The sequence below is a fragment of the Vicugna pacos genome, unplaced genomic scaffold, assembly GCF_048564905.1.
Source record: "Vicugna pacos unplaced genomic scaffold, VicPac4 scaffold_19, whole genome shotgun sequence".
Lineage (NCBI taxonomy): Eukaryota > Metazoa > Chordata > Mammalia > Artiodactyla > Camelidae > Vicugna > Vicugna pacos.
In genome coordinates, this window is record NW_027328740.1 from 67,187,709 (window position 1) to 67,259,637 (window position 71,929).

The 71,929-nt window shown below is 45.6% G+C and overlaps 2 long non-coding RNA genes across 2 annotated transcripts; both read left to right on the forward strand.

Annotated features, from left to right (window-relative positions):
• The first annotated feature begins 24,325 nt into the window (after window positions 1-24,325).
• Window positions 24,326-32,233, forward strand: LOC140693168 (uncharacterized). The gene is made up of 6 exons (XR_012068879.1): window positions 24,326-24,414; window positions 27,254-27,371; window positions 27,817-27,858; window positions 28,236-28,289; window positions 30,528-30,640; window positions 32,040-32,233. It is a non-coding gene; the product is annotated as an uncharacterized lncRNA (long non-coding RNA).
• Window positions 32,234-32,424: 191 nt separating this feature from the next.
• Window positions 32,425-50,891, forward strand: LOC140693182 (uncharacterized). The gene is made up of 7 exons (XR_012068895.1): window positions 32,425-32,594; window positions 35,656-35,780; window positions 40,728-40,839; window positions 42,466-42,586; window positions 45,445-45,654; window positions 48,337-48,375; window positions 50,627-50,891. It is a non-coding gene; the product is annotated as an uncharacterized lncRNA (long non-coding RNA).
• The last annotated feature ends 21,038 nt before the right edge of the window (window positions 50,892-71,929 follow it).

Sequence of the window (71,929 nt, forward strand, 5' to 3'; positions counted from 1 at the left end):
GTCGTGTCTCTTCTGAATCAGCATCAAATAGAGGTGAGCAAGAAGTACCCGACTTGGACACTGAAGACTACAATAGATGAGAGAATCTGTTGAGAGAAATTAAGACCTACATTCAAAGAGAATAGTCCCATATTCATGGAGCAGAAGGCTTCATTCTACTAAGATGACAATAGTCCACGAATAGATCTGATGATTCAAAGAATGCCTACCCAAATCCCAGGTGGTGTTTTGCAGGAATTGAAAATCAATCTAAAATTCACGTGGAAAATCCAGGGGGTCAGAATACCTGAGTGAATCTTAAAAAAGAACAACAAAGTTCGAGTAATGGTAAGTCAGATGGAACCCACGGTTAATACAAAACCTCTTTAAGCTGAAAATAACTGAGATTCAAAAGATGCAGAAGAAAACCTGTCATGGAAGCCAATTCTCTCCTTTCCCTTTTCCCTATTAAGTTAGGTTGATAAAAAAGCCTTTAACTTTCACCATTTAACATGGTAGGTACTTTTCTCGTTGGCTCCTGCGTGTGTATAAATAAACCGTTTCTCTCGTTCATCTCCTCTTTACTTCTGTCGGCTCTTTGGGAGGGACTCTGGATTATGGGGACCTGCTCTTTTCTCACCTTCTTTAGTGACATCTTTTGTCCATGGTGAAGTTCTTAAAAAAAGAAAAGGCTCATTGGTTTTGGGTCAGAATTGCAACATGTATACCTTTTGAGACCCCCTGGAGGAACAAGGGGGTTCAATACTGCCTGGAGAATTCACTTGTCAAAATGCCTAACAAGACGCTATTTGCAAGGTTTTTTTTTAAAGATTCTTACCCTAAAACAAATCCCCTATCTAAACCTCTTGGATGATCAAATAGAAAGAAAAAAGTAGAATCATGTCTGGCCCAAGAACACTTGCTTAACAAAACGGAAGGACAGAATCAGATTCGGAGCAAAAATTAAAATGCATTTATACCATCAACCCTCCCACTCTTTTGTACACTATCCTCATGTAATCTGCCAGATGGCCCCCTGGAGAAGGCCCTTTGCCGGAACTCGTGCTCATTTTCAGAGCTCGGCCAAGCGGGTGGTTGGTCCCCAGGGCCTGAGAGGGGCTCTGTGTGAAATCTTCTCTGCTGAGACCCAGCGGACTGAAGGTAACTGTGTGCTCTGAGGGAGAGAGAGCACACCGAGCCTCTGTGGAGGCGTCTCTGAGATCCTCCCCAAGGCACACAGCTCTAACTCTGGACACAGGAATTTTTGATTGGCATCTTAGTTGGAAATCTCCTCCTGGATAGAAAGAAGCAGATTCAAGATGTTGCAATTGGATGGGCAGGTCGGCCTCTCGAATTAGTCGATGAGGAGGACACGCAATTTTCTGCAGAAGTAGGAACACCCATCCCTGCTCTGCTGACGTCATCTACAGAGATACAGAGACGCGACTCTAGGGGGAATTCAAAACCCACCAACCTTTCTTACCGACGTCAACATCCCCACTTTATTCTCCTGTCAGGTCTCTGCACAAAAACTGTGGCTCATCCCCAAATATCACATACCCATCACCCCGTACCACTCTGTGCCTGTGTCCAACTCGAGCATTAAGGCCTGTGACCGTTACTGTTAAATCGTGTCCCCCTTTCAGCCCGTCTCCCGCCATCATCCCAGCTCAACCTCGTTGTCTCTCTCCAGGTCAGCAGCACTCTTCCCACTGGCTTCCCATCAGCTTACCTTGCCCTGCTTCCATTGCTTATTCCCCATACGTTACCCACAACGGTCTTATTAAATTATGAATCAGATCAAGTTGTTCCACTTTGCAAAATACTTTCGTGATTTTCCATTGTATTCAGAAGGATATCCAGAGTCCCTACCAAGGCCCTATGTGATCCGGGCCCTCACCGATCTCTGAAGCCTCAGCTCTCACCATTCTGCTCCAGCCCATCTTCACCGCCCCGATGGTCCCCACCAGGACAGCTGTGTTTCTAACTCCAAGTCTCGTACTTACACTTCTTCCAGCCTGGGAGGCTTTTCTTGTCTGTTACCTACGTGGCTTATTCTTTTGCTTTATTCAGGACTTTGTTCAAATTATTTACCCTCAGAGAGGACTTATCTGACCAGATTATTTAAAATAGCACGCACATATTTCCTATTCAAACATTTTCTCTCCTAATATGCTTTATTTTTCTTTGTGGCATTATTAGTACCTGGCAGTACATCATATATTTATTTGCTTACTAGTTTACTGACTGTCTTTCTTACTAGACCTATATTCATGGAACCACAAATAACTGTTTTAACCAGTAACTTTCAAACCACCTTTAAATGAATTATTTTATAAGTTGAGAATTTCAGAGGCTTCCATGGGTTGCTTAGGGGAAAAAAGAAAAAGGATTCAGGTTGAAATAATTTATTAAGGACCTGAGAGTTGGTTATTTATTTTATACATAGTAGTGTGTACCTGTTAATCCTAAACTCCTAATCTAGCAAAAGACCTTGCTGACTACTATTTTTAAAAGACTTTTTTTTATTTTTTAACTGGGGTTGTTTGCGATCTCTTTTCTTCTTTGTTATTTTTCTTTTTTTAAAGACTTTTTCTTATTTTTTTTTTACATTGAGGTACCGCAAATTGAATCCAGCACGTACTCTACCCCTTGAAATATACCATCCCCTCCAAAGACAATTATTTTTATACTTTGACAATACCATATTGAATTAAGATTTTTGTTCCATTTTACCTTCATAGAGTTTATAACTGAGGGAGAGAGTCAGAGGAAGCCCTGGGCCAACCCTTCCTTCTCAGCGGGTCACTACACAGCAGAGGAGCTTGGCTGTCTCCAGGCCCAGCTCACCTTTCTGCTCTGAGGGCCGACTCAGGCCACTTCCCTTAAAAGCGGCGTGTTAGAAGCAGCAGAAAGCCAACTAGAGAGCAACAATGACAAAACTGACCCACCTGCAGTTGGACATCATCTGCTCCGAAACGAACCTCATAAATCTCTTCTTCTTATTAGTGGATGGTTTTCAAAAATATTCCCAAGGAGTTGAATCTCACTCTATTTTTCTGGATTTCTTGGGCCTTCTATGACTTTAACTGCAGGCTTGATTTTCTGCACAACATCTGCAGGGAAGCCAGGCAGAAAACGTGAACAGACCCTGCAGGCCGCGGCTGAGGCCTCCGGTCAAAGCATCCTTGTTGTGCAGAGCCTACGTTCATGGAACCAGTTTCATTACTGCTGTAATTAGTTCTTATCCAAGTGTCCCACCGGAAATGTTTCTAGATAGAACGTGGCCTGACGCAGATGAGCAGTGGGGATGTGGGATGCAGATGGCAGACAGAATGGAAGGAGAGAAGGGAAATATTTCCTCAGGCTTCAGTTTGGAAGATTTCTGATTTTTATATGGACATTACAATTGATCAGGCTGAAGCACCGTTTACTCTAAGACGGGGTGATGTACACGTATCCCTACAACTTCTAAAAAATATGTTGAAGCTGGGCGTGAAAGCCTAGGGGACAGACAGCTTTGAGTGACACCTCCGTTACAGGATGCCTATGATCTCGGGCTCACAAAGAGGAAAAGAAAACACATATCTTGCCTGTGTAGCTCTATGTGAAATTATTTTGACCCTTGACGGATGGTGTAAGATCAGAGATCATGTAGTCTTTCATACGTTGCAAAGATGACAATTCTTCTTGATGAGTCAGCAGACTGTTTCCGATGGCCCGGGGTCTGTGCCAGACATTAGCTGTCTAGACAAATACCACACAGACCCCCATCCCTCAAGGAGATCACAGTGTGTCGTGGAAGAGAAAAATTTAAATAGGTTTTCAAAACAATGTGGTAAGACTCACTTGGCATCATATATACTATATGTTCAGAGGGGCTCTTGCACTGCCTGGGGCAGGGTTCTAGAAGGTAGCGAAGGTGTCAGAGAGAAAATGCCTTCAGCACTGACATCTGAAGGATTCCAGCAAATCCCTAGACCAGGAGAGTGCGTGCTGGGCACGGGAATCTCGGCAGCTTGCGTGTCTAGTGCAGAGGTCTGGTCGTGTCTAAGAGCACTTTGCACTTAGGGAAGGAAGGTCAGTGAGGCTAGAGGCTGTGGGGAACTACCGGAAGCTGAGGCTGAAAAAAAGCAGCAACTAGGTGATGAGAAGGTGTGACGTTAAATCAGGGAGCGTGGACTTCCTCACATACGCCACGGGGAATTCTTTGGAGTTTTAAGGAGGAGAGTGACACAGATTAGTCATTAAAAGTGAGAAAAGTGGATTGTTAACTCTAAAGAACAGCACTGGGGAGACTAGCAAAGGGTGGGAATTAATGCAGTGGGGAGCGAGGGGCGGGTACTTAGTTGGGGGACATTAAGGAATAGAATTGTAGTACTGACGGGGGTGAGGGAGTGGAAAAGTAAAGGAAAACTCCCAGATGTATGGCACGGAAAACAGATGGGATAGTGATGCCATTGTTTGAAAAAGTAAACCTAGTTCTGAGCGAGTGTAAATCCAAACATACAGAGCTTGAGATTTTTATGGACGAATCAAGTGGGAATGTCTACTTGTCAATTATAAGTATATTTCTGGGACTGAAATGAAATGTCCTTGCTGGAAAAGATTTGACAGATAATCAGTAGACAGAGAGAAGTTGAAACAACGGGAATAAATGCCACCCACTGACATTTTTATCAAAGAAAAGGGAAGAGGGCACTTCTGGTTCAGAAAATATGGCAGACCGGAAACTTGAAGACGCACTCACTAAAGACACATAAATACGTAGGACACAATGCCGCCAAACATTTTTTTTTTATTTTACAGGCACCTTTATTGTGGTATGATTCCTGTATAGTAAATTACACATATTTCACATGTCCTATTTGATCAATTTGATAGATGTCTACACCCAGAAAACCATCACCACAATCAAGATAGCTAACATTTCAATAACTCCCCAAGAGGGACACTTTTCCAATTCCCATATTTATCCCTTCTCATCCCCTTCTCTTCCTGGTAACCGTAAGTTTGTTTCTGTATGCTGTGGGTCTGTTTCTCTTTTGTAGTTAAGTTCATTAGTGTCTTTTTTTAGATTCCACATATAAGTGATATCATATGGCATTTTTCTGGCTTTCTTCACTTAGAATGACTATCTGTACGTCCATCCATGTTGCTGCAAATGGCATTATTTTGTTCTTTTTAATGGCTGAGTAGTATTCCTGTGTATACATATACTACTATATCTTTATCCAGTCAGCTGTCAATGGACACTTGGGTTGTTGCCATGTCCTGGCTATTATAAATAGTGCTGCTGTGAGCATTGAGGTACATGTGACTTTTTGAATTAGAGTTTTCTTCTGACATATGCCCGGGAGTGGGAAGGCTGGATCATGAGTTGTCTATTTTCAGCTTTTAAAGGAAATTCCACACTGTCTTCTCAAGTGAAAATGCAGCCCATTTTGTGAAAGCAGAGCCATGCTCAGAAAGTAATGGGTATTTCTAGGGGCCAGACATGAAGCGCAGTGAGTGTGGCCTGTTGAAGAATCAGAGGGCAGTCTGCCAGGGTTGGGGGAGAGTGACAAGGGAAGTGTGGTACAGGTAGGATTCAGACAACGTGGGGACCTGACAGGCTGAGATAAGGAGCCTGGACTTCCAGTCATCCCTTGGTAACCATGGGGCACTGGTTCCAGGACTCCCCCCTGACGTCAACATCTATGGATGCTGACGCCTCTTGTATAAAATGGCATAGGACTTGCATGGAACTTATGTGCACCCTCCCATGTAATTTATATATATTTGTGTGTATATATATATATACACACAAACATTTATTTAGTTATAGTCATTTTACAATGTTGCATCAAATTCCAGCTTAGAACACAATTTTTCAGTTATACATGAATATACACGTACATTCGTTGTCACATTCTCTTTTGCTGTGTCCTCCTGTGTACTTTAAATCATCTCTAGAGTACTCACGGTATCTAATACAACATGAATGCTATGTAAGTTGTTGTCATTGTATGGCAAATTCAAGTGTTGCTTTTTGAAACTTTCTGTTTTTCCATGAATATTTTCAAACCACTGTTAGTTGAATCTGCTGGATAGGGAGCCCCTAGATACGGAGAACCCCCAAGCTCTTCCTTTCCTCCTCCTAATTTTCCACTGCAAACACTGGAGTCCAAACATAGGAGAGCGCCATCTACCTGCTGGAAATGCTGAGGAATTCCTTCAGTTTTGTAGCGCAGGACAGAAGGTATAAGGACAACTAGTGGGAAGGGAGGGAGTGCCTGGAGAGGAAGGAGGAAGGACCGCAGTGGAAGCCAGCTCATGCACTTACTGGAGCTAGCTGATAGCAGTGAGGGACGCCGAGGAACTGGAGACACGTCACATGGGGGGCGATCCTGGCCACCATGTGCAGGGTTCGCATAGCTGGGACCCAGTTTGCAAGATGAAAACAACAAGGGTGGAGAGGGGCTGCCTCAGCCCCGGGATCCTGACAACGGCCACAGCGCCGTGACTCCAGCTAATACGGCTCCAATAGTAAGCCAGAAAAAGGAAACTCTGAGCCAAGATATTGCATATTCCACCGCAGGAACACGGATAACTAGATCTCTAAGCTGACAAAATGTAACCACCAGAAACAGGAATCTTTCCTTTTCTCTTCATTTGGACCTTTGGACAGGGAGCCACACATCTCTGACGGGAATCAACTTTAATCCAATAGAGAGCTCACTTTTTCAGGAATAAGCATGGAGAAAAAGAGTGGGGTGATGGTTTAAAGCAGAAGTCAAAGTGGAAGCCCATCTGAGAAATGGTAAAAACATGCATCTCAATGAATACGAGTTATGGCGAAAAGAAGGAGGAAGGTTAAGGAAATCTCTATCCAGCTGACAAGTCTAGCCAGTCATAAAAAGACAGGACTTTAAATCAAGAAAACTTTTTTGTTTTTTTGGTGATGAAAAACAATGCCATATTTTAAAACAAGTCTTGGGCCATCAACAACACGCTGAGAGTTGTTGAGGAGAATATAAATCTGCATATATACATGAAAGTGTTCCAAGTCCAGCACTCGAAAAAACTTAATGAATCATGTGTCCAGTTGATTTGAAAATCCTGATAAGTAAATAAGTCAATAGTGGGAAAGACATGGTATTAAATTGTGGTTGTGAGCAATGAAATCCAAGAAGTTTATACCTATATTTTCATTGTTAATATAACAAACTGAAAGCAACTGTCAAAAAGTAGTAACTGGGGGACCTACACACACACACACACGCACACACACACAATCTGGAACAGCAGAGAGGTAAAATATGCTAAATTTATCATTATTGTGGTACAGGATCTAATAGATTATTTCATTTTTGATAGTGTTAAAGGAATACTGGTCCAATTACATATAAAGTTATGAACTTAGAGATAATTTATAAAAGTTTAGAGAAAATTTTCATTAAAAGGCAATATACCTTCCAAATCATTGAAGAGAAAATTATCAATAAAAAAATTAATCAATCCAGCTAATATGGAGTAAAAGAGACCATATTTACCATCCTAAAATAAACCACAAAATGGATACAATATATGAAACAATGATTTTTAAGACACGTGAAAACGATCATCCACTAGGACCCTGTCCTGCCACCCCCATAACAACGCTGCTAGGCCTCCTACTGCCATCACCAAGAATGTCCACCAAGAGGCTACATTTCCTTCCTCTGCTCCTACTGCAGAGCCAGTCCTGAGCAGTCCTTTTCCAGGTTTTGGCAGGCAGCTCTCAGAAGTGCTCTCGTATGCCTTGGTCCCTTTTGGCCACTAGCAAAGGGATCAAGGCTGAGCAGTGAGCCTCCTTCCTCATCCAAGACCTAGGAACCTCTCTGACTTCTGAGCAGGGCTTCACTCTTGTCTGCTGTCTGGTACTCTCCACCTGGCTTCCCGAGTCCCCGGCTTGGACAGCCTGCACGCTGGCCACAGCCCATCAGAATCTGTTCCCCTGCCAAGAGGCCACGTGTAATCGTGAGCAGGGCCCCAGGCCTCTGGAGCAGTGTGGCTTGGACTGCGTCCTGGCCCTGGGCGCTCGGGCTCCATCCCCTTGGTTGAGTCAGTTAACATCTCTAAGCTAAGTTTCCTCATCAGTAAAATGAAGACATATCAATATGGAAAAAAATCAGAATCGGGGGTTAATAAATTTCTGGTGACTGAAGATTTTTTAATTTTGAATTATACAGCGAAATACATCATACAAATTTTACTACTTCAGAATTCTAAAAGACAGCTTCTACTGTTAAAACTAATGCATGCACATACACACAAACACACGTGCAGACACACTGGCTTTGCTCCACATACTTCCCTATACACACACACGTACATGGACTCATGTACCACACACACACATAGCATACACACAACCACACACGTCCTCAGGCGCACACACACACATAGGATACACACTACCACATACATCACCAGGGGCACGCACGCACAGCCACATACACACTCAGAGTCATGTACAACACAATTCCCCAGGTGCTTGTGTGCGCACACACGTCATACACACCTTTGGCTTTATTCTAAATCTATTTACAATTGAGGGTCTCAGTGTCCATTGTTTTATCCTCTCAGTAGATCCTGGCTTCAGAGCGTGAAGCAGGAGCCCCTCCTCTCTGGAGACGGTCTTTGCCACTTACAGTCCCAGTAGAGCCAACATAAATGCTCTGGACCTTTGGAAGTGCAGTTCCAGAGCATACCTGGGAGCTCACATCCTATATATCTAAACATATTAAGTGCAGTAGGTTAAAGTCCTACCTTTACAAATATACATTCATTATCAGGGGGAAGGCCAGGTTCAAAATTAGAATTCCCAGACTCAGGGGAGTCCTGCAAAGAAAGTGAGTGTGTGGGGAGAGCTGATTCCAAGACTCTGATCACTAGCCTGACTCTTTTCTTCCCAATGCTGGGTCCATCCCTTGCCATAAGGGGCCTTGGATGTGCACAGGGGGACGCTCAGAATTCACTTCCGGCTCTGCCTATAACCTCCATGCAAACAGCTGCCCTTTGGCCTCTCTGTGAATCCTGGGAATCTGAATCCCGGGGAGAGCCGGTGCAGGCAATAGAAATGGATCAGGGGCTGCTGAGGCAGGGCATTCGTGGTCCTGGGTTTCTAGAGCACGGGATGGAGCCAATGAACATGTCCCCTTGGAACTGCTGACTCCACCCAATGGAGGGCGTGGCCAGAGGAAGTGTCAGGGCCAGGGGGACCGTCTGCAGTGCAGGACTGAGGGCAGCGGGCCCCATTGCCGTGGTCTAAGGCGAGAAGCCCTAAGGAAAGGTCTGAGGAGGTTGTAAAATATCTTCATTCCCATTAATTAAAAAAACAAAAGCTTACCACAGGCGTGCGTGGGAAAGGTTTTGTTCTAACAAGGGAAGGGACTTGCCAAGGTCTGGCCATAGAGGGCTGGTGGGCATGCCAGGTTGTTGAGGAACCAAGAGGCCGTTAGCCTCCCTTGGGTCTAAACACTGCCTGAATTCCTCCAGGTGACACTTAAATGCAGTGAGACATGGAACCATCTCAAGTTGTTAAAATATTCATGGTGAGCCATTCAACTCTCTCCTCACTCTTGGCTACGAAAGCACGATAAACACAGCTGGGAATCTCATCAGCCTGTTGGTTGGTTCACTGTCCATCAGGCGCCCCCTCTTGTAGGAGCTTTTATCACATCACTCGGCTGATCCATCCCAGGAATACAGCTGATTTTCTGCAGGTGGCACCACTTGCTGGTGACACGAAGGAGGCATGTTAGCCACCTCCCAAACACTGAGGCTTCTCCTGGGAGGAGCCTGCAGATCCCCAGTCCAGCCTCTGCACAATGATGCTCCTCAGTGTCACTCCTGGCTTGCTGCCCTGGCCAGAACCTCACTGGATTGTTGATAAATGTCACCCATATACCACATCTAAGCTTGGGGTCCAGATGTGATCATGGTTCTTATTTTCTTCCCATCGATGGATTGTTTGATCTTCGTGTAATCGTGTCGGCAGGAAGGCCAGTACAGCCCTCTTGGGGCCTCCCCGAGCCGCCTCTGTCTATAACTGTCCTAGCACCCCAGGGGATCGGGTCTGAAGCCTGGCACTCAGACACGAAGTTGACAGCTGGAGAGACAGAAATCCACACCTGCTGTGGCTTCTGCTGAGGCTCGATGTGGCCATACAAACGGATCCCACAGGCCCTGAATTCACTTGACTCGCTGCAGGGATGCTCCCACACTGCCGCGTTCCCCCCAGAGACCGAGGGCTTTCTGCTTGTTCCGGAAGGCCCCACCCCCGAGGGGACACTGGGTCCAGTGGAGCGTCCAGCCTGCTTCCCAGCCAGCCCTTAGGGCTTTCGTGGGGCCTGGAACATCACCTAACCTCCTCTTAGGGGCCCGTTTGTCCTTTCCAGCAAACAGACCTATGTCATAAGCACTTTAACTCACCTGAGGGTGTTTTCCTCACTTCAGGGGCAGTGAGGACTGGGTTTCTTCACACTCCAAGTGCCCCCTTTCTGGATGAAGACAGTCTGGCTCTCCCCCAAGTCCTGCAGGTCCGGGCCACACCTGCTGCTGGTCACTGAGTCTGTGCTGTGTTCTCTTCCAGGACAAGAGGTGCACTTTGCCCCCTGCCCCGCCCCCACCAGCGGTAGCAGAGGCGGCGAACACCCAGGTGAGCTGGGGCCTGAGACCGTGCCTGCAAATCAGTGCCCCAGAGGCCTCTGGTGACTAGAGGGACCACGGGGCAGAAGCCAGCATGCGAAGGGAGGAGGAGGAAGGTTCAGGATAAGGAGATGAAAGGGGGAACGGATAGCACCGTGAGGACCACGACCATGAAAGGTAAGAGGAAAGATAGTGACAGCAGGAGTGGTGTCGGCGTTAAAAGCTGTGGGCTTTTTTAAAAAATTTTATTAATTACCAATATATATTGACAGATTTCTTATTTTATTAAAGATTATGTGCCATGTCATATAACAGGATATAGTATGATATTATTTATTAAATTATACATAATAGAAGATATACTAGCATATTATGTTCTGTTTATTTATTAGCATAGTATATAATACATATGTAGGTGTTTATATACGTAATATATAATTCATGCACCTATATAACATATAACCCATAACAAATAATGTAAGATTATGATTAATGTATAATATAAGAAGATTACATAACAATAATGATGTAATATTATCCATTGTATGTCTTGGTTCATGAAACATTCTCATCGTAGGTGACTGTCAGAGGTATTTATGTATTAAAATTAGTATTATAAGACACAGCTATGAACTTATCACCCAGCATCATAACAGGAATATTGACAGTGACATACTGTGTCCTCTTTCCCTATCATGCTCTTGGCCTCCTCTCACAGGAAGTAACCATCATCCTGAATCCTAGCTTACCATTCTCTTGTGTTATTTTCACACACACAATACTTAAGATCAGTTAAAACAAATGAACTGCAGGTACATGCAATGAAATGAATGAATCACACACTCTATGTTAAATTAAAAAAGTAAGCCGTAGAAGGTAGCCTATAGTGTGCTATGCTTTTAACTGTGTATATATATGTCAACTAAACTCACTAAATTAAGAACAACTACAGCTAGAGTCCAGGTGGGAGAGAGACAGATAAAAGGTGAGGTGAGCAGATTTGCTGCAGGTGAGCGAGTTCCTTTCCAGTAACATGTCATTCTCTCTGAAGCAGGAGGCAAGGCCATCTGCTGGGAGTTAGGGAAGAGACAGAGGGAAGCTTAGAGGTGTACAGAGAGCAGAGAATGTTGACACGACTGAGTGATAAGCGGGGAAATGTGCTCAATAGAGAAATCCTGGAGGATTGCCTGGCAGTGGCAACATGGTGGGCATTGATTTGTAGTCTTAGAAATCTATGCTGGGAGAGCCTGTTGCCTGCAGGCTCAGAACAAATAGAGCTGGGTGAACCGAGATGGAAGTCGTCCTGGTGAGGAACTGAAAAGATCAAGGGTCAAGGGGGTTTTGTTTGTCATAAAGAGAGTGCTGACTGTGATTGCAGAGCTGGAAGTTGGGGAAGTGGAAGTAAGAGGAACGTGGACAGGCAGGAAAGCAGAGGAGTCAGCGCTTAATGCCCCAGTGAGGGTGAAAGAGGGCCAGGGAGGCTGGTGGAGAAGCAGCCGGACGGCTAGAGGTGGGCACTTCAAGGAGAGAGGCTTGAACCTGTAAGGAGATAAGCCCTGGTATGAGCCTGGGGATAGGGTGAATGGGGGGTGGCTGGCTCAGGCTGACGGAGAAGAAGACCCTAAAATGATCATACTGGGTGGTGGAGGGAGAATCAACTTTGATGTTTTGATGGTAGGAGGTGAGGCAATACAGAGCTGGTGGTCCAGGTGCTCCTGACTGAGGCAGATGAGCAGGGAGGCCAGGGTGGCAGGCACTGCTAGGAAAGGATCTGGGTTTTCCAGGTGCTCCCAAGAGAGGAAGAGCAATGATCTGAAGGTGGAAAGTGAGCACAAGGAGGTCAACCGAAGCTCCTGATCAAACGGAGGGTGTGAGGGGGCAAAGTGTCAACTCCAGAGATGGTTACCCAGGAAGCAGGGACCACGTGTGAAGTGAGGGGACACTCAGAGAAGAGAGGGAGGAAAGTCTTCTGGGTGTAGGGGGAAGAGAGGCCCCAGGACAATGGAGCACAGAGGCACAGTGATGAGGATGGACTGGCTCTATGGTGACACTGAAGGGTTGGCTGGATCTTTGTCCTGAGGGCTTAGTTTGGGGGGACTACTGGCCTCATGAGGACTCCCCTCTCAGCAGCCTTCACAGAGGCTCTCGCTACTGAGAGCTGTGTGGCCACAACTGTTCCCGGAGGGGCTCTGCCTCCATCTTCTCTTATCAGACTTTCCTGCCCAGCCACTGACTGCCGGCGAGGGAGCCTGGGCCTCGCAACTGCTTCCCGTGGAGGGACACCGGCTCCTCGGAGAAGCAGGCTGATCTTACTTTTCTCCGTAACCCATGGCCTAGCAAAGGGCCAGCCCATGTGTGGGCCATGTAGGGGCTCGAATACTTACCGAACTAACTCAAAGCAGAATAATAGCAGAGCTGGAGGAAGTGACCACTGAGCTCACAGAGTTCACTGCCCACACCTCCATTCTACAGATGAGGAAACAGAGACCAAGCGTTGAAGCAGCCTTGGCCAAGTTAACGCTGCTCTTAAATGCTGGCCTGTGTCGGGCATGCCAAGTGATGAGCTGCAGTGAAGGGGCTGAGAGGGGGCTCTGGGGCCAGACAGCTTGGGTTTAATTCCCAGCTCTGCCATTCATTAGCCATGTGATTAATGAATGTCCTTACCTTTAAAGTGGGACCCATAGTGGTGCCTACTCATTGGATTTTCGTGAACACAGCGTTCCTGGAACAGCAGGACAGAGTTCTGTAAGGGTTTGCTGTTGCTTTGGTTACTATAATTATCACCAAGTGAACCCTGAAATGAAGAACAAAAGCAGCAAGAATTTTTATTTTAAAGGGTTTTAAAATCCTCTGATGAATGTTTCATTTCATCTATTCAAGTTTGCCTTTGACCCTTATTAACAACTACACAATGGATGACTTTTGAGGCAATCTTGCTTCATGTCTTTTATTCTCACTTTCGACACAGGCTGCTTAACAGGCAGCAGTTCCTTTTCCAGGAAGAGGGACAAAAAGTTAAAAATGACTCAGTGCCTCTCGGTCCCCAGTGAGTTGGCTGTGACCTGTCAACCCAGCTTTGGGGAAGTGCCCACTCCCCCTGGGCTCGCTGAGCCACCCCACAGCCCCCAAGGGGCACCGTACCCCCACACGAATCCAGTCTCTTGGTTCCTATCTTTGCTTCAGATCCCTCAAGGACTGCCCATGCTCCAGGGCCCCATCTGCCCCACCAACCTTGGCTGCTGGACTCCAGGACACTATCCTGGGTCTCAACCATCATCTGTTCCTATGACCACCCCACTACTCTACATTTTGTCCTTCAAATGTGGGCTCCTGTGTCTCGCCACACAGCAGGGGTCTCCCTGTCCTCCACCTTGGGTAACTGCATTGTCCTGCACGGTGCCTAGCGAAACCATGTGGAGGCAGGAAGAATACAGAATAACAGGTGCTCAGAGGGGCTGACTTTCCCACTGCAGGGGCCCTGGAGAGCTTTCTCCCAGCTGGTTATTCACAGGCGCTGAAGCTGTGGAATCTCGTTCTCACCAATTTAAAGGGCATCATCACTAATTAAAAAAGAAATCATTTCTTCAGTAGCAAAAGGAGAAAAGACTTTGTGTTCCCCGCCTCCAACTTTTTTCCTCCACCTTCAGATGTTTCTCATCCCTGGGCAAGGGTAGAAAGCAACTCACAGAATATTATTTTTCAATGTTTTTTCCCACTCTGAAGATTGCTTTCCCAGAACCGATGAAGGCTAGAATGGTTTACCTTTCCTGGACTGAGTATTCAGAGGCTTGGTGGGGAGGGGAGAGGGGGAGGGGAGATAATTCAGCAATATTGAACCTAACAGAGACATTAAAAGGTTCTACTCTAAACAGAAAGGAAGCAGGATGCTATAGAAACAGGACAACCATAGTTGGAAATGCAATAACGAGTTACAAGAGAATAAACATAAAGATGTAAAAATGAAAAAGGACATCAAAATAAAAAGAGGTGGGAATGGGAGAGGGGAGCAAGAAAATATAGATTTTTTTTCTTTCTTTTTTTTCTTCGTTATTCTTAGGATGTGTTGGAGCCTACGTGATTATCAGTCTAAAGGAAATAGATATAGTAATGGGTTGATATATTTGAAGAATAAGGTAAACACAAATCAAAAGCATACAATAGAGTCGCAAAAAACCCAAAAAGAAACAAAATCAAAATGGGTTAAAGACTTAAATATTAGACAAGACACTATAAACTTCTCACAAGGAAACATAGGGAAAACATTATTTGACACACATCTCAGCAATGTTTTCCTAGGGCAATCTAAGCAACCCAAGCAACAGAAATAAAAGCCAAAATAAATAAATGAGACCTAATTAAACTTAAAAACTTCTGCACAGCAATAGAAACCATAAGTAAAACAAAAAGACAACCTATGGAATGGGAGAAACTATTTGCAAAAGATGAGACTGACCATGGCTTAATTTCTAGACTATATAAATAGTTCATACAACTGAATAAGAAATAAATAAACAACCAAATCCAAAAATGGGCAGAACAACTAAACAAGCAATTCTCCAATGAAGACACACAAATGGCCAGTAGACATATAAAAAAATGCTCAATATCGCTCAATTATCAGAGAAATGCAGCTCAAAACTACAATGTTATCATCTCACACCAGTCAAAATGGCCATCATTCAAAAGTCCACAAACCATAAATGCTGGAGAGGTGTGGGAAAAGGAAATCCTCCTACATTGTTGGTGGGATTGTAGTTTGGTGCAGCCACTGTGGAAAACAGTATGGAGATTCCTCAAAAGACAAAAAAAAAAAAATCTTATCACCTAATCCAGCAATCCCACCCCTGGGCATATATACAGAGGGGACCTTAATTCCAAAAGATACCTGCACCTCAATGTTCACAGGAGCACTGTTTAAAATGGCCAAGATATAGAAGCAACCTAAACGTCCACTGGCAGATGACTGGATAAAGATGTGGTATTTAGATATAACAGAATATTACTCAGTCGTAACAAAGAAGGAAATAAGGCCATTCACAGCAACTTGGAGGGAACTGGAGATTATCTCACTAAGTGAAATAAGTCAGACAAAGACAAGTATCATATAATATCATTTATATGAGGAATTTTAAAAAAATGATACAACTGAACTTATTTATAAAACAAAAACAGACTCACAGACTTATAAAGCAAACAGGAGTTTGGGATTAACAGATACAAATTAGTCTATGTAAAACAGACAAACGACAAGGATTCACTGTAGAACACAGGGAACAATATTCACTATCTTGCAAACTGTAATGGAAAAGAACCTGAAAAAGAAAAGACTATGTATATGTACAACTGAATCACTATGCTGTATACCTGAAACTAACAAAACAGCTGTATATCTGAAACTAACAAAACATTGTAAATCAACCACATTTCAATTAAAAAAAATTGATAAGCTCTAAATACCTTTATTCAAAGAAAATCTTGAAGTCTTCCCTCTTACAAAACTTAAAATGTGTAGCTTGAGCAGGACCAAATTATACGGATGGACAGTTACATACCTTCTCCAGCATGTGGCCCATGCTACATACACATCGTGTTTTCCTACAGGTAAGAACAGCCCTGAGTGCAGAGGGAGCGAGTCCTTCTGGGACAAGGTGTGTGTCAGTGGCCTCCTTGTCACCGCTCCATCTCACCAGGAGGCCAGGGTTTTCAGAGGTGAGGGGACAGAGAGGTCATACACTTCAAATTGATTTCCCAAAAAAACTATGGAAAAACCAAATTCACCTGCAGTGTGGTAAATATGAGCAAGGCCCCTAAGCAGACTGACAAGCCCAAAGTAAGATGGCCCAATGTTCAGATCGGAACCAGAACAACGACCACCTGGCCCCAGTTAAATGACCACCGCCTCACCTGCAATGAACTGCTCGTACTCAATGTCAGGGATGTTTCTGTTGAGACTTGGGAGGTCAAAGGAGTCGGACCAGGGAATCCAGACCTGGTTGATGTCGGGGCTCTGCCAGTGGTAGAGGTGGCCCCAGTACCGGCTCCTCCATCATCAGCAGGGTCTTCAGGAGGAAGGCAATGTGGATGCAGATGTTCGTACGGAGGCTGAAGCCTTCTGGAAGGTTGAAGTCACACAGAAGGTACCTGGCAGGAAGCAAAGGAGAGCGGGTCTTCAGGGCCAGGCCTTTTCACAGGAATCCCGGCTTAGATAGAACAGATACAATGGGAATCCCTGCACAGCCCATGGCCTAGACTCCAGACACATTCAGCAGCTTCTGGTTTGTAAAGTGGAGGCACTGCCCGCCCATTTCCATGTGGCCAATTACTTCAAGTCCGGGAGCAGTTGTGGAAGACATCTTGGCGTCTGTCTAACACCACTAAGCACCTGACTATCACCTGAGCACCCGTTCTACAGGGGCTCTTAAACTTCTTGTTCTACAGAACCCTATACACTCTTAACAATTACTGAGAACCCCAAAAGGCTGCTATTTATGTGAGTTAAATCTATCAATATTTCCTGTGTTAGAAGTTGAATAAGAAGTTAGAAAAAGTGCATGAATTCACTTAAAAATATTAGTAGTCTGCTGTATGTTACCATTAATACTCTTAAACAAAATATAATTCTATTTTTCAAAACAAAAATCATTAGTGAGAAGAATAGCAGTGATTTTAATTTCTGCAAATCTCTTTTGGACTGGTGAGAGCTGAATTCTCCTATCTGCCTCTGCATTCCCTGTTTTTTGATATCACAGGCCAAGTTTTCCCTGGAAAACCCCACAGGGACTCGGGAGAGCAAGAGTGTGCAAAAGGCAGGTGACATCCCGGCGTTTCTATGAAAATGGTCCTGCACTTCAGGGGCCTTGGATACACTTTGATAACTGCTGCCTTATCCTAGGTGAGACTCTTCTACACTAGAGCCAGGCAAGGGTCCTGGATTCTGTAATGAGTTACCGCCACCACACCCCTCCCTTCTCTGTGTGTTTCTCACAGCCTCCATTACTGCAGATGAGGATGTAATCCTCAGCCAGGGCCTCTAATCCCATAAGACTGCTAACTTCAAGAGAGAGGGTCCCATCTACCATCCCTACACCCCGCATAGTTTATTTTGAGTTAAGCCCTAGAAAACTGCTTATCGGCACTGACCCTTGTGTCTTATTCCTGAGGTTGACTGAAGGAACCAACATCTGGAATGAACTGAAATTTCCCTGCAGATAAACAAGGCTGATAAACCACCCCATTCCAACATCTGATTCTGGGGCTCTTCAAAACCCGGGTAAGGCCCCGCTTCATCTAAGATGGGTTCTCTGCCTGCCCTTCCCGGGGGGTTCTGGGAGGCCGCGGCCACCAAGGGAGACCCAGACTCGTGGCCCCAGCCCCAGGGCCTGAGGGGGAGGAAAGCTTGAGGCTGTGCCCAAGCCCTGCACCGCCCCGCCCCAAAACGCTCCCCGGCACCATAGCCCTCCCCGGCCACCACCCCAACCCCGATCCCACCACGGCTCATGTCCACCAGCCCCGCCGACGAGGCGGACGTACGTTTACCTTCTGTGGGACGCCGCCCCAGACAGGATGTCGGCCACCTACTGACCAGGTCAGAACTAGTCGCCCGGCCAAGCAAGCCGCCAAGCCCAGCAGCAAGCACCGCCATGGTCCCTGGCAGCTACACACTTCCGGAGCCCGCTCCCCTCCCCAGAAGCGCACTGTGGCCCGTGCGGAGCGCGGCGCCTGTAACCATGGCAACGCCGCAGGGCCCTCCCCTATCGCTTGCGTCGTGCGTCCTCCCGAGTCTAGATGTGCGAGGGCAGAACTTGTGGAGCCAATGGGAGCCAGAGCACGGCCAGCACGGGTGTGGAGGGAGGCTTATGGGACAGCTGGGCGGGGCCGGGGAGGGCGGGGCCGCGCGGACATCCTCACCTGCAGGTGGCGCCAGCCGGAGGCTGGGGCGGTGCTGCCACCAGTGGGCGGGGCAAGGGGCAGCGATGCAGCGGGGCAGATGGGCAGCGGGGCAGCGGGGCAGCCGGGCAGCGGGGCAGGGGTACCCTCACCTGTCTGTGTGTGGTGATTAGCCTGGGCTCCGCGGCCTCCCCTTGCACCGGATGTGGACCCAGGCTGCCAGTGGGCAAGATAGAGGACTGAGCCCAGGCACGCACGGCTGGCCAGTTAGGGCACCTGAAATGCAGATCCGCCAGGCCCGCTGCCGGCCTTGAATACGCGCTGCTAGGCAGTTTCCATGAAGAAGGGATCTGTCATAAGAGGGGAGGTAGGGCTGGGGTGCCAGATGCCGGATTGGGTGCAGTCTCAGAGGAGAGACAAGGTGAGAGAGCACAGAGGGGCGCCTGTGTTGGCTGGGCTAAGAGTTTGGGTTATAGGGTGGTGGTGGTGTGTGCCTTACTCTGTGGTCTCCCCAAGAACCCTCACTCCAGAGCAAGGGGCTCTGCTCCCCCCACACGTCACTGCACTCCCTGCCTTCCCCAGCACCACCTGGGGTGTTGTCATGCCAGGGCAGGGAAGGCCCAGGGAAGGAGCTCAATCAGGGGGAGGGGCCACTCTGTAGGGATGCTGGACCTGACAGCGATGTGGTGCTTTGGAACTCCCCTGGGATGGGTTTCTAGCCAGTGGGATGGAAGGGCCTCTCCTTCCTGGGGTGCAGTTGGGGAAGCTAGATCCATCATGAATGTCAGCCCTGAAAATGGAGGCTGCACTACATCCATTCCTGGAAAGAAAAATCAGGCCCCTCTGGCCAAGTTGACTCAGAAAGTCATTCAGCAATGTTCGGGGTCCCCAGTTTAGGCTTTCAATTAGAGTTGAGTGGCTCAGGAGGCCAGAACCCTGTCCGTGGCTCCAAGAGTAGGCTTTCTGCTGGGGGACAGGATCCTCACAAACACCTGTGTCTTTGTGGGTCACTCCCCTCTGACAAGCTTGGAGGCAGGGTGCAGTTGTGGGAAATCGTGTTTCCATGAGGAGAGGGCCACCAAGTGGTGGGGGCACAGGAGACAGAAAGAGTCCGCAGCCTTTCTGGAATCAAAAAACTAGCAAATGTGGAAAAGTGCATAATTTGTTTTATTGAACAGGCTGCTTATGTACGTCTGGAGGGCCAGGTTCAAGGACTCTGCATCCCTCCCGGACAATAGCCTCAAGAGTAAAGCAGACAAAGTAGGAGGAGATGTGGGGTTTCTCCCAGGAATGAGGCAGAACAGGGATTTCTGCAGATTTGCAAGGACAGCCCGACCACTGAGCACAGGGTTACAACCCCACGTGACCCTTGTCGTGTTTGGGCTCTGGGTCTGGCCTGATCATGTATTATTCCAGGTGAGTTCCAGAAACTTAGAGAGTAGAGTTAGAGGGGCTGAGCTTGGAACCCGGTGTGGAGACAGAGGGTCCATTATCCTGAGTCCCCTCAGCCTAATCACTGTAGCTGAGTTCCAACACCACCCAGGCCCCCAGGGTGGCCGTGGAGGGAGAGCAATCCTGGCAGGTGACCCAGGGGTCCCACTGCTCTTCCCTTCCCCTCCCTTATCTTTGTTCCCTTTCTCCCCGGAAGGTGTGATTGTCTCACGTCATGGTGACAAGCCATCTCTCTTCTCTGTCAGGTGGGGTCCCCACCCCCACTCAGCCTTCTCTCTGCATGGATGCTGAAGGACCAGGCTCACTTGAAGTTCTGAGCTTGAGCAGTAAGTTGGAAACAAAGAAACCAATGGAAACAATGAAACAAGCCATTGTGGCAAAGCTCCCCACCACAGAGAAGCTGCCCTGAGTGGAAGGGAGGGTGTGGGCATGCCCATTTGTTTCCTGTCTCCCAGTGCTCTTCATTTTCTTATTGCAGACCTGCATGGTTACAACAAAATGATCTGCAAAACTGAAAATATTTACTCTCTGGGTTTTACAGAAAAGGCTGACCAGCCTCTGGTTCCCATACCGGTCAAGTGATTGGAGTACCTTTCCAGTTTGCAAACATCTGGGCAGACCCAGGTTTACAAAATTCTTTAAGAGTAGTTACGGAGTTTTGCTTCTAAACATTTTTTACTGCTGTATACTTCTGAGCTGAGGTTGTGCTGTGTAATTCTTAGCCGGGATTTTCTTAAACTGTTTCTCGTTTCTTATACCAGACACCCCTAAATTCCAAGGGGAATGGGATGTTAAGGAAGCCATGGAGTTTAAGAAAAAGTTACAGATTTAATTTCCACATAAGCATTGATGTATCTCCATCCTAGGCAGTATCAGTTCTGCGGTATTGATAGGGGAAATAAATAGCAATCAAATTTATAGAAAATAGTGGGTCATTGGGTACACAAGTTCTTCTTTTCAACATTTTTGTAATGTTTACAGTTTAAGATGACCATTCCTGAGAAACAGGCAGCCTCTTAGAATGAAATAGCATTTTCCCTGAACCATATTCAATTTTTATTTTGTAGACAGCAGGAAGGGCAATCACACATCCAACACTTGGGGACCTCAAAGATAAAATGTAACTTTCTGAGAGCACACTCCCCCCGTCTCCCCCTGCTCTTTTCACTATCCCATTGTCCCTGAAGGCTCTTTCGTAACTCCTGCTCCTGACTCTAGTAGCTCTTCCTCCTCGTTCCTCAGTTGGTAAGTTTACTTTTCTACTTTGACCAAGCAAACTGAAGCCAACAGAAGGGAACTTTCACCAGCAACTCCCAGCACATCCTCTCGCCTTCTGATGTCTGTGACCTCACTCTTGCTGCCCCACCTCTTATTACAGGTGACATCGAAAGCCAGATCATCCAAAAGTCTCCATGGGTGCCATCCATCCAATCTTCTCCAGGCTGTCACTCCCACATCCATCCTCTCAGTCACTATCTCATCTATTTTGTTCTCCTGCTAGTTGTCTCCTATCAGTATATAAAAGTCCATCCTCTTAAAAGAAAGAAACAGCACTCCTTGACCCTAATTCGCCCCCATCAATTGCCACCCTGTGTCTTTGCAGCAAATCTTTAATGAGTAGTTTAAACTCAATGTCTGCATATTCTCTTGAGCCATCCAATTTTGCACCCACTCTGGCTGTTCCCCTGATCCCTTGCTCTATGGAAACTGCTCTGTCAAGGCCATCAGTGACCCCACGTTGCTAAATATAGTGGTCAGTTTTTAGTCTTCATCATGCGTGGCCCTTTGGCAACATTTGACCCAGCTCTTCCACCACTACTCCCCCGTGTTCCTGCTTTACTTGGCCTCCAGCCCATCGCTCTGCTTTCGATCCACTGGCTGGTCTTTTGCCAAAGTCTCCTCTTTTTTCCAAACATTTAATGCGAATGTGTCCCGGAGTTGGGTCCTGCAATACCTTTGGTGGAAGCAACCAGAATTGGAAATTGACATGTCCTCAATGTCTCTATTTGTCCAAAACTCCCTGATTGGCCTTTTCCATTTGGAATTCTCTCCCTGATACTCATATTCTTTTTCTTTCATTCATCTTGCTTTCACATCCATACATGTGTTCTACTGTGTAAATTATTTTCCAAATTTTGAATCAGTCCATACATACCATGTAAAATGCTCAGATCTATATTATTTCCAATAAGATGCTCATTCTACCTTAGAACCTTTCTGCATTTCTGTATTTATATTAATAAAGTGAATAGTATTTCTACAAGCCCCATAGTTAAACAGTGTGTTTGTTTGGGGCTGTTATGTAACATGAAATAATGATACATCAACATAGTCCTTTTTCATTTAATTTTATGTAGCACCAAGATGAGGTTTTTGCACTGAAAACTGGTTTTATTGAAATTTTACCTATGTTATGGACAGTCAGTTTATGTGAAAGCCCTCATTTCTCCCCTTTTCTGATATATTTTCCATTTGGCTATTATAACATTTAACTTGGCATGAATAAAATTCCAAATTCATTCACATAATAAAATTAATACATTTAAATTATATTTTTAAAGTTAAAAAGAAAGAAAAAAAAACCCAGACTCCTCTACCTATTAGGAATTTTGGTAGCAATATCTTATAGACTCCTTAACCATGACATTGAAGAACTGAGCTGATTCTAGCCCCTTTCCACCTGCTCAACCCCATCTTGTCCTATCCCCTGTGGATGGAGAGGACATCCATCCCATTTTCCAGGTCCAGATGTTGGAACCATGTTCTTTCTCTCTCTTTCTCTTAAACACACACACACACACACACAGCAAATCCATCTTGTTAGAAAATTCTGGCTACTCTGTCTTCATTAACCACCTACTCCCTGTTCCCCACCCTCCTAGGAGCCACCTTCAGCCCCTTCTTGGACACCAAATAGCCTCCTTCTTCCATCTTTGCTTTTCTACAATCTCATCCACACAGAGTCAGAGGGAGCCTATAAAAGCATACATTGAGGGGGTGGGTGTAGCTCAGTGATAGAGCCCATGCTTAGCATGCATGAGATCCTGGGTTCAAACCACAGCACCTTCATGAAAATAAATAAATTAACCTCCCCCCCAAAAAACCAAAACACAAGCATAAATTGGACATCACCCATCCCATCAAAACTCACTAAAAGGGTCACCATTTCACTAGGATCCAAAGTCGTCCCAAAGTCTTCCAGGACCCGGCGTGCTCTGCCTCTCCGCTCACACTCTCCCCCTCAGTCTGGGGTCCTCTGGCTCCAGCTCTTCCTTCTTCCTCCGGATCTATGCTGCTTCAAGTTCATTACTCCGTGAGATCTGCCAGGATTGCCTTGCTCCCTCCTGTCTGCCTCGCACCCCACCGCAATCACCTGAGTTTGCTCATATCACTCGTATTTTTCCCCAAGCTCTTGCTACCCCCAACATGCTGCCTGTTTCCTCTGCTAAAACTCTGAGCCCCCAGTGATGGGGAGTGGTGTCTATTTTGTTGTATAATAAAGCCCAAGAGCCTTGGGAACGGGTCTAGTTACTAGATTCCCTTATGTAGTAGGAGCTTACACAGATTTGCTGAATGAATGCCGAGGTCCTGGTCCAATCCGATGGAGCACTTCTGTATCCTGCTCAAAGAATAACTCTCCTTTCCCCCTGAGAGGGGGTGACCACTTCCTTGGTGATCAAAGGCAAGGTCTATTTTCTTTATGCTGTTAACCTTAGGCGGGGAGACTGGGGGATCTTCATTTATATTTTAAAATTTGATTCACTCTGTAGTTTGTCTTCTGTCTATGTATTCTTTTGAGAAACCGTTTATGAGTGATCATTCTTCCATCAGATTGAACAGGATCCAGGGGGAATTACCAAGCCTGTTCCATCGGACATCCTGTGTGTCATGTCCTGTGACCCAGTGGATGCTCAGCACATAAGTGAACCGACAGGAGTGAGTGAAGAGATGGGAGCATCTCATTATTGTGTTGGCTGCACTCTGTCTGATGCCTTGAGATTTGGGGGTTTACAAGTGAGGAGGATAGAGGTCAGGTCCTCTGTGATCTTCCTGAGTGCCCTGGCCTTACCCATTCCCCCAGCCCCCTCTGGGCAGCCAAGGCCAGGAGCTGGGCTACCGGCGATTGTGCTGATCATTAATCCACCTCACCCAAAGTCCGGGGGTAGAAGCGGCCAGCACAACTGGTTATAGACCCTAGAGTCCGGTCCTTGGAGGAATTCCTCACTGAATGATGTTTTGGACCTTTTATTTTTCTCTATAGCCTTCAGCTGAAGAAACAGATTGCCTTAGATACATGAAAGTTGAGGACACCTACTATCCCCATCGAGCCCTGGTGGGGCTGGGAGTGTGCTGTTTGTACAGCCGGTGGGCTCGTGTTGCTTTGGGCATCCCTGTGCATGAATTCCTGCAGTACAATCGGTGGTAAGGATGGGGGTGCCTGGCAGGGAGGGAAGCGGGTCGGGAGACTGCACAGCTGGGGTGATGTTAACCTGGGGTGAGCGGGAACCTGCTAATGCATGGCATCTCAGTGTAGGGAACTCTCCACACTCAGAGGGGTTCCCACTCCCGCCGGGGCCCTTTGATCAGGGTGTTGGGCTGTCAGCACAGCAAGGTCCCTGTGAGGATCATGGTGCCTTCAGGCAGTGGGAAGTGAGGGGTCAGTGGCACCTAATGTGTTTCCTAATCTGCAAAACTGGAATGATGTTAACCATCCCGCAGGTTCGTTGATGGGCTGGGACACACTAGACAACCAGGAGCTAGAATTCCTCTGTCCGGATTGTTTTCCTTCCTTCCCACTATTTGCTCTCACAAGCTCAGTCTCTCCGTCTCTCTCTCTTTCACTTGTAACTTTGTCTCCTGCTCTGGTTTCATTTGATTCCCACCCTCCTCCCAATCCCCAGATGAGTGAAATTAATTTCTGTGAGTCAGTTCCAAATTCCCGGGAAAGATGCTCTGTCCCATCTGGATTTGTTGTCCAACCAATCAGTTGCAGCCAGAGGAGAGAGTCCCTCTTTGACCAGTGCAGGGGCTCTGCCCAGCCATCCAGCCACCACTGTGGGAGCACATAGCTCTCCGAGGAGGAGGTACTGGCTGTGACTTGGTGTCACTAAGTGTGAATTTATGTCTCCACTTGCCCCACCTTCATCCTCCTAAACAAAGATGAAAATTAAACATTCCTGAGATTTGTGTCATGGAACACTCAGGGTGGGGGCTAAGAGGGCTGGATTCCCTGCTTAGGGTAAGGGGCTGCAGTGACTCCCCAACGAGAGCTTGTGAAGGGAACAGCGCCAGCCCCACCGGACACTTAGGGCGCTGAGTCTGCGTGACATTGAGCCAGGCTTCTGACCACAGCTCAGGGGTCTGGTCCGACTGGTTAGTCTCTGAAACCAACCAGCTTTGGATTCCTCAATCCCTCCATGAGGTTTTACCTGAACCACCAACTTCTGTATCTCTGAAGACAGATGATGAGGACCCTTCACGTAAGGCATTTGCACAGCCCTGTGCGGGAGTTTGTGCTGCACGGTCTGCCCGGCGAGCTGACCGAAGTTGGTATTTTACTGATCTTAGAAATAGTCTGGTTTCCTGATGCACTGTTTCACTTAACAAGCAACAGAAGCAACCTCTGTCTGATAAAAGCAAAAAGGGACTTAATGAAAAGATACTAGGAGGTTGCATGGAGTTGCCCAGACCAGAGCCGACCCGGGGGCCGTAGGAGATGTTGGGGAGCCCTAGGCACCAGGCTGGGCAGGGTGTCACCGGGCCCCCTGCTGCCCCAACAGGGACCCCCTCCTCCTGACCCTCCACCTCAATGCAGGTTCGTGTCCCGGCAGGGCCAGGTAACACTGAAGCCACCAGCACACACCTCAGTAGGGGAGTTGTCCCCGTCTCAGCTAAGGGCGTGCCTGGTGTGGGGAGAGGCCCAGTTAGAGGAAGGCGGTTCCGTTACTGTTCCGAGTTAAGGTGCAAGTCAGTGCCGGTCACTCAGGGGAGCCAGGGTGGTCTGACCTCATTTTGGTGACTATGCCGTCTGAGTTCACTTATTACTTTTTAGGTTGGAAGGCTCAAGAGGGAGAAAAATTGGAGGTTCTAGTACTTATTTTATATTTCCCATGTACCAGGTATAGTAAGCAAGCCACTTGGGACAAGGCCCAGAGCAACCACGTTAATAGGCCATGGAGCAAGTCGTGCAGTCAGGCCCCTGCAGCCCCGAAACCCATGTCTTCATCAGCTCCGTAGTTTCCAGTGGATGTTGTAGGGATTTATGGGACTGTGTGCTCCTGTGGGGGCTGGGATGTGTGTGTTTAAATCCACATCTTCAGAAATTCGGCTAGAACCACAGCCACTGATTGTCTGCATGGAGGCAGAGGAGGGGAGGCTTGCAGACTCTAGTCCAGCTTGTGAGGAGCTCAGAAGTTGCTCCTTCTGTCCTTAAAATACCAGAGCTGAGGGAGCTGAAAACCCACTGCTCTTCTTAGATCCACAAGAAAACTGAGGGGGAATGCTGCTCCCAACCCAGAGAGGCAGCCGGGCAGGCTTAGAAAGTCACAGCTCCCAGGGCAGAACCGTCTTTTGTAAGAACCCCGGGGGCAGGCAGATTTAACAGGTCCCTGAGGCCAGCGGGAGGCTCAGCGTGGGGCAATCTGAGTGTGACAACTCCAGGGGGCCAGTCAGATGGGCCCCCTGCTCTTTCCATGCATTTTACCTCCAAGAAAGTGTCCTGTTCTCAGAATGAAGGTCAGAGGAAAATTCCTCATGCTTCCTGCCTGGAAAGGAGAAAATAACTCTATTGAAATACACCCAGAACATTCTGTTTCATTGGGGGTAGTTGTTTTTTGTTTGTTTTTTTAATGAAAAATTATTTTACCAGAGCCAAACCAAACTGGGAGAAGGGAAATTCCTTCTGTCTCACCCAAATTGGGGTGGGGGGAAAGAGACACACTTGTGGAGGTCACAGCTCAGGGCACAGGCTCAATGAGAACTAATCACAGGACTGCAGATGCCCTGCTCTGTCCCACTCCCCCAACACCTTACCTCCATGACAGTAGGGCCCCTGTGTAATAACAGGAATAAAACTAAAAGAAGTAAATGTCTCAGGAGTGTCTAGGGAAAATCCAAAGACAGCGGGGAGATGAAAACAAGGACACGCAGGCTGTTTTAGCCTCTCACACCAATAGCTGTAGCAAACTACACACAGCCCAGCCCCAGTAGATAAACAGACAACCTCACAGAAGAAATTATTTATTTTGGTTCTCTTACCCAGTGCATTCCATGGTGCATCCTCTCCTAGAATTGAGTGGAAGCAAGTCCATCTCAGAAGGGACATAACTGAAGAGGGATGGCTTCCCAGACTCTGATGGGCAGAGAGAGCACCAGCCTGGGTGAGAGCACAGTGAGGGGTGGGGTAGGGGGTGGGCTGCCTTCTTCCCCAAATAAGCAACCTTCCTGAGGCCAGCACAGTAGGAGGGAGGGCCATGGGGTGGAAGCAGACAGACTTCTTCCTGAGAACTGATGGGCTGCCTCAAAGGGACCATTCAGGTGCCCAAACTGGGCCCTGAGGGTGGGAGCCAGTCGGTCTGACTCAGAGCCCAGGACTGAGGTGGGCGCACAGCAGGCCGGTGTTACTTGGCCGGATCCATTTCACTTCTCCGAAGCCCTGTGTAAAACATGAAGCGTGGACGGCCTGGTGAGCACAGCTCTGCCCTCAAGACCTGTTTCAACTCCTCTCTTCCCGGGAAACAGCATCTCTAAGCCCGTCCTTGGTGACCTCACAGAGATCACCCAAGTGGGCCAGGCTAGTGACCGGGAACATGTACCTTCCTGCAGGCAACCCCTGACGTCCACTGATGCATCATATCCTGGCAAAGAGTGAGTCCCTGTGCATTGGTCTAACAGCTGCCAAAGGCCCAAGAGGTGGTGTGTGGGACATGCAGGGGTGCGGGAGTGTAGGCAGTGCAAAAGTAACTGATGACAGGCGTGCAGGGGCTGTGGAGGGCGCAGGCAGTTCAGGGGATGCGGGAGTGGAGGGATGCAGAATTGCAGAGAGTAGCAGGGGTGCAAATGTGCAGGGAGTGTAGGGATGCAGGGAGGTGCTCAGGAACGTGGCCAGGATTAGGAGGCAAGTGCACATCCTTGCAGTCAGCCTGACCCCGGGAGGCTAGTACAATGCTTTGGGGCGGCGGCGGCGGCGGCGGCGGTTGGGAGGCTGCCCGGGCAAGCCGGTCGATTTCTTCTCTTCCCTGCAGCTTGGCCTGGGGTGGGGCTTGGCCGCCAGAGATTCGCCAGATGTTGGACTCCAGGTAAGCTTGCTCCTGGGAGGTGGGGCGGTTAGGTCAGGGGGCGGCGGGAGCGACAGAGGGGCGGAGCGGGGCTGCCCCTGGCGAACTGGTGGAATAGCTGCCTTGTCTCGGCTGCCGGGCCTGGGAGCGGCCTCTGCTTCCCCAGGTCGCCGGACACGCCTGTCTCAGCTTGCTGAGTGGGGAGCGGAGGCGGTGTCCTTAAGCTGCGGGGCCCACGGGGGGAGGGGGGCTGCCGCGGGGAAGCCGGTCAGTTCGCTCCGCTCTCCCCGGCGGCGGAGCCAGGGGCGGCTTCTTCTTCCCTAGAGGCGGGACGCGGGTCTCCAGGTGAGCTTGCTCCTGGGAGGCGGGGGAGGCGGCGGCAGGGGGAGGGGATGTGTTCCAGGGAGTTGCTCCATTTCTTCTCTCCCCCGCGGCCTGGCTTGGGGGCGACCTCTGCCGCCGGAGATTTGCCTGAGGTCCGACTCCAGGTGAGCTTGCTCCTGGGAGATGGGTGCGGTGCGGTCAGGGGGCCGGTAAGGTGGTGGCTGAGGGCATAGGGTGGCTGCCCCGGAGGAGCTTGTGGATTAGCTCCCTGTCTGCACTGCGTGGCCTGAAGGCGGCCTCTGCTGCGCCAGGTTCCGGGACACCCCTGTCCCACTTTGCCTGCTGGGGGCGGGAGGCAGGGTAGTCAGGGTGCAGGGGTGGCGGTGGTCGGCGGCCTGCAGCGGGGGAGCGGCCCATTTGCTCCCATCTTCCCCGCGTCTTGTCCTGGGGGCGGTCGCTGTTGCCCTGGGTTACGAGACACGTGTATCCTAGTCGGCCTGACCCCGGGAGTTGGACTTGGTACTTTGGGGGTGGTGGCAGCAGCGGCAGGTTTTCCCATGGAGCTTGTCCATTTGCTCCCACTTCCCCCCATGGTTTGCCCTGGGGTCGGTCCCTGTTGTCCCAAGTTCGCCGGACGTCCATCTCCAGGTCAGCCTGCTCCCTAGAGGAGGCCACTTTGAAGTCAGGGGCAAGAGTGGTGGCTGCTGTGGGGGTAGGGGCTGCCTTGGGGAGCTGGTGGATTGGCTCCCGTCCCCCTGATGGCCTGGTGTGGGAGTGGCCTCTCCTGCCCCAGATCACCAGACACACCTGTCCCACTCAGCCTGCTGGGGGAGGGGCGCCCTGGGCGGTGCCTTGAAGTTGCGTGGGTGGCGACGGCGGGGGTAGAAGACATGCAGCGCGGAGCCTATCAATTTGCTCTCCTCTTCCCCGCGGCCAATCCTGGGGGCGTCCTCTGCTGCCCAAGAAGCCGGATGCCCGTCTCCAGGTCAGCTTGCTCCTGGGAGACTGGCTCGATGCGGTCGAGGGGCAGAGGCAGCTGTGACGGCCGGCTGCCCTGCCTAATGGGGCCACTTCTTCTCCTCTACCCTGACCTGGCCTGGGGACGGCCTCTCCCGCGCAAGATTCGCCTGACACCCCACACCCGGTCTGGTTGCTCATGGGAGGTGGGCGCGGTGAGATCAGGGGGTGGAGAGGACAGGGGGCTGCCCCTGGCGAGCTGGAGGATAAGCTCCCATCTCTCTGGAGGCCTGTCGTGGGGGCGGCCTCTGCTGCCCCTCATTCCCAGGTCACACTTCTCCGGGTCATATTTCCCCGGGGTTGCAGTAGGGTGCGGGGGCATCGGTGTGTTGGCGGGGGTATGGAGCCTGCCGTTTGGGAGCTGGTGGTTTAGCTCCCATCTCTTCCGCAGCTTGGCCTGAGGGCAGCCTCTGTTGCCCCAGGTCGCAAAGCAGTTTCCCTGACAGCTTAGCCACTGGAGGTGGGCAGGATGGGCTGATGGGGTTGAGGCAGCCACCAAGGCAGCGACGGAGGGGGCTGTCCCTGGCCAGCTGGTCAATTTGTTCCCATCTCAACCTTTGTTGCCCCAGTTTCACAGAACTCCCTTCTCCAGTTTATTCTTCTCCTGGGAGGTGGGCGCAGTGCATGCAGCCCAAGGTCTGGGCTTTCCCCTGGGGAGGGGCAGAGCTCTCTTTTTCTCCTTTGTCTTTATTCTTCAGCGAAGTGTTTACTGGACGCAATTCTTAATTCTGAGAATGTGTAGCCTGTGTTACGGAAAAGCTGCTGGACAGTGAGTTTTCTGGGTGGATTTTCACATCAGCTGATGCCCCAGGCAGACAGGAAAGCTATTACTCAGAGCTTCTTAGTGTGGAGTTGGGGGATGGCCCTGCTGTCCTCACCATACTTTTTAAAAATATGTTACTTCCCTCTTTTTCCTAGGTGACATTTTTGGTTATTGGGTCACAGATTGCTGGCACACCCATCCCTGTTCTCAAACATCTTTTAAACTTGGGTGAAGTGATAAGTAGGGGAAGAAGATGATTTACTGAAAGGTAAGAATACGTAAATTTGCATTAAAGCTACATTCTGTCAATCTTTCTCAAATGATTTTTGTCGGATTCAAAATCAACAACAAAGTGAATGTTGTACTCTTGTTTAAATCATTGATCTTTACATCACATTTGTTGAGTGGTCAACGAGATTTGTTTAGTAGATTATTCCTGAAAGGAAAAGCTCAGGCTTTTGATAATTCCTTGTCTGATGTTACCCAGGCAGTCACAGTAGAAGACACAGCTGATATAAAAATCCCTCACCTGCCTGAACTGCAAAGCTTCTGGGGTTACCGATTCCTGAAATGCAGGTGACTCTTGATGATAATCTGGGGGATGGTTTATATGATCAGATTCTTCCAGTCCTGTAAATGGGTTCCGTGGCCCCAGCCCCGGGAGAACTGGTCATAAGGGCCATATCGTGAGGGGTGGGATGGGAAGGCAAGGTGTAAGTGCTGGAATCACTGAGATTCAACACTCGCTAAACACAGACTCCAGAGCCTAATTGTTGTCAGGTTCTGTTCTGGATTTGAGAGTGTGTTCAGACATGATTCTTGCCCTTCAGGAGTCACTGCCTGGGTGGAAGTAACCTTTACATAAATCTGAGGAGGATGGAAATTAAGTAGATGGGCTGTTATGGTTCTCAGTGTGCCTAGGCTCACTCTTCCAGGCACTCATTGGACTAACGAGAGTCATGTTATTCACTCATTCACTGATTTATTACCCTTGAACTGAATCATTTGTCCCACAGTAAGTGAAACATGGGATCAGGAACCTGAGCTTTGTCCCCTCTCCTATCACTGATTGTATCTGTCAGTCGGGCGCCCTGTGTATGCATTGTGAAATGGTGGTATTTCTTGCCCAATTGGGCTGCACTGTCAGTTCTGAGAATCAGGGGAGACACGTGGGTAGGACAGCACCCTGACACACATGACAGCCCCCCATCCCGTGAGACAATATTGTCGATGCTCAGGTGACCCGATGTAGACCGCGGTGCTAAACCTGAGCATGGTTAGTGATCTTGGTGGCTATGAAAATACAGACTACCGGTCCCTACCTCTGGAGACTCTGAGGGTGTGTACCCCAGAATTCTGCATTTTAAGAAGGACTTTAACGAATTCTGGTGAAGATGATCTGAGTGTCCCACTGAGAAACACTGGTGTTCGAGGCACCAATATTGAGGATTCTCAGGGAGCGATGCCTTTTCAGGATGGTCCTAGGGCCCTCACTTGAGACTTTTGCCTTGGTTTAATTGTATGTGTTCAGAAGTGATGTCTCTCACTTCCAGTGCTTGTAAGCGTGCTCTGTGCAGGGATTTGCACTCAGTAGATGGCAAAAACTATAATTCTTCAGGTCACCGAGCTAGAGTGTGAGCGATCTTTTATTTTGGTGTTCTTTATAGCAATGCAGAGTCTCCCGAGAAGAGATTCAGACTGAAAAGCTTTGTGTCAGACTTTGGAAGACCGCTGATGCCCAAGGTGTTCTCTGCCTGGGCAATGACGAATCTAGGTCCCTCTTTCACTGCTACATCAATGAAGTGGACCACTTGGACAAGGCCAAAGCTGGTATCTCAACCATTGCCCTTGACAGTGATATTCGGCTCCAGGAAGCCTTCAGATGCAGCAGGTGGCCAGAGGAGGAGCTGAACAGGCTCATGAAATGTGACATCCCCAACTTCATCAATACAGACCAGAACTCTTCCTTTAGGGAAGATGATCTCCTGATTTTGGAACCACCGATTGTTCTAGAAAATAGGCCATTTGCTCAGACCTCACACAAAGACTTGAATTGAGAAACGTGCTTTGTCAAGTGTATTTCTGAAGATGTGAAGTCTGTCTTTGTATAGCAGGAATTGCCCTTTCACAAAATTGTATGTGTTTGTGTCTGAGAGAGGGAAATGGAGACGGACAGAAAGACGGAGACAGAAGAGAGCCCCCTCAGAAGAGAGCTAGTTAAGGTGAGTTTTTGTGCCTTTAAAAAAAATTTGTGGTTTTTGGGGGAACAAAGTATTTACACTGTCTCATTCTCCTACTTGGAAACCTGGCCCCATCCTCAGTGTCAGTGGCCTTGAATGGGGTTGGCACGGTGCGTTTCATCTGGCGCTGTCACTACCACGCTCTGCCTTTAGCACGTTGCTTTGCCTGTCAGGGCTGCCACCCTTTTAACCTTAAGGCTAGGAGTGTGGGGTAGATGATCCATCTCAGCTCTGCTGTTTTGAAAATTCCTGATGGCAGCATAAACCAGGCCCTACCTCCTGTCTCTTGCTGGGGCACCCCTCAGGTCTGTGCCTTCTACTCAACCATTTACTGAGCCCAGTTTTATCAGGAGCCCAAGTGCTTACCGGGATGGAAGGAGACTTGTCTCTCGTGGTCACGGTGGACGACATTTCCATTGGTTCTGCTGAAACAGCTCTTCTGAGATCCCCCGGCCACCCTTGCTCAAACCTGAGGACAACACTGTCGTTTCTTTCCTAGGAGGAGGATCAATGCATGGTGCATTTTATGACAATCCTGTCCCCAGGAATGCACGGAAGTTTTTCAGCTGAGTGAGGGGAGGTGCCTCTGTGTCCCTGTGTCCCTGTATATCTGTCTGCTCACACTACCCTGCCACCGGCTACTGAGCAAGAAAAGTGCTATTCACCATGCTGTGTGTTTTGCAGATGTGTAGGTGATGGTCGTCTGGCTCGTGTGTGTGGGCTTGGAGCTGGGATGTTGAAGGGCTTATAAATACCTCATCAACATGTATTCAAGGTGGCCTGGTGCCACACAGACTTGATTCATGAAGGCAGCAAGCCTGAACACTGGTTTGGAAACAACTTGGTTATGATCAGTCACACTGCATGCATGACTAGCTGCTAATCTCTGGGTGGTTTTTTCATTTTAGATTTATTCACCCAGTGTCTTGCTTAAGTTGAAAAATACTTTTATTTCACCAGAATATTCTCTGATTCTTTGTTTTCACACATCCAGTTTTTTAATTCCTTTAAAAATTGTTCTGTGTTTATAATGCCTCCTGATTTCTATCATTTCTAGTTTCCCTGTGGCCTGAGTCATGCACCAGATTTTATGTAGGAACTGTTCCACCAAAAGGAATCCCCTCGCTATAATATCTTTTGAGGAAAATATTATTCTTTAAGACCCTAACACTAAATCGTAGAACAAAGCATGGAACATTTCTTGTAGTTAATACATGTTCATGCAAAAAGAAACTTGATATTTTCATTGAAGAATGTTGATTTTAATAACTTTTACTAATGTGAATATTATTATTCATAATTTAAGTAACCAAATAAAACCACAGTTATTTATTATTAAGATTAAAAACTATTTACATGGTCTCTCAATTAGAAGACTGAAGTGTATTTAAAAGATGGAAAAATACCCATGATGACACCATCTTTTTTATTAACTAAATATCAAGAACTGTGCAGGGTTAAGATTTGACCACCTGCAAGCTGCCAAGTTAGCATGAGATAGTTTGTGGATGCTGCCAGAAGACAGGACACTCCCCCAGGGTCAGAGTCAAAGGACTTCCTGCCAGCACAGCAGGCAGCCAGTGGTTCATGTTCATGTTGGTTCCTGAGTTCCTTTCCTATTGCTGTTGTAACAAAGGACCACAGACTCAGTGGTTTAAAGCAATACACATTCATCTTCTCACTGTTCTAGGGTGCAGAAGTGCAAAGTCAATGTCAGTGGGCTAAAACCAACGTGTGGCCAAGGCTACGTTCCACACCGAGGCTCTAGGGAGAGATTCGTCTTCCTACCTTTCCCAGCTTGCATAGGTGCTCATACTCCTTGGCCCAGGGCCCTGTGTCACTGTGACTTCTGCTGCCACTTCACATCTCTGTCTCTTACCAATCTGCCTCTCTCCTCTAAGGACCTCCGTGATGACGTTTGCTTTCCCACAGTGATCTGCCATCCCAAGTTCCTTGACAGTCACACCTGCAGAGTCCCTTTTGCCATGCACAGTGACATATTCCCAGGTTCTAGGGATCAGACCGTGGACATATTGGGGGCCATTATTCTACAAAGTTCTTCCCTTTGGCTCCACTGGTTCTTGTCCATCCCACATGCAAAATGCATCCACCTCATCCCAACACCCTCCAGAGTCTCATTTACTACACCATCAACTCAAAGTCCAACATGTAGTCTAAGTATTATCAGCTCAAAAGCCTAAATATTTTCATCCTCATCGCCTAAGTCAGGCATGAGTGAGACCCTGGGTGTGATCTTCTCCGCTCAAAATCCTGCAATGGCTTCTCATTTCACACAGTGAAGAAGCGAGAGTCCTTATGGTTACCTTACAGGTTTCCTCCCCCTCCCCTAGCTGAGCTCATCTCCGGTTTTCTCCCTGGCTCACTCTGCTCCAGCAACACTGGCCTCCCTGCTGGCCCTTGGGGACATCAGACTTGCACCCACAGGCCTGTTGCCCTGGTCGGTCTCTGTCAAACTCATATGCTGAAGTCCTAACCGCCAGGACTACAGAACATGACCCCATTTGGTAATAGGGTTGTTGCAGAGGTCATTGGTTAAGAAGAGGTCATTAGGGTGGGCCTTAATCCAGTATGACTTGTGCCCTGATAAAACGGGGCAATGTGGACACAGAGACACGTGTACATGGGAGATGACGTGATGAAATGTGGAGAGAAGACGGTCGTCTCCAAGCCAAGGAGAGAGGCCTGGACCAGCCTCTCCCTCCCAGCCCTCAGGAGGAACCAGCCCTGCTGACACCCTGCCTGCAGACTCCCCGCCCCCAGGGCTGTGAGACAGTGAGCCTCTGTAGTTCCCGTCACCCAGTGTGCGGTGCTGTGTTAGAGGAAGCTCAGCAACTAGCACCCCCTTCTCAAGGTCCTCAGTGAGGCCTGCTCTGGCCATCTCATTTTAAACTGGAAACTGCCTTCCCCTTGTCTCTGCCCCAGAAACCCCCTCTCCCTGATCATATTATTTCTATCACCTTCTAGAATACCATATATTTCACATGACTGTCACGACTGTAATTTATGTTCTGCTCCTCCTCAGTCCTATAGGGACAAGGATCCTTATTTGTTCACTGACGGACCTCAGGTGGCTTGACCAGTACCCGTGGCACAGCAGTCAATACAAATTGGCCGGATGGAAGGAGGGATCATTCCTTACATTCACAGGTGAGTGAACGAAGATTCCGGGGGATTGAGTGTTTTGCTCAGGCACAGAGCTGGTAAGTGTCAGGCCAAGGTGAGTTTCAGGTACCTTTGAACCTGAGGGGGGCTTGAGTGATTCCCTTTCCATTGATTAGTATTTCTCAGGTGTCTCTTTTTCTGGCTCTAACTTTTGACCTCTTTCTGTTATTCTTCTAAGCTTTCAACCAGTTTTAAGTTTTAATTCTGCTTTGTCTCAGGTAAACAAATGAAATCTGTAAATCTTTTAACTCATTATTTCATCTAAATACAGTGTGATTAGTGATGATGTTGTATTTCTGGCATCTTGTTTTGTGATATCTATTTGCTTTGCTCTGCTTTTCTCCTGCCGGTTATATCCCTTGCAGTCATGGTTAAGAGCATGGCGTGTAGAGGCAGCCTATCCGGGCTTGGTTCCCTCCCTTGCTAACCATGTAACCAGGATACGTAATCCCTTTGAGACTCACTTTCTTCATATACAAAAAGTGGTACTATCCACCTCAAAGACTGTGAGCATTAAGTGATAAAATGGATGGAGAACTTAGAATAGTGACCGGCCTATTTTGCATTCTTCATTTTGTCTTCTTTATTTTTATTCTCTTTTTAAACAATTACTTTAGAGATTACTGTTGAATTTTAATGAACACCCTAGATATTGAAGATTAAAATGTTACTTAACCCATACATTGAATTTTATATACCAAATGATATCTGTATTTTGTTTCCATAAGTTCTGTTTAGTTCTATAAAAAAATTGATCTGCTTTCTTTTACATGATGTCCTGATTGTTCATTATGTTACATAAGATTCATTTTATCTTTTAGTGATTCAGTCATACTTATTTTATGCTCTCTCTTAGATTGTTTCATAATTTTAGGCTCTGGAATATTAATCAGCCTGTGTTTTCCGGTGAGCTCTTTCTTCCCTGTGGCACTTATTTCCTTCTGTTTATAGTTGTGTGTCTGTGTGTGTGTAGAGTTGTGGGAGTTTCTCTATAGTGAGTACAATTTTTTTCCTATGATTGTCCCTTACATCCTGGTTTATAAAATTTCCCTAGAGAACAATTTTGTGTTGCTTATCCTAAGGCTCCAGGTGATATGATCAACCTTGAATTAAATTTTTCAGTTTGGGAATTCCGGAATCATAAGTGGAGTATCAATATGGATTCCACATTCATATAAAGCAGGGGCGTGGAGATTAGATTTTTTTAAGGGAGATTTTGTTTTTCCCTAGAGAACCGGCTGTTTCACCCCTTTCCTGCGTGCACAGGTGGAGAACTTTGAGTCTTCCTTTCAGTGAAGGGGCAAGTCGTCCAATACGTCTTATGCAGAGGTTTCTATAAAGGAAGACTCTTCTACATCTGGTATGGACCCTTTTTCCTAAATGGACATTGTATCCCTATATATGTGCAGATGAAAACCCCTTCCCTCCAGGGTGCTGTGGCATCAGCTCACAAGATTACCATTTTGGAGTTAAGTGTCCTCTCTTTATTGTCACCTGGGAACTTCTCTCTCCATAGTTATCTCTGTGTTACTTCTGTTGTTGTATTTTATCCGGCATTACTGAAAGTTTTACTTAAAAGGGATCCTAATTAGCTCTGTTTACCTGTTTCCAGAGCTGAAAGCTTCAGTTCTAGAGTATCTGTTTGATTTTTCTTAAAAATACATTCCAGTATATTTCTCTGGTGAAAGTCTTGACCCTGTTATCTGTTCTACCATCATTTCCTTATTTTCTTGATTATATTAAAAGTGTTTTATAGCCTTTATTGGTAACTCTGATGCCTACATCACCTGGGGGTTTGCATCCTTTGTCTAATATTACTTATTCTCATTTTATCCATCATATAGTCTTGACATGTTGCATGTGTAGAAATTCTTTATTACATGGCAGACATTGCAAATGAAAAATCCATATCTTATCTTCTGTAAGAGGTTTTCTACCTTCCCGTTAGGCAGACAGGGTGAGGGACTGATCATCTCACTCCAGTAAGGCCCTGAGTTGCGTCGACAAAAGTGCCTTTTTTCTTAAGACAGCTTTCAGGTATACTTGGCAAAATAATTTTCACACATTTAAAGTGTACAACTTAATGCGTTTTGACATAAGTATATCCCCAAGAAACCATGACCACATTCAAGAAAGTGAACATACCCATCACAGACAAAACTCTTCTCCTGCATTTTGTTGTCCCTGCCTCCCTCCCCGTCTATTCCCCTGGAAACCATTGATCTGCTTTCTATCACAGCATACTGGTTTGCATTTTCAAGATCGTTGTATGAATGGATTCATGCAGTATCTACTCTATGTTGTCTAACTTCTTTCATTCAGTGTAATTATTTTGAGAATCATCTGTGTTGCTGTATTAATAGCTTATTTTTCTCATAGCAGAGTATTGCTTAATGCTGAGTTTTTCTGAATAGTTTATTGTGAACAGTGTTTGGTTAGACCAAACACTGTTCTCCATTTTACTTCTTGATGGATGCGTGGGTTATTTCCAACTTGAGCTATTATAAATAATATTGCAGTGGATATTTGGTTACAATTCTTTTTATGGACATACACTCTTATTTTCTAAAGCATCAGATGAGAAATATCTGGGTTATATGGTAGATAGGTGTTTACCTTTTTAAAAGAAACTGTTAAACAGTTTTCCAAAATGGTTGTGCTATTGTAAATTCCTCGTGGTGTGTATCAGTTCTGGTTGCTCTACTTCCTTGCCAGCACTTTGTAAGGTCGGTCTTTCTAATCGTATACATTCTAGTATATATGTGAACTAGTATCTCACTGTGGTTTTTAAAAGCATTTCTATAATGACTAATGGCATCTTTAATCAGCATCTTTTCATATGCTTATTATCCATCTGTATATCTTTACTGAAGTGTGTTTTCTGGCCTCATTCATTCATTCAGGTGTTTGCATTATTATTGTGTTTTGAAATGTTTTTATTCTGGATCAGACACAAAGAGAGACCTTTACCAGATATATGATCTGCAAATAGCTTCTGTCTATGGCTTGTCTTTTCATTTGCTTAGCAGTGTTTAGAAGAGCTTTGAAGAGTCTTCATTTTTGTAAAGTTCACTCTATCAGTTACTTTTTAAAATAGATGATACTTTTGGTGTCATAGCAAAGAAATATTTGCCAAACCCAAGGCCATAAAGCTTAAGCCTATGCTTTTTCTCCTAGCTGTTTTATAGTTTTAGATTTCCTATTAAGATCTATGATCCACTTTGAGTTAATTTTTGTATATTTTGTGAGGTGTGGATCAAAGTTCATCTTTTTTTTTTGCGTATCACTGTCTAACAATTCCAGCACTACTTGTTGAAAAGATCCTTTTCTCCACTGCATCCTTTTTGAGAATCAATTGTGTATATAAGTATTGGTTTAGTTCTGAACTTTCTATTCTGTTCCATTATTCTATTTTCCTGTTTTACACCAACAGCATACTTTCTGATTACTGTAGCTTTATAAAAAAATTCTGAAAATTAGATAGTGTAAGTCTTCCAACTTTGTTTTTCTTGTTCAAAGTTGTTTTGGATATTTGGGATCCTTTGCATTTTTATATGAATTTTACAATCAGTTTCTAAATTCCTTACATCCTGTTCTACCAAATTTCCACCCATGTCTTTGGCCATCTCCAAAGCCGCATTTTCAGAAGAAGTCTCTCTAGATCCCAGGTGAAAGGAATTTCTCTTTCTTCTGTGCTCCATTCACATTTCATATTATTTGATTACATTTATTCATATTTGGCTGTATGTACTTGTCTGATCTTTCCAGCCGTATGGTAAACCTCTCAAAATTAGGAATCTTGACTTGGTTCCCTATATCTGCTGAGAAAACTAGTTCTATGCTTTGCAGCAGTGAGCCCTGCAGTAAGAGGTATCTGCAGCACACATCTAGCTCATTGCTTGCATATTGTCAAGAAATCCTGCAGATTTAGAATTGTTTATTGATTGTTGTCTCCAAGACGTCTCAGTCTTTTTTATTTCTATTGGTACTGCTGCAGTTTCAAAGAACAATGGCTAATTATTTTCCAAATATCAAAACATACTGTAATTGAGTTGTGATGTAAATTATGTGCTGCTGTGTCTTAAAAACCTGCTTAGTGTTCACAGGCTCCTTCACTCATGGAAATTTTGGGAGAATGACATATCCTTAGAGATAGCACTGCTGACTTTGGCGACCTGAGCAGCAGTATCTGAACTCACTCCTGCTGTTTTTCTAGTGTCCCATCTAGCCCTCCTCCAGCCCTCCATGGGGGGACATGCAGTTCTGCCCTTGAAAAGCCTGTTGCTTCTCAAGAAGACTTCCCTATGAAACATAATCATGTCCTTCTTGTGGGGACATTCAGTCCAGTGACCTGACAGCAGGGGAAAATGTTTAGTCTGCTCTTGGTAGAGCCTAAACTCTTCCATACGTATTAGAAGCAAATCCAATGAGGAAATTGTGTTGGCATCTAACAAATCAGCATAAATGTCTGATGAGGAAGATCAGCTTCCCCATCCCACTCAGGCGTCATGTTGATGTGACACTCACCTTGGCTAACATTTTCTCCTGTGTGCAACGTAAGTTTCAAGACATTATGAATGGCTTTTTGTTTTTCTTCCTTGGTCTTTCCACATTCACTATGTCTGGTGAGATTATATGAATCCTGCTTATTTTCAGCCCAGCAATTACCCTTTTTAAAGGATCACATGTTTAAAAGGCTAGTGGACAATTTGTTAGAAGATAGAATTCCTTAGATTTTGGTCCTGGAGTTGAATCTTGGTTAGGGGTGAATGAAAATTCCCATTAAAATTTTAAATTCAGTGTTACAAAGTTTTAAAAATAGTTAAATATTAGTCAATTTCATTAAACACTTTAGCAGTTATTTACTTTTAAGCCTGTTTCTGTTGCAATTTTGTAATGATTCCCTCTCTTTATTGATTCCCTCTTTATCAGAATCCTTGAGAGGCCCTTGTCATCACTGTCAGTATCATCATCATCATCATCATGGAACTGATTCCTCTGGACGATTCTAGGAAAATAAAGAGATCGGTGGAGTAATGTGTAGGTAAGTGTGTGCATATACAATAAGAACAGTTATCAGACATTAGATGCAAGATATCCACTTTATTTAGAGAAGAATGTGGTCATGAAATCCTGATGTAGTGAATGAAGGTAGCAGTGGGAACAGAATAGTCAGTGGAAAGGAGGAGGAAGTGAGTGAAGTGGGGAGCATAGATCCTTGGTTAGCCGATCATCAAATTGGTGAGAATGAGGGGAGTGTGTTGGCAGAATCATGTCCCTCCCCCGCCACAGGTTAGCCAACTGTGACATGTTTCTGTACATGGTAAAAGGGATGACAGATTATATTAGGAGAAAAATCTTAGAGGATTTCTGTCTTCTAAATTGTCTATTAGCCTTTTAAACCCATGATACATTATTAAAGATTAGTGGAGGGCCACAAATTAAAAGGATTCATATAATCTCACCACACATACTGAATGTAGAAAGACTAAGGAAGAAAAACAAAAAGTCATTCATAAGTTCCTTGAACCTTAAATTGCTCATGAGAGGAAATGTCACACAAGGTGAATGTCACAGCCACATACATAATGCCTGAAAGGGAGGGGAGAAGGGGATCCTGAGATGAGACAATAGGGTGAGTAGCCTGGATTGTCAGGTGGGCCCAATGTAATCACAGGGGTCCTTAAAATGGAGGACATAGCCCAGGTGAGTTTAAACTCAGAGGGAGGCGTAGCCATGGAGCAGTGTTCAGAAAGGCTGCTGGCCATGAAAATGGAGGAAGTCATGGGGCACAAGCTAAGGAAGTTGGGTGACCTCTGGAAGCTAGAAAAAAAACCAAAAACAAGGAAACATTCTCTTCTAGGTCCTCTAGAAGGAAGGAGCCCTGCTGTTAAGTTGAATTTAGCTCAATGAGAACTGTGTTGGATCTCTGACCTCCACAGCCATAAGGTGATAAATCTGTGCTGGTTTAAGTTGTTAAGCTTATGGAAATTTGTTACAGTGGTAATAGAAAAATAACATAGTGGGCGGTAGTGTAAGGGATTAAAGGTCTAGGGCCGGGGTGTGGAGAGGATTCTGACATTTATACTGAAAAACAACCAGGTGCAGTGGGAAGGTGTCTTAAGGAAGACCTACCTGGCAGGGCTGTTAAGACGACTGTTTGGAGTGAGGAGAGCATTGGATTAGAGGAATCAATTAAATCTCTACCAGAAAAATAAGGAATAAAATAACAGGGCTTCAGTGTTAGTGGATGCAGGAATGGAAATGTGCAGAGGGATATAAACATTACTTTGATATTAGCTACAGCTTTGATGACTGCATGTTGGGGAGAGTTAGCCGATGTGTGGGCTGAATGTTTGCATCCCCTCAAAATCCATATGTCAAAACCCCATCTCCCAGGGTGATGGTATGGGAGGCGGGGCCTTTGGGAGGTGATTACTAGGATAAAGTGAAGTCATGAGAGTAGAGCCCTCATGAATGGGATTAGTGCCGTTATAAAGGGTCCCAGATTGCTTGCTTCTCTCTGCTCTCTGGCCCATGAAGATAGAGGGAAGACAGCCATCTTCGAGCCTTGAAGGCTATTCTCTCCCAGATACATTGACCTCAGCCTCCAAAACTTAAGTAACATGCTGGTTGTTTAAGCCACCCGACACACGGTAATTTGTTACAGCATCCCAGACTGACGAAGACAGGGGAGAATGCCTCTGAGTTTGGCACTGATTGCCTGGAGAATGCTGAAACCCAGGGAAGTGGGCAGCACAGACGTTTACCCATTTAATCCTGGCAACGCGGTACGAGATAGAGTCTACATATTTCTCGCTATTTAAAAGGGAAGGAAAAAGAGGCACAAATAACAACAACAACAACAACAACAATAATTTTTCCAAGATTCACACAGAACCCCCTGGAGGCAGAGTGAGAATTTATACTCAGGCAGGCTGACCCCAGAGCCCCTGCTCATAACTACTAAGTCAGATCACCTTGCTTATGTGGATCAATTTTTTTCAAGTGTGATATGAGGGTACTGTATCCAGTAACTTATAATTTCAAAATACCTCACTGTAAGGGAATCATTAGTCGCAGGCTTTGCAAAAAACAGAAAGCTAGACATACAAAAATAACTCGTTAGGGCAAGATTACCAATAATGTTTTTAAATATTATACTTGCTGAACTTTTGCAATAAAATGTGTATTTATAATTCTCTCTGGCTACAGAATAACTTCATAATCCTGAATGTGCCTGGTGGCTCCCATGGTGGGCAGCACGGGCCTAGAGAATTTAAGTGACTTGTGCAGCCTCGCTCAGGAAGCTTGTGGTGGGATCAGAGCTATAGGCTGGGACTTTTCCTTCCTATCCAACAAGTCCCTTATGGAGGCTTAGAAGCTTCTCCTTTGGTGCTCAGCTGTCTATCCGTACATATGACATCTTGTCAGGTGTCCCAGCCTGCTCCTGAACATCAGCCAGAACCCACTTCTGCTCTTTTCTGGCCAGGTAATACATTCTAGCAACTTCCATTGACTTCTTGGCATCAGTTCTTACCTGGAAGGGTAGTGGCTAGAGATGTAAATGTGTCCACATGACAGGGTTTTCATACACATAGCAGGAGTTGTCAAGAGAAGAAAACGTCAGGAAGACGAATGGAAGCAGGTCATTTAAAATACCAAATGGGTACTTTCAATGTATGTTTGTCTTTCCAAGTCCATACTTGTTCTGCTTGTGCATTACAGGCCAGTAAATCGGGAGAGCAGGTTTTGCGGCAAGAAATAGCAACTTTAATTTGGAAAGCCAGATGAGAAGATGGAAGTCAAATGTCCTGGAAAACCATCTCCCAAAGTCAGAATTCAGGATCTTTTTATATTAAAAAGGGGAAGCAGGAATGCTTGGTTGTTGCAAACTTCGTTTATGAATTCTTTGTTGTTAGAATCTTTTGTTCTTGCAGCTCTTCACCTGGGTCAGATCCGTGTAAACCTCCAAAAAAAAAATGTTATTTCTATTTTGTAACTTGTTACCTTTATACGAATGGAAAAATGTTAATTTCCTTTAAAGTCAGAGCCTTGAGAATAGGGTCTCCTGTATATTTCAGGCTTTAGGCAACATTGTTTTACAAAAGGTGCAGAACGAACAAGACTAAACCTAGGAAAAAGGGCACAGGTTTAAAGTCAAACGAACAGATCTAATATGGAGTAAGATTTGTTCTTTCCTATTTCAGTAGTGCCATGGAGAAGGCACTTTAGGCAGCTTTTTGTAGGGTCCTGGAGGCTTTCTCTCTCAGCCTCTGGGCTCCTCTATGGTAAACCCTTCACAGCTGTCTGGCCTGCTGGAAAACCACTCCGACTGTTTTGCCCGGAAGATGTGTTCGGTTTATAACTCTTATCTACTCCTTGGAAAACAACTCAAGAAAAACTCAGTTGGTTTTCCACCAGCCCTTGGCAAGTTTGAGAGATAGCCTGTTATTATTTTATAAAATAAATTAAAAATAAAAATTAAAAAAAAATAAAAGAAGTCTTAAAAAAGCACTGGGCACATAGGAGAGAGTCAATAAATGTTTCCTGGCTTAAATTAACAGTGATGGCTCAGTGAATCCATCACTGCTGTATTTGCTGTGCTAGTTACTCCTTTGCTCCATTATAATTTTTTTAACTGAAAAAGAAATACATGCATATGGTTAAAAAAAATTCAAACAGAGCACAAAAATACACAAGTGAAAGAAGTTTTCCCTCATCCTCTGTTCTTTCAGCCGTCCCTGGAGATGCCACTGTTTACTATCTTTTTGTGCTTTTCCAGATATGCTTTGCATATTCCCACCTATGTATGTAAATTCCTTTAAACATTTACTTAATTTTAACTTATAGGGGTTTAAATCCTCAAGTGCCTTCTGCCCGGGTAATAGAAAAGAACAAATCTGACTCCATACTAGAACTTTTCCTTTGACTTTAACCCTGTACTCTGTCTCCTAGGCTTCATCTTGCTTGTGAAACAATGTTGCCTAGAGCCTGAAATATACAGGAGAGCCTATTCTGAAGGCTCTGACCTTTAAGGATATTTAACACTTTTTCATTCATAAAAAGATAACAAGTTGCAGAATAGAAAATAACGTTTGTTTTGCTGGAGGTTTACAGAGGTTTGACTCAGGCGGATAGCTGCAAGAACAAAGGATTTTAACAAAAAAGAATTCCTACACCAAGAATTTGCTACAACCAAGCACGTAGGAAAGGAGCCTGAATTCTGACTTGGGGTGATGGTTTTCCAGGACATTACTTTGCCATCAAGGTCTACAGAAACTTGGTATTCCATGCCCCAACACCTGGTCTCCCAACTTACTGGCCTGTCCTGCACTGAGGAGAATGAATTTGGACTCAGTAACACTCCTATCTACCCAGCAAGCTGGGCACTGGAAATGAGGACAGCTCTCCCACACCCAGGGACCTACTGTGAGCCCTTGATGGTTCCCCTAGGGTGGGGTGTGGTTTAATCAGGCGGGATGGGGACTATGTACCAACACTCAGGCAGTATGCTCCCTCTGGGGCTCTGATTTTATACCTCCCGCTCCCCGCCAGCTCAAAACCTGGGATAGTGGAGCTAAGGCAGAGATCTTGCCTGCCTGTTTCCCAGCGTGTAAAAGGGGAATATGTACTCTTCCCAAGGTAGTTATGAGCGACAACACCCTTGGGTGCTTGGTTCCCAGAGCAACAGGAAACACATCTCCGCGTGGGGGCAACGGACGTGATCCCATAGGGGTTCTGCAGAGGCCTCGACTGAAGGGCTGGACCAGGGAGATAAAATTTGAGCTGCGGGCCTTGAAGTGTTAGAGAAGGGTGCAGAGGCAGGACTGCTGCCTGTTTCGGGATGCCGCCGGAGGTAAAGCATATTCTCTCCATCTCTGCTACTCCCCTCCCCTCTCCAGATCCCTCCGTTCTCTCTGCACCTCCTGTCCATCTGTCTCCCTCCACTTTTCCCCTCCTCCCTTCCTCCTCCCATTTTCGTCCTCCCTCACTTCCCCAGCTTCTCTTGCAGAAACCAGAGGGTCGCTGGCACGACTGCACATTCGTAGTCGGTGCCAGCTGGACCGTGGGTTGGAAGCTCCAGCTCAGAGCCGGGGATCGGCCCCAAAGTCTTCTCAGTTCTGTCGCCCGTTAGGCCTTTGGCTTCTGCCCGGGGCCGGGAACTCCGGGTGTGGAAGTGCAAGGTAGGGGCTCCCGGGAAATGTTCAGGCTGCTGGGGGAGGGTGGTCCGCGTGTCACAGCCCGCGAGGGCGCGAGTCAGCGTGTGTTCAGCTGAATTGCTTGGGCTAGGCCCCTCTGCCCCAGCGCCTCGGTCACACCTGTCCAGGGCCAGGTGTGCACCTGCCGCCTCTCGCCCCAGCCGGGCTCCCCTCAGTCCGTGGCTGGCGTCCCCTTCCCCTCTCCCGCCTGCGAGAACTCTCCTCCCGGGCTAACTCTCCTCGGCCGCCGACCCGTCCCCACACCTGGGCGGGCTGTGTCCCGCGCGGGCGGGGTCTGCGGACCCGGACGGGGGCGGGCGGCTGGGGCTGGCCTCCGAGCGGGGCTGCCGCACGCGTCCCCCACCCAGCTCTCCCTGCCCCATGACCCCGGGGCTGCCCTCCTCTCCCTTTTCCGGCTCCCTGCGGACCAGGTCAGTGGCGTGGGCGCTGCTCCCCGGGCTGAGAGCCTCAGGTTGTAAATGCCAGCCTCTTCTGGTGGAGTTGGCAAAAGGGAGCGTCAGTGCTAAGGGAGCTTCCGTCTCCTCCCTCAGTGTTTCTGCCCTAGGTAATTTCCTTGAACAATTTCAGGTGTTATGATGGCGGTGCTTGATGATGTCACGTGTTTTTATAGTGCGAGGGATTATAGTGGTGAAAGCAGGGCTTGGTTCAGCTAAAAATGAGCTGAAGGCATGAGGCTGTGACATCCTCCAGGCTTCCCTCTCCCAGGGTGAAACGTGTGACCCTAGATTTTAGAAAGATAGTTACAGTCCCTAACTAGTCCAGCCCAGCTAGTGTGTGTTAACAGGAACAGCACCACCAGAGGCGTTGGAGTCCCAGGGACATTGCAGTCCTAAAGAACTCCTGGCACAGTTTGGTTTGTTTTGGCTTTTTGTTTTTCTTAAATTGTGCGGCAGACTAGTTGTATAGAGGGGAAAATAATTGTCAAGAAATATTGTTTTTCATATAACAGCTTTATTGTGATTTTGTTCACACACCATGAAGTCCATCCATTTAAATGGTACAATTCAGCAGCTTTTAGCATATTCACAGTGCTGCAACCATTATTATTCCAGAACGTTTTTCATCACTTCAGAAAGAACAGTGGAAATCAATGACCTATCCACCCTTCCCCAGTGGTGTTTCTAAAGAAGTTTCTTGGCTGTTCCTGACCATAAATTAACTCGTTACATTCCATGAAAAATCTGGTAGGAATTCTAATAAGAATTACATTGAATCTGTCTATAAAAACAGGAATAATTAATGTCATTATGGCATAAACTTCTTCTACTGATGAATATATCTGAGACCCTAAATTTTCATCTGTCCAGAGCCTGGCCCATGGGAAGTCCTCACAAATTGTTGGGCTTATGAATGATGAGATTCTATACATTCTTAGTTGCAACTGTAGCTTTTCACAGAAGAGAAAAGTAACCTCAGTGAAGCCAAGTGACACTCTGATGGTCAGAAAGGGTGACAGCCAGTGCTGGAGTGTTCCAGTGGACTTGGTGCTTGCCACCAGAATTCTCCACCACTTACAGCTAAGGGGATTACAGTGTTCTTTTATTTTTTTAATGACTTGGTTTTATTTTTCCAATTATTTTTTATTGAAGTGTAGTTAACTTACAATGTTAGTTTCAGGTGTACAGGAGAGATTCAGTTATAAACAGATGCATATGTATATACATAAGTTTTAGATTGTTTTTAGTACAACTCATTACAAGAACTTGAATATAGTTCCCTGTGCTATATAGCAGGTCCTTGTCATTTATTTTATATTTATTAATGTGTATCTGTTAATCCCCCCTTTCCTGCCTGCTAAACACAGTTTGTTTCTATGTCCATGAGCCCATTTCTAGCAGCACCGTTTTTCCTAGTTAATATATGCTGCTTGGCGGCTTTCAGTTTCAGTAATTCCATCTTATCTGTGGGCGTTTTACTTCTGGTGGGCCTGTATGTGGTTTTCACACATGGTAACAGAGATCTGTATTTGGGAGAACTCCAGGCCTCGTGTAGTCCCTGGTACAGAGCACCCACTGAGCTGATGCTTGAACTGGGAAAAAAACACAGTAAATGTTAGAATTTCCACTATGATTGAGACTTCAAAGTTTCTATAACCTCTCTAGCCCACCTTAATTTTGGCTGCACCCATACTGGGTAAATTGGTGGAACTCCATGTTATGGTGATGTAGAGACAGGGCCTTGTATGCTTCTTCTCTTTCCTTTTTCTAACACTCATTCTCCTGGGCCTCCCAGATCTTCCCACAGTGGTGCCCAGGGCTGGCTTGGTGCTGCACTCAGGCAATATTTGTTAATAAGGCCCTTTCCTCATCTCTTCTCAGCGTCCGTTTCCTTCTCTACACAATGAGACCGTAGACTAGGTAAGTGCTTTTCAGTTTCTTTTAAAGCCATGTTTCCTTTGAGAAACAGAAAATGCAAATCTCTCCTCCCATCCCAACTGTTTAGATTTTGATACGTCCTCCAAGGAGTGACAAAGTTCTTTGTGGAAAACTGATGTGATTGTGATTCCAGGTGGCACAGAAAAGACTCTTCAGAGATTTATTGCAGGGAAAGGGCAGGAAAGGGGCTGTATGTCACACTTTCTAGTGTGAGCAGTGGAGAAGGGGATTGGGTTTAAATACGGTGTCTGATGTGGCCTCTCTCTAATCTTGCACAATGTGATAAACTTCTCTCCCTCAGTTTCTTCATGTGTCAAGTTGGGGTGATAGTATTTTAGGGTTTTTGTGAAACATTATACACATAATCCATTTGTGTCTCTTTAGAAACAAGAGCTGGTAGGGCGTCAGTGATTTCTTTGAAAAAAAAAAAATCTTGTCCATAGCACTCTGTGTGTATTTTGAAGTTCCTGGAGGGTGAGTGTTGAAACTAAAGTCCATCATCGGACAGGTGGCCCTTGGTTCTCTGTGCCCCAGATTGCCCCCTCTTCCCCAGTCTGCTTCCTCTCAGTCCAGGATGAAGTTCCCTTGTAGATTTACACAGAGGTCTTGTGGAAATGGCTTTTCATTTTATTGTTTCACCAAGGAGGGCTGTCATCATGATCTCTGTGGTCAGGTTTTGGTGAACTGAAGGCTATGCAATTGGGGGTTTCTATTTAATAAAAAGAAAAATAAATTACAAATACAAACTTAGACCTAGGTTGGTGACAAGGGCTCTTGGAAGTGGGGACCACTAGATTTGTTAGCTTCAGTTGCAGTGGCCTCTGGCCACGAGGACCCATCCTCGTGCTCTGAATTTGGAGAGACCAGTGGGTTCAGTGGGAAATTTAACTGAGTGTATCTCATGGTCTAGGGATTGTTCTATTTGTGCTGTGTGTTCCTTATTTGAGACAGTGAGCTCATTTAACCTCAATATCCTCTTTAAAATATTAGACTTTTAATTTTGTGATGTAATGTAGATTCCCATGTTGTTGTAAGAGATAATATGGAGAGGGCCTATGAACTCTTTGCCCAGTTTTCCTTAAGGGTTCGATCTTGCAAAATTCGGGTACAATTCATTACTGACTCACTAACTCTTTGAAGTTTGTGTTATTGCCTTCATTTCTATTCACGATTAAACTGGGACTTAGAGAAGCACACAGGCCTGCCCAGGTCACCCACATGGTTAGTGCAGAGTCGGGTGAACTTGGGCTTGGGATTTCTAGGCAGTACCATTATGATGGTTTGTGGCAGGGAGCAGCATTCACTTTGCTTGTTTATTCATTCATTCAACAAACATTTATTGAGTAACCTCTGTGGGTCAGATGCTTTCATAGGGTTATCTGATTCCTCAGCAGTAATGAGAATCAGGTTAAGTTTTCTTTTTTTTAATCTGAGAAAATTAGATGTGAGAAGTTATAACCCCCACCAAAGGTAATATAGCTCATAAAGGAGCGATATTAAATTTCTACAGTCCCCCCTTTTTATGCAGGTAGTACCCTAGGCATTTTACATTTGCAAACTTGCGTAATCCAGATATATTCTTGTAAGGCAAGGATTTTTTTTTAATTGAAGTATAGTCAAGTTTACATTGTTGTGTCAATTGCAAGATGTTTTTTTGAAATTTGAATTAAAAATATTTTTTGAGGAGGGTAAGTATGATTGTTTATTTGTTTCATTTTTGAAAATGAGGTACTGGGGCTTGAACCCAGGACCTCGTACATGGTAAGCACGTGTTGTACCACTGAACTGTACCCTCCTCCCCAAGGCAAGTTTTCTTACCCATTATTCTGCAGCTTAGGAGTTCAAACAAATTGGAATTGAAATCCTGATGTTTAGATCCCACTGTGGTTCTTTTCTTTATATTCTGCTTAAAGGGGTTTGGAAAGCCGTTCCTTTGTTCATTTCTTTATTCAGCAGTTTTGAGCACTGACTTTGCATCAGGGTTTGGCTAGGTACTTGGAAACAGAAAACAAGAAATGACACTGCTGTGCAGGCGCAGCAAGCCTAGACCAAAAGCTGGGTAATGTGATCCGAGCTACAATAGCCATGTGCAGACAGTGAGGACAAACTGTACCCCCGGCTTTGCTAGGGCTTCCCTTGCCTTCTGGCTGGTACACACGAGGTCACCGCAACCCAGAGGGGCGCGCAGCCCACAGCAGAGTATGTATATCGATCTCCTCTCACCTCTCTGCAGGGACTGCAACATGAGCATCCCTGACTACGTGCTGTGCGCTGAGAACGACCAGATTCTCCCCGTGATGGTAAAAGCCGTTGGGATCAACTCAGAGGAGAATTTTTTTGCATCTATAAGCGAATCTCCTTGGTGAGCCAGATCAGACCGTGCGGCTCCCAGTGGGCACTCTGTATCCACTATAGGCACCACTATGCGCCCGAGAATGAGTGGAGAAACTTCCAGACACATTGCAAGGTCGTGGGCCTTGTCACCATTACCGACTGCCTCTCAGCCAAGGCCTTCGAGAAGCTCCACGTGCAGAGGAGCTGTATGACACCTCGTTAATGACTCTCAGCTCTTTGTGCTGTATGGGGAGGTGGCCGAGCAGACGCGCACCGACGTGGCCTTCAATCTACGAGGCCTACAGGCTGGTGGAGAAGAGGATCGAGGACTTCACTGAGTCACTCTTCATCATTCTGAAGTCCAAGTGGCTGGATAGGGCCCCCAACAAGTCTGGAGACAAGATCCCCCTCCTCTGCACCTTGTTGGAGAAGGAGGACTTCATGGGACTGGACACAGAGAGCAGGTAAGCCTACCTGTAGGACCGGCCGCCCTGGCTGTGTGCCGGATTGCTTCCCTACATCAAGGAAGGGATCAGCAAGGAAGAAGGCTGTCTTGTAGCCAAGGGTGGAGGAAGGCGCAGCCCGCCGATTTACAGACATTTCAAAGTGAATCCACCTTTGTTTCAGAGAGATCCTTTTGGGGTTAGTGTGGACACTTCCTCCCGCTTTTCAGCCAGGACCACTGGTGGGACCCCTGCAGTTTCTGTCCAATAGAGTAGCAACAGCCACTGATGCTAGGAGCGCTGAGGAGGAGGCTGGTCTGAGCTGACATGTGCTGTAGGTCAAATGCACATCAGACGCTGAGGCTTGTCTAGAAAAAGGAATGTATTCTATCTTGTTACTTTCTATATTGATTACATGTCAAAATAACAGTATTTTACATACAGTAGAATAAGTAAGATCTGTTCTTAAAATCAGTTTCTAATATTTGTTTTTTTGTTTGTTTGTTTAATTTTTAAATGTGGCAACTGGGAAGCTTTCTTTACATGGATCTCATCTCATTTCTGTTGGGCAGCCTGTCCTGGGACAGTCTCATCCCTTTGCTTATAGATGAGATGCTGAATCCCGAGACGCAGAACGAGGCGCTGTTTGAGCTGCAGCTGGAGCCAGTGTCTGCTGCCTCCCAGGCCCAGCACCTGCAAGGCTCAGGCCCTCTCTCCCTGCCCGACAGCCACCATGCCAGGTTAGGACATCAGAAACACCGCCAGGGACTTCCGAATGAGCTCCTTATGCAGGGAAAGTTGTGTCACTGAGTATGGGACAGAGCAGGGAAAGGTTCCTCCTCACTTTGCCCCTGTGATTAGGTCAAAGGCCTCACTTTGCCTCGGAAGTGCAGACGAGCTCTTCTGGGCAGCCTACCCCCTCACCCTCTGCTCTGTTTCCCATGTGTCTATCTTGCTGTCCCTCGGGCAGTAAAGGTTGAGATGCCTTTGCCGAGAGGTGGTTCCACTTTGCTGGGGAGAGTGAGGGAAGTTGTATCCCCCCGGCCTACGGCCTCGGGCTTTGAGTTTGGAGAGCGCTCATGGCAGTCCCAAAGGTGACGGTCGGAGAACCTGCACGTACTGCTGGGCCCGCTGTGGAGGCGGTGCTCTGTGATTCTTGAACATACCTAAGATCAGATCCTACTTTCTGGTTGTTGGTCAGTTGGAGGAGAAGATTCCAGAGAATTGATAAAAAGAATGTCCAGACCAGCCCTGTGAGTGAGAGGCACAGGGGACCCGAGTCCCACCTGCGTGTGGTGCCTGGCGAACTCTGGATGAATTTTCAATTCCTCCCCGGACATACCTCTGTGGCTTAAGGAAGGGGCAAGGCATGTCGTGGCCACGATCTGTACTTGTCCTCACAGGGCCCTATGTTCTACATGTCCTCACTCCCCTTCTGCTCCTTGGAGATTAGGTGGCAGGTTTAGGAGCCTGGGCACTGCTGAAGGCACAGCTGCCAGCACCAGGCTTCTCCCAGACTGACTCCGTTCACCTCACCTGTCACCTCCTGCTGAGCCCCCAGGCATTAGTCAAGGTAGGTACATCGGTGCAACGTAAGCAGGGACCACCTTATCCCCCTGCACACACTGGTGGGTGAGCAGTGGAAGCCTGGAGCCCTGCCCCAGCCCCCTGGACAGTGCTTCCTCTTTTGTCATAAGAGGCACTGGTGACATTTTTGCTCAGCAACTGCTTGGCTCTGAGTCTGTAGACCCACCAGAGAATGCCAGCTTGTTTTTGCATTTTGAAGTCTGCCCTTGGGATTTGGCGGAGTAGCTGGATGTGTGCTTAGCCCATAGTGGTTGACACTGTCCCCATTGTTTACCCAGAACCTCGTGTACCAGGCATGGCTCTCGGCATCAAAATACAGCAGCGCATTAAACCTCCCTCCAGGTGGGTCTCTCTGTTTTGGTACAATAAGCGCCCAGCCATCATCTGAACGTCAGTGAGATAACGCGGCCAGTGAGCTCGGGTCAAGCACGTTCTTCTCCAGTCAGTTTTACTCCATTGTTGCTTTTACTATTCCACAGTCATTAATTTATAAAGCACTGCTTTGGTGCAGGATCAGAGCCTAATTCTCTCCTGCTACTCTTGGTGGCAGTGAGTAAAACTGTCCAGCCTGAAATGTGACAACATTTTGTAGCTCAAAAGCTATCTAGATGCATGTAGGTGGAGTTTAGGTTAGGGGAGCTGATCACGTTGGTGTCCCCGGCAGCACCGCTCCCCACAGTCTCCTGCCTTCCCTGGAGCAGGAGGTTAGCGTGGGTCTCACCGTCCCCACGTCCCTGGCCTCACACACTCAACTAAGCTCTTGTACAGGCTGTCAAAGTCATTTTTGTTCTTCTGTGTTTCTAATTTTCGCTTGTTCCTCTTTTCCTTTTTCTTTTTTTCCTTCTTCTCTTGTACTGCCCAGTGAGGATGTTGTTGCGTCTGAAAAAGGTGGGCTGTGCACACCCTGCATTGGAAATAGCCAGATCGCCCACCGTACTGTCTACATCGCTTTAAAAAGCAAAAACTTAACAGCTGACTTGATTCATGTATTATCCTAGTCATCTATTTATTTTGTAATTTTTTGGAATATTTGCTTTCTTAGCACATTACCCACTGGTGTTTGATACCTGTTAAAATCCTTGCTTTGAGGAACCTGTTTGGTCCTCCTTATATTTGGTGACAAATGCGCCCTTATTAAATTTGTTTGTTTTCAATAAGTGAGATGCGAATTGATTTAGGCTGCTGCTGAGGGATTCTTTTCATGGAGTATTTAAATTGGAAAGTCAAAATCTGCAGCATCTTGCTTGATTCGGGCTTTTACACAAACGTGCTCGGCATGTGGTTCCTGGCTGTCGTTGTGTGACGTGCGTGACGGCGATTCCTGGCCGGCGGTCACTGGCGAGGAAGTGGCCAGCTCGGGGGTGAGCAGCTGCAGGGGACGCTGTTTGAGGAAGCAGTCACTTTTTTTTTTGCATTCAACTTCCCCATGCCATTTAGTTTACTTTGCCTTCATAAAGGAGCAGTATCGTGTCTAAAATCCATGCCACTCTTTTGTTCCCTTTACGAGGCTGGTTTCTCTGAGTATTAGGACTACATGGCCTTCTCCGAAGAGGCTGGCTCACCTGTATCTGGTGGACAAATGGACCGCTAAAGGGGACCGTAGGTTCCACTCTGTTTCAGCCAGTGGGCATTCATAGCCGGGTCTGTGGTTTGCCTCAGTAGCCATGCTGGCCTCCCTGCACTGGCCTTTATTTTAACCCATGTTGGCAGTAAATAGCTGAATCTGTGTCTGTTGCAGCTGACGTCCACCACTGACGGCCGTGTCGTTAGTTGTGGTAGTGAGACACCAATACCCCAGTCAGCCATGAAGGAAGATGCTTTGGCCGACCTAGGACGTTGCATTCTTACCCCCACCAAGGTTCATCTCACCAGGGGGAAGAGTTTGGCCACCACCATCATGCTGACCATGAGGCCTTGTTTCTTCTTTCATGCTCTGGTCCAAATGTCAACTCTGCGTTTTTCATTGACTTGGTCTCGCTTGAGACAGGCCAGAATTTCTGAATGAGTCCATCACATTCTGGGTGGGGAACAGAACAGAAGTAAGTGTCGCAAGTTGAATGAGTTTAGGCTGTCTGGGTTGGCAAATGCAGGGTGGGATCTGTGATGACTGGGCTGTGCCCTGGACACAGGCCTTTCCTGTGGCTCCTGAGAGCCCAGGGGTCGGAGTGAGAACATCCTTGCTTGGGCTCCTCCATCCTCTTTTGCTCACTGGCAGGTGTGTCTGCTCACTAGGAGCTCCCCAAGACCTCAGGCCCTTCAAAGCTCAGACCACGGACAAACCTTGAGTCCCTTCTCCTGGGCCTCCTTTATGAGAATCCAGTGCCTTCTGAGGTGACCCGTGCCAGGAGATGCCTCCCCCTCCAGGGAGCACCCTTCAGAGGACTGTGACTCACTGCATACTGCTGTGAGCTTGTGGGGTTCTGGCTGTGGTCCCTGCAGAACCAGACTTGAGATGGGCTTAGCGACGGAAATAACAAGACTGATTCCAGGGCAGGGCCGGGGGGAGGGAACAGGGGAAATTTAATGTGACCTCAAACACCTAGATGTGTGCTGGGGCTGTTACTAAAATGGGAAGCCTGGGAGATACCTGCCAGGAATCGAATTCCAGAGTAAATGGTGGACATGAGGCATTTTTTAGATGCAATTTTTCATCCAAGTTAGGACTTCAAAGAGGCACTCGGGTATGTGACCCTGGGGATAAGGTGAAGGTGCCGGAATAGAGATACATGTTGGGATTCGTCCTTCTTAGCTGGTGTTCACAGCCTTACATGTGGGTTAGCACTTCTCCAGAGGTGCAGACTGAGGGTGGGGGAGGGCAGGGCTGTGCCTCGGTTGGAGGAAAGCCCAGACCATGCAGCTTTGGTGTGTCAGTCAGCGGCGTTTGGGATTTTCAGAGCAATGCCATTTATCCTTAAGGGTCCGGGTGGTGGGCAGGGCCAGCCAGGAAGAAATCTGAAGGGAGGTTCGTGGCCACGTGTGTGTCTTGGGACGTTGCAGAGTCTGCAGGGTCCGGGAGGGTAGACTACTCAGAAGCTGGACTTGGAGTGGGGAGTGGGGAGAAGGTAGTCACACTTACTTTTGAGGGAGGGAGGGAGGCCTAGGGAGTCCCCACTCTACCGGACTCGATTTCCCATGAGCAGAAGGCAATCATACAGGATCTGAGATGAAAAGGGATGGGTGCTGGGAGGGGAGCCAACGTGGAGAATGGTGCTTGGACTGTTCTAGAATAGTCTCCCAGTATAATAGAGTTAAAACAACCCAGACTCTAAAGAATATTGATAGTAACTGGGGAGGAGGCAGTTTTTCTGGCCTCCTCAGGGTAAGTCATGTATCCGGGGATACACAGAAGAATCGGGCAGTCTCTTGCGGGGGCTTGATCCTTACCAGAGGCAACAGTGCAAGTTTAAAGGGAGATAAGGGCAGCGGAGGGAAACTAGCCAGGCCCCGTGTCAGGTACCAGTCGGCCGCCCTACTTGCGTGTTGCATTCACATCCATGCCTCCCAGGTGTGCGGTGGCAGCCCCGTTTTGCAGATTGGGAAGCCTTCTCAGAGGGTTTAAGGAATTGGTCCATTTAGCGGCTAGTAAATGCTGTAGCAGGATTCAAGCAGGGCCTTGTCAGACTTCAAGGGCATGTTCTCTCTACTAAGTCCTGTTGTACCTGGAATGGTGAAGTGAGTCAGTTTCGGAGCCTTTCAGAAAAACTACGATTTAAGTGCCTCAGGAGTGTTTCACAAAGCTCAGCGTTCTTTGATGATTTGGAAGCACCGCAGTGCTTTACACCCTACAGATGTAAGGTTTTACTCCTTTGACGATGACGTGGTTGCAAATGACGTACAGGTGCAAAACCAGACTTAGCAGCTTCTGAAGGGAAACTCTCCAGTTCTCCCTTGATAGGCTGTCTTCCGCGGGATGTAACTCTGCTGCAGCTTAGGCCTGAGGTTTTCGTATGGAGTGAGGGTTTGATAGCAAATGTTAACATAAAACGATCAGATGGAGAAAATCGACGTTGGCAATTTATTTTTGGGTTTCATTAGAAAAGATGCATTGTTGGTTAATAGCCCATATAATGTATGAAATTGAGTACAGAACATTGCATTTCTTACTTTCTACTTACAAATGTGTTCTATTGTAAGGTTGTCTGCTTTGAAAATTCAGCTCAGACACTAGGGCCCCTGTCAGTGTGTTGGTGTGATTGCATTTACACAGTGCATGTAATCTGGGCTTCCACAGCCCCAAACACTGCAGTGCAGAATCATGGGCTGTAGCAATCACTTAGTTACGCAAATACTTCTGAAATTATATGATTCCAAAAAAAAAAAAAAAAGAGAGAGAGATTGCCTTTATCAAAGTTCCTTTGGAATTTAACAGCATACTGTTGTTGAGCAGCTCTGGCTTGCTTTATATAAGAATATATACATTTCTTTGCATGTAACTTGGTTCTTGGACTAAAACACCAAGCTCTTGCTTTCCATGAGCCACAAAAATCGTAGCCAAATGACACATGTATGAAACATTTTATTCTTTTTTTCTGAGAAAGGATCCTTAAATTTGGGACTTGGGCTCTGATTTTGCTTTTTGCTCTTCCCACCCCTCTTGTCATCTCACTCCTTTTTCCCACGTGGCCTCCAAGATGTCATGGTCTCAAAGGAGTGGGTGGACAAACACCAGTTGGTTGCCATGCAGTGCTGCTGTAGAAGAAGCCCAGCCAAAAGCTAAAGGGTATTATCAGAGAGGACTTCCTGGAAGAAATGGGCTCTACATTCAGTTCTGAGGACAGACTAAGAGTCAGCCAGGAGAAGGAGTCAAGAATGTGGCTCATGTGGCAAGTGTAGCCCGGGCAGAGGCCTGGAGGCTTGTGGTTGGGGACTCGTGGAGACTGCCCTCTGTGGTCCAGGGTGGAGGGTGCCCTGCTGGGGAGGACACTGGAAAGGGCCTGGGAGGAGGGCTTTGGAGGATCTTGGGTTTTACTAAAACTGACAGAGGAGGCAGTGAAGGCTGTCAGCAGGAAGTGACCCTCAGGAAAGGTACTTCTGGTTTTGCTTCTGATATTCTACAGAAAGAAGGGCCGGGATGGGTGAAAGCAGGTATGTCTCTCCCTTTGAGACCCACCCCGTCATTCATTTATTTATAACACGTGCACTTCTGAGTGTCTAGGGTAGAGAGGGTGGACCCACATTAGTAAGCAAAATGCATTAGCTTCTTGCGAGCTTAGCAGTGTCAGAAGTTGACTTAGCCTAGAATGTTCTAGGAACAGAGGAACAAAGTGGGGAGGTTGGAGGGAGGGAAGGCTTCCTTGACAAACAGTCAAAATGAGCCTGGAGGCAAGTGGGAATTAGGAGCAGGTCAGGGGGCCCCTGAGGTCACTGGGGACCTGGGTACTGAGGTGAGACTGGGCAAGCAGGGTCAGGGGTGGGGCTAGAACTCTACCAGGGAGCCTCTGAAGGGTTTGAAGTGGGGTTGATGTAATCAATTTTGTGCTATGGGAAGGCTGCCCTGGCTCTCTGTGTGTGTGTGTGTAGCGGGGAAGAGGAGGAGGGTGCCACCAACTGGCGGGGTCATTAGAAGACTATTCTCAGGCTGGGAGACGACCAGTGGGAGAGGTGTGTCTGGGCTGCTTGGGGACGGCAGGGGCAGTGTGTATGCCAGATTTCCTTATGGGGCGGACTTGTTAGCGGGGCCACTCTAGCGATAGCTTGTGGCTGGAAGAAAACAGATGGAGGCCGCCAGGTGGACTTTCTTCTCTCCTTCCCTGCCTTGTGTGATGATCTTAGCTCAGCCAACATATGTTACAGAAGAGCTAAGTTCCAGGGTAGCCCAGGATTTTATTGCACTCGTTCGAGTGAGATCAGATAGGACATAAGTTTGTGTTCATATCTGCATGTTCACTTAGCTAGAAACGTCCCGTGTTTTGGATTTCCATAGGGGTTTTTATTCTTGATAAAAATTGCTTTCTTGGTGAGAGGACATTTAATACAGCTGTGGTTTTTCTCAAAAAGAAATCATACCTTTTAAGAAATATAATATTCAAAAGAATTGGAATATTTAAAAATGATAAAGTAAGGTTTTGGTGTAGTTTCTTTGGTTTCTGAGTTAATGTGGAGTTAGAGCCTTTGCATTACTTAATAGCACATACTTGTCAGTATTTAAATAGCTGTTAGTGGGCGCACCAGACCCCACCTCTCAAAGAATCGCTAAAGTTTGCTCTGAAATAGTGAAGTCATAAAGCTATTATTTGCAGAAGCCAAACAGTTGGTTTATAATCTGCAGCATAGCTCCCTTTATAAAATAATAATAGGATCAACATTAAGAAAGTGGAAGATAATTGATTTTCTTTTAAAGCTGAAACATAAACTTTCTTGTGCTAATGTTGCAACTGGAAATTTTGAAAAGAAAAATCCTACTCTAATAACATCTACGTGGAATACATATATGCCTTTCACGTTTGTAAAGTAACTGCGCAGTGGTTTTTGAAGTCAGGACCATTACACCACAGATACTGGCAGTGACGGTTGCTGGTTTTCAATGGAAGAACCTAAATTTGCCTTCTTCGCTTTTTTTATTTTTTGTAGTGAGTGGGTGGAGTAGTGCTTTGTCAGTATGATTTTGGGGCAATTTGGGGGCAGAAGTCATGCACCAGCAGTGAGATATTTCCATGCATTTTACTTTCTGGACATCAACAGGGCACATCTGGGGTTTGTACCTGCAGGCTGGGATGCTGCAGTACTCCCTGATCCATCACCGTTATGTCCTGGAGCTGCTGCGGTCAGTGAATTGTTTTCTGTGTCTTGGAGGTAAGGTGGTCTGATGCAGATGATCAGATGTGTACTTAAAGTACTATTACTTGAAATAAGAGAAACCTAGAAAAATGGCTCTAACAATACAGGATAAGGGAGAATTGTCTGAATTGCTTGAAGTGGGGAGTCTTCTCAGGTGACTCCCTCACAGTGATCCCTTCCAATATCCGCCCCAGCCCTGCACGGTAGACCTGCTGAAGCAAGCAAGCACTTTGCTCAGAAACGCAGTGAATTTCCTTGTGCCTCTATTGGTTGGCTTTTTTTTTTTAAAGCACATCTTTCCCTTTGTTTAAGTGCCATCCCTGCCAGTCACCTCTTACACTCATTCTTCTGGACCTGGAACATACATAGCTGCTGAATGGATGAAGAGAATGTAGTATCTCCATGTAGTGGAACATTATTCAGACGTAAGAGTGAATTAAAAAAATAATAAAAGGGAAGATGAAAAAGGCCTCCTGCTCTGGGAAGTCCACCCTGACTGTTCAACCCGCCCTTTTCCCTTTGAAACCCAATCCCTTATACTCCACTCTACTCTTTTTGATAGTACTTACCACCTTCAAATAAACTTTTACGTTTTCAAAAAAAAAAAAAAGACAGAGATGCTGATACCACTTCAACATGGACGAGTCTTGATAACAGCATGTTAAGTGAAAGGAACCAGACACAAACTGCCACATATTGTTGATTTCAGTGATCTGAAATGCCCAGAAAAGGCACGTGCAGAGGCAGAGAGCAGGTGACGGTTGCAAGGGGCTGGGTGGAGTGGTGTTAGGGAGTGACTGTTAGTGACAGGTGGTTTCTTCTGGGGTGATGAAGTGTTCTGGAAATAGATGGTGGAGAGGGCTGCACAACCGTGAGTGCGCAGAAGGCAGCTGAGCGCTGTCTCTGGGAGTGCCTGTTGTTGGGGCGGCTTTACTTTGTTCTCATCCTGCAATGTGAAGGGTCATCTTCTGCTGTGGCCGTTCTACTCCTGTGAGTGGTGAGGCTCAGAGACTTTGCAGAGTCATGTTTCTTTTTTCCCCCTTGCTGAGTGTAGGCAAAAAAAGTTTAAGCCTGAGAAAGTGCTCCATCTGCAGATATGTCTTTCGGGCTTGTATGGTGTAAAAATCTTGAGAGCTTTTTAATCTTTGAGGACAGTCTGTGGGGGGAAACAGCACGTGAAGCCTGGGTGAGACCTTGAAAATCTGTGCTTCCCTCCCTGACACGGGTGGGGATTTCACCCCCGTTCATGCAGTGAAGGGCCCAGACCCGTGAGCGGAGTTAACAGTCGTGAATATTTATGTGTATCCGCTGCTTCATTTTGGATATTAATTTCAAGCTGAGTCAGTTTGTGGCGGCAGCCTCATCCTACATCAGGAATTTAAAGTATCTGCTCTTTGAGGTGAAGACCAGACAGACTTGATTATTTAACAGTCTCGAATTGATATCTCAGATACCTTTGTCAAAAGCAAAACAGCAGAAATACAGACATCCTTTAATAACAATGTGACGTGGAACGGGTTTAGTCTCTATGCCTCAGTGGCCTTATCTGCGGGTGGAGAAGATGATAAAAGTGCTTCCCTCAGATGGTGAGGGGGGAGTGAGAAGCACAATGGAGGCCTAACACGAGATGCCCATGAATGACCGAATTTAGTGCTCTCAGGCTGGTGAGGCCTCAGGGGCAGAGATGTCAGAACAGAGCAGTCGTAGCCGGAGCTCGATCCGTGATGGCAGCTGTTATGATCAGTATCACCACTGTGGGTTTTCAGGTAGTTTTAAGACTTGGTAATATGAATTCATGAATAATGTTAGAAGACTAGACATTTCAGATCCAGTTTACATAGTTCTTAAGATTTCCTCTGAGAAATGGATGGTTTCTTCCTCATCTTAAATCTGAGATGAGTCTCTAAAAAAATTCTGTATTCCTCCATCTTTTTGCTTTAATTCTCCATTTCTTAAAAACAAAGTTTTTAAATGGAGTTAATGGGGACTGAACTGAGGGCCTCATTCTTGCTAAGCACATACTCTCCCAAATGAGGTATAATCTCCAACCTGATTTTTTTTTAAATTTACTTTCTTCATATTCAGAGGTCAGAGGCCTCTAATTCTTTATCTGGAGACTTGTCCATGAACCAGTAAATCTATAATTAATGGACAAAACTTAGTTTATTAAAAAAATCCATAGAATATTCTGCAATCCACCCAAAAGGAAATGCTAACTGACTTAAAATGTTTCTCCTTTATGGGGATTTCTACTTTTTGGTCTAGCTTAATTTATTAACAGCCATCCTCATCATCATAATGACCAAACTCACTCTGAGTAGACACCTACCTAAGGCTAAAATGATTTCCTCATGTTTTCCTTCATAGCAGGTGTTTGAGGGTAGGTATAAGTGTCTCCTTTTTTTGCAGCTGAGGGATTGAGAGATGGGCCAGCTTGTCCCAAATCACACGCAGCTGGCGGTGGCTAGCTCGGTGCTGGAATCCAGGCTGCACAGGATGCATTCTCAATTTCTCCTCTAATCAGCCTCCCGTTGAGTGGTTACCCGAACTCCTGTGAGTCCATAAATGACCGATTTTAGCGATCTCAGCCTGATGAGGCCTTCAAAGGAGAGACACCAGTGAGAATGTGAGATAGAGTGGCATAAATTAAAATTGTGCATTTCACAAATGTTTTACTCTCAGGTAATGACTTAAAAAGGTAATTTTTTTTATTTTAGTGCTTTGTAAGCACTAGAAACAAAACCTTTAAAATAATTATTGTGCAAAGGAGAAGTTGGCTTTGAAAGTCGAACCTTTGCTAATGATGTTACTTGTCTTTCTCTAGTGGTGCTTATTGACTGAAAAATTTACAAAGACTGAAATGGTTTTATGTAGTCTTAATATGGAAGGAAAGATTGTCAGTGAGTATTGTAAATAAAATCCTTACTCTTTTCTTTCCTGATGATGAATATGTTAGTTGTTTTCATGGCTTAAGTACATTTCGTCTTTTGTGAAATTTGAGTAATATTGTTTACATTGTCTGACTGTGAGAGTTAGACGCCTTGAATACAAAGCACCGTAAAGGTGCTTAATAAAAATGTGCTGTCACAATGACCGATACTTTAGAAGGATCAACTCTGAATACTAAAAAGATTGGCTTGTTTCTGATGCATATTCAATATGTATATATATGATATATGTGAATATGGCTTAAAGTATCAAGGATACCGTTTTTCTTTTAGTGCAGTATGAAGTTTTAATGAAATCTGTATCATTCTAGTGAGACAGGGACTAGTTAAATTGCCTTAAGCAGACGACCTTGAAGATTATTTACACAGAATGTGTATTGTTACAACTCAGAATTCATGTTGCCGTGTAACCATCCACTCAGACTTTTAAATTCGTGGGATTCTGACCAGAACCGTTAAGTTTAGAAAAATCCACATTGATCATTTTCAGGGAATAAGCTTCTCTCTTTGTGATTAAAGAAAATTTTGATTTTTTTCTGCACTCTTAACAGGTTTTAAAATATATAATTTTTATTTGACATGTCACTTTTTTAATAGAGAGAATAAAGCTCATGCTGTTTTAATATGTAAATAAATGTTTTTGTATTTCAACAAACGTGTTATTTCCTGGCTCTTTGAGAAATATTTTGCAAGATACTTAGATTACCTACTGTTGGAAAAATACAGACGTGACTTTTATGAATATAGGTGTAGTACAGAACTGTTGGTTTTTTCTACAGTGCAAAACATGAGGCCTAGGAGAGCTTTGCTGCTGATTATCAGGAGGAAAGATCCAAGATCTCAGTCTCCCCTCCTGCTAAATTAAGTAGCTGGACTGAATTCTTTTCTCTTCTAAGATGAGTTTCCATGAGCCTATGTCTTTTGTTTATATTCAGGAGTATTAGCAATATCATATTAAATACTGAATACCCCTCCCTTCCCCCGAAGCAAAGTCTATTGTGTGCTAAATAAGCTTTTAGTTACCTGATTCTCGTTTCTCACCCTACAGGCAATTTTTGTGTTGCACCTTTACAGGCAACCTGGAAGGTCTTTTTAGCGATAGGTGGCGCTATTGCACCTTCTTACAGTCTTAATTTTCCTGTTTGTAAAAGAAGACTTAAACAACGTTATTTTATTTTGATTTCTTTCCTTAATGCTTCAGAATAGCCCAATGTCCATTATGTCTGTCTACCTGGAAAAATTATTCTGCTTATATCTTAGTTTTATTCTGTCATCTCGCTGTGAACATTTTAGATTTGCTGTGCAAAGAATGGCAAAATCGGACTTTTCTTCCAGTGTTAGAAACTAGTGAGCCGGGATTTTATAAAACAGCTAGAAGCAGCCTCTGGAGCAACTTAAAGGTAAAAAGTGTGTTGAGTTCACTGAGTATTGACCCTGCCGCTGTGTGTTATTTGGTGGTAGGGGATTTGGTACATATACGAAGGGGTGAAGTGCTTTGACTTGGGTTTGCGTGCACGCGCTGCCACTGAGCCACGTGAGCCTGAGTCAGTTTCTTCTGAGTTTTTCCCTCACCTGTGATTTGGGGATGCTCGTATCTGCTTTGTAGAATTGTGAGAATTAGTAATTATGTAAAGTGTTTACCACAGTGGGTTTGTCAAGAGGGCTCTTAAACTTTAGCTGCTGTTTTGTGTGAAGCCATCATTTGAGAGTCTTTGGCAACTACTAAGAAACAGGAAAATAAGAAAAGCTGGTTTTATGATGAAAGATATTTGAGGAGGTTCCATAATTCCTATACCTATAATTTAGCATCACCAGAGTCAGAACTGTTACACAGTCGCCATGAAACAACAGAATTTTTTGTTGTTTTATATATGTTGGGGCCTCAGGGGATCCAAAATTTATACACATGTTGTCTCCAGCAGCCAACTGAGAGATGACACAAAAGACAAGGCAGGAGATAAATGTCTTCTTTGTTACTGATGAAGCCACATTCTCCATGAACTTCAGGGCTGTGGGATAATGCGTGTCATGATACTGTGTAGCAGAATTAGAGACTCACCCTGTCCCAGCTATCTCTAGGCCACAGCGAGCCTTCCCTTGAGAGGACCTGCCCCTTCATACACAGGGCTGTCCTGCCATGGAGCTGAGCATCCCGGGTGCTTCCAAAAGGTGGTCAACACTGGAGGGAAAGGAAGGTTTTCACATGCCCTGCTTGTCTCCCCGGACTCACACATCACTCTGTTAGTGTGACGAGGTCTAGCTGTGAGCCAGAGGTCAGGGGTGTGAAGGGAGAAATACTCCATGGCCCAGAGGAGTGGGAAGAGGCATCCCCTCCTTCAGTTTAAACAGGTGGTGGGATGGAACAGAAGGGTGCACCCTAAGTGTTTATAAAAGGAGAAATAAGGATTTCCTTTGGGACTTAGTCTAGCCAGGAAACACAGAAGACGATTAGAAAGGAGACTTGTAAACCACTGTATTTTTAAGTTGGCATTTGTTGAGAACCAAAAATGTGCTACATTCTTTGCTGAGGGTTTTACAGAAATGAATCGTTCATTCTTCTCAACAAGCGAGTAAGGAAGGTTTGATTATTATCCCAGGTTTACAGTGTGGAAATTGAGGCACACAGAGGGTAAGTAAGTTGGCCAAGGTCACAGAGTTAGTAAGTGGCAGAGCTGGTATTTAAACCCTGGTTGTCTGGTTTTGAGGCTCCCAGAGATGGGCTTTGGGTTTTTAGATGTATCTGCATCCCTGGATTTCTGTACGTCTGTGCATCAGTTAGCCCAGAAAGGACAGAGAAGGGAGAGTTACACAGGTGCTCAAAGTCGTGTCTCGGCCACTGTCCACGAAGAGTGCACCGTGATTGGCGTTAATTGTTTTCCAGGCAGTAGATCTGTTTGTATAACAGAAATTTAGTCCATTGAGTTAATCTAGAAACCCTTCCTGCTCTGCTTCTGTCCACGCTTGCCATGTGACTGCTCGGGATTTGGCCGTTGAGGAGAAACTGTACTCATGATTGAACTCTGATATCGCAGTCTGGTTCATAGTTTCACGTCTTCTGTTACATTAAGTTTCTGGTTTTCTTGCATCAATGTCTCATGAGTTTGGTTAATGTGAAACCAGTCCATGGGAGCCCAGGAGTAATGACGGTATAATTTCTTAGCACGTTGTGGCACTTCTAGCCGTGCAGACCTGACTGGAGGATGTCCGCCTTCCTCACTGATTTCCCGCAAGAACACGGTTGTCTCCCACCCCCGGATATGAGGCTGGGAGCTCTCTGAGTAGGCCAGTCAGAGTCCAAGTCCAGCAATCAGAAAGTGATGAAGTACCTGGAAGTGGGTTTAATAGAAGTAAGGGGCTTCCAGGTAGTCCGATGGGTTGTTCGAATAATTTGGTGAAAAGCTGTCCACTGTCTGTGGTTTAGCTGCTTCTTTGCTGTTGATAAGTCTGGATTAGATGAAGGGATTTTAAAAAGCAGAAAGGAGTGATTTCAGGTGGTACATCCACACCGGGCAGGTGTGATGGATGACCGCCTGTGTGAGGCATATACAGAATCTTACAAACTTCATAAAACTGCTTTAATAGCTCTGCCATCTGAGTGCACTTCATATGGGGTCCAGTTCATCACTGGTCGTGCTGTGAGGGCAAGTAACTGATGATGGCAGAAAGGACATGGAGGCATCAAAAAGGTCTCAGTCATGTTCCCTCTTTAAAGGATGTGGCACAGTGTAATATATTTGAGCTGGTTTTTCACTGAACACTTTTGAGTGTTTTCTGGGACTCCCCAGTTCCCCAAGGTTCCATGCAGCTGGGTGTCCCCTAAGTGCAGCTCTGTCAGCGCTTGCCCTGGGGTGACGTGGTGTCACGGGGAGCAGGGCGGTCAGCGTCCCCGGCTCCTCCGAGCTCCGTCTCCTCATCCGCAGAGCCGGGTTTCTCATCCGTGTCTACTTAGTAGGGTTGCTGAGAATCACACGTGATGGTTATCAGGTGTGATTTGTGATTGTCTCTGTGATTGGCATATAGTCAATATTTGATAGAAACACTTGTTTTTTTTTTGTAATTACGGCTCCTCGATTGCAGTGGTTTTTAGTCTATTTTTTATAACTATATTCTTATTTTTAAATATGACCTTATTTCTATTTATTTTTTTGGAGGTACTGGGGACTGAAGCCTGGACATTGTGAATGCTAAGCAGGTGGTCTACAAGTGAGTAACACCCACCCTCCTTGTCTGCACTTAAAAATAAATATTGCAATACACAAAATAGCTCTTAAACACCATCATGGGACCTAGTCTCTGTATAGGCAATTGAACACGTATACTATATCAATAAGAATATATGTTGTTTGGACATACATTTCTGAATCTGTTAATGTGCTTAAAGATGATCATAGCTAGTGATAAACACGAGACTTGGATCCAGTACTTCTTAGGGTCTGTTTTGCCATCAAGGGGAATTACATTCTACAGAGAAGGCTAATTGGGTCTCTTTGATATTTGGATGGTTTAGCAGATGATCAAGGCTTTCAAAAGCTGACAGTTTTGTATTTTAAACAAACTACAAAATTATCTTCTAGAAGTTGTAAGTCCTAAGCTTGTGAAGTGCCCAGTAATCCAGGGGGAATATGTCTGTGTCTGTGTGAATAACTGTGTGTGTGATTTCAGGAAGGTAGAAATAAGTTCCATATAGACTTCTGATATATTTCTCCTCTAGTTTAAGCTGTAGGCTTATATTTACACAAAATACTTGATATTCTTTAGTCATTTGGCATATTGGTGGAAATAAGTCGTTCTCATACTTGTTTCAGAAGGGTTGGGAACCATGAGCTAAGAAAACGGGAGGAGAAAGAGGCAGGGAGGCTCTTCAAACTTCATGCATAATATGAGAAACAGTAACTTTTTTCTTCTAAAGCAAACTGGCACTGAATTGTAACCTGCTATTACTCAGAATTGCTTTTCTGATCAGATACAAGTGCCTCAGATTTTTCAAGGCAACATGAATGATGAAATGTGTTTTAGCAGTTATCTTTAAAAGTAGTTTTATTTTTCAAGTAAAAGGCTATAGCCTGTTCTTCCAGCGGTACACGAAGTTCTCATTGATCCAGGTACATGATTTATGTGCTTAGTTTCTTTGGGTTTTTTGTTTTTTTTTTCAGTGCTTGTTTCATTGTGGTGTGAATGAATGTTTAAAATTTCTGGATTTTGATCTTTAGAACATGCTGATTTATCAGAACTGTTAAAAACCTGATTGTTCTTTCGTCCTTGTTTGGTGGGGCACCCTATTGGTTACTGTTGTCTGTTAAAGAGGGAAATTCTTCCTCTAGCCTGCAGATCATTAAGTGAATGGTTGGCAGTGTGCCTTTAAATTTCATTGAATGTGTTGAACATGATTGTCCAGTGAATTTTGAATTGACTCACAGTAATGACTTTGTTTCTGTGGCTTTTGCTCCTCTCCACAAGAGTTTTAATTCTCTGTTGCATTTTGTATACGTGTTCTTCACAGGGGAAGAAATTTTGCATTTTTTAGAGAGGTGGGTGTTCCTAACCCCTCTGATTGCATTCTGTAATTGATACAACAATAATCTGTTATTGCAGTGCTTAATTATTTCATAAACTAGTTTTTGGCTTAATCAGAAACAATGACAGAGTGATAATAAAAAATAGGAAAACCTTCCTTTCTTTGAAGAATAGAAATCAGGTGGTCAGGCTTACCCATGCTTTGTGCGGGACACACTCTTATGTCATTGTGTATCATGATTCGGAGATGGAGTTGCTTCAGGTTTATAGATTTTTCTTTAAACATTTGTGTTGAATTCTTTCTCGAGGCTGATGTATACTGTTGGGTTTGTTGAAAGTTTAGAAGGGAAACAAATGCGGTTTTTTGGTTTCCGGAGGCCTGAGTTGCTCATGATAAAAAACTGAGGGTGGGCTGAGAAACAAAGTGACACTCACTCTCCTCCCAGATGAAACTGATGAAAAATGAAATCAATTAAGTGTATCGGTATTTGACCAATAGAAGTTAGCGAGACCAAACAGGCTAGTTATGCCCAAAGAAAGTACTGAATTCACCTGCAGAATTAAGTGTTTACCAAGAAGCAGCAGCTTAGAGCAATCAGAAAAATCAGTAAAATGATGAGATATAAAATGAATATAATATCTTTTATTTCTGAAACGTTTCTACGTTAAGTTGTGTAGAGCTAAAATTAAGTTTCAAGCACCAGGAATTAAGAATGTGGGTGGTTCTGTATGATCGTTATTCAGGGATGTGACTAGACCCTGCTAGAGTGGCTGAAGCTGGCAGGAAAAGACCTAGAGCCAGGATTTGTCACCCTAGGGTGTCCTCCAAAATGGTTCCATGTGGGAGCCCATGATTGGGTTAAAAAATTTTAACAGACACCAGCCTCCTGTCAACTTTAAGATGAAAAAATTATGCTTAATAACTGCTTTGCAAACAAGCGCCTGTGCATACTCACTGCTGTCTCCTTGCCTTAAAAAGCGGAGACAATGCTTTGCTTGCAATGTTGAGGTTTTAGATAGCACTCTGCTCATTGCAAAGCAAGGACCCAGGACCTCAGCTATAAACGCTGGGCTTGTGTGCTGTTAGATAGTCTATTATCCCCAAAACAAGGACCTAGCTGGTCTGGTGGTCTGCTGTGTAATTCACATATCTAAAGAATATATCTTACTCTCCTCACCCCATGACTTCCCTAAAGATACACTAAGCCTTTGTACTCAAGTTGGATTCTACAATCTCTGTCTGATCCCTTCTTTCCCCAGGTTCCTGTTTACTATCAACACTGTAGCTGTTAATGATTTTTTCCTTTGATTATACACAATAAATATGGGAGCATTTGAGAGGCTCGTGGAGTTGGCTCCCTACTCCCTCTCTATTTCTTGACTTTTTCCACAGAGTCTTGAGTAATCATTACATGTCAGTAAGACTTCTGCCAGCCAGAACCCACAGTTCCAAGTGAGAACGATGCAGGCTTTATCTCTCCTACCCAAGGGAGAGAGAGAAGAGAATTGAGATATTCTCCCCTGGTGGTCCCTTCCTGCCCCAGGGCCACTCCAGTTCACCTGCAGCCTTCTGGCCTCTGCTCAGAGGGCCTCTGTCCCAGGACTGACCGCAGCCTTTTCTTCCCTTGTCAACATTTCCTGTGACTTTCGGAAGTTGGTCTCTTCTCTGCAATTCAACCCTGGCAGATGTGATGGTGGTCAGCGTGCTTGTGGGCAGTCACTTGGGGACTCCTAGGAGCCATGCTGTTTCCTCAGTCTCTCATTCGGGGTTACAGAACAGTTGAGCCCCGAAGGAAGCCCATTCACGTGAGGTCAACAGAGTATTTCATCACTTTCATTTTATTTTTAAATTTTCAGTGGAGAAATAATTTGTAGCAAACTGTTCCAGATATTCGGCCGCCTGCTTTCCTCACCACCTTTTCCTTGTTGCCTCTGGTGCTTGTTTTAAGAACAAGGTTTCTTCTCTGGTCATTTCTAGCAGCTGGGCTTGCTAAATCCTTGATCTGCATTTGAAGCAGAAGGCTTCTTGGTGATGTCAAACTGATTTTCCTATTTCTGAATATTTCGTGAACAATCAGATACAGTTTCAAGTGAATTTCTCTTGTCTAATTTCGGTTAACTCACATTTGCTGATCTCCTGCTTTCATGCTGAGGGCAGTTTCTTCTTCCTGTATTAAAAGTTAGCAATTTGCATTTACTATTTGAAGGTACTGGCCCTAGGTTCTTTTTCCTTAACAGTTTTAATACAATTCACCCATTATCATGTGCAGCACTTTTTACTCTATGCCCAGAATTATGCATCTAAGTCAATCTCAGAACATTTTCATCCCCCAACAGGAAGCCCCATATGCACAAGCAGTCATTCCCATTTTCCCCATCCTCCCCCAGGCCCAGGGAGCCACTCTTCTCTCTCTCTGGATTTACCTGTGCTGAACATTTAATGTAAATCGAGTCACTTCATGTAAGTGGAACCGTCTATTGTGAATGACTTCTTTCACACTGAGTAACGTGTTCAAAGTTTGTCCACGTTGTGGCCTGGGTCAGTAATCTATGCTTTGCTATTGCTGAATTATATTCTACTGTATAGCTGGGCCGCACTGTTTACCCATTCATCAGGTGATAGTTATTTGTGTTGTTTCTGATTTTTGGCTGTGATGAGTAATGGCGCCGTGAATATTCCTGTAGGAGTTTTTATGTGGACATTTGTTTTCAGTTCTCTTTTAGATACATTATGTTTACATAGCAGAGTAACTTATCAACTAGATTTGACAAGAGGAGTGTATTATTGATTATTTGCTTTAGTTGAAATATTCTAACTTTCATAAAGTATCAGTGCCCATAAATGAACAAGTATGTTTGTATTATTTTGCAACATATAAGCAGACTTCATATGTTTCTATATAATATATATGACTGTGTGTTTTAATCTGTCAGTGTTTTCATAGTTTTTCAGCAATGTTGTAACTTTAGAATTCTTCTGAGAAAATCACCCGCGATTCTAGTGCAGTTTGTACAGTGCATCCTGTCTTTTGCATGGGATTCCACTGTCCCCTCAGTGAGGACTTTCCTCTCCTATTGAGTTAGTAGTAGAGTTAAAGGAACTGTGATTTCTAGGCCTTCGCTCTCCATGTGTTTGCCTTTGGCTGTCAATCACGATTTTCCCTTTCTTGAGTTTTCATTGTTCCATTAGAATTTTTGAAAATAACTATTAATATGTTGCATCGATCTCCCTAGAAACTTGATGTGTTTGTGCTTTTCAGTTTTTAATTTATGAAACATGTGAATGCACTCTTGTTTTTAAGTAGTACTTTTTCACTAGATATTTGTTTATCTCTTTATAGTTAAAATATTTTTTCCCAATGAATGAATCGGTGTGCATGTTTTAAAAGATACCTTACTTTTTATTGTTCTTATTGTAACAGTTATATTCATTGTAGAGAATTTAGAAAATAAGGATAAACACAATAATAACTTAAAAATGGCCTCTAACCTCACCTGGAGATACTATTGTAAGGTTTGAAATTGAGAATTACAAGTCCTCTCAACTTGTTCTTCTTTTTCAAGTATATTTTGGTTACTGAAACCCTCGAATTACCATATGAATTGTAGCAGAAGCTAGACAGTTTCTGCAGTGGAGCCTGCTGGGATTGTGATCGAAACCACGTTTTATGAATGAATCGCTCTGGGGAACATTTCCATCCCAAGAGCGCTGTCTTCTGATCCATGAATGTGCGTGGTGTCTCTGTCCAGGTATTTAGGTCTTCTTTAATTTTTTTCAACAATGTTTTGAGTTTACCCAGCATTATTTTACTTTATTTTTCTTTGCCTTTATACTGAGGACAAGTGTGCAAGGTACCGGGATCAGAAGTGTATTTCAGCCCCGCGACTTGCTGCCACGATGAACGCTGCACTCTTGCTTGGCCCTCTGTAAAA